At 37.8% G+C, this 72,089-nt stretch overlaps 3 protein-coding genes across 3 annotated transcripts in view; all 3 read right to left on the bottom strand.

The window, feature by feature from the left end:
- The window catches only part of LOC139727482 (adhesion G-protein coupled receptor G6-like), a 31,909-nt gene extending 23,986 nt beyond the window's left edge, over positions 1–7,923 (bottom strand). Inside the window, exon 1 of the mRNA XM_071638458.1 lies at positions 7,823–7,923. The gene's annotated coding sequence lies outside the window, so the exon portion shown is untranslated. The remainder of the gene's footprint in view (positions 1–7,822) is intronic.
- Positions 7,924–20,376: 12,453 nt separating this feature from the next.
- On the bottom strand, positions 20,377–45,192 carry LOC139727481 (arylsulfatase-like). The gene is made up of 8 exons (XM_071638457.1): positions 44,937–45,192; positions 36,230–36,382; positions 35,186–35,298; positions 33,764–33,977; positions 25,755–25,919; positions 25,144–25,278; positions 23,345–23,694; positions 20,377–20,544 (listed from the first exon to the last, which is right to left on the bottom strand). The coding sequence occupies exons 1-8, from the start codon at positions 45,190–45,192 to the stop codon at positions 20,377–20,379; spliced, it is 1,554 nt and encodes a 517-aa protein (XP_071494558.1).
- Positions 45,193–55,067: 9,875 nt separating this feature from the next.
- On the bottom strand, positions 55,068–57,961 carry LOC139727480 (arylsulfatase-like). Its single transcript, XM_071638455.1, has 3 exons — positions 57,811–57,961; positions 55,629–55,978; positions 55,068–55,235 (listed from the first exon to the last, which is right to left on the bottom strand). The coding sequence occupies exons 1-3, from the start codon at positions 57,959–57,961 to the stop codon at positions 55,068–55,070; spliced, it is 669 nt and encodes a 222-aa protein (XP_071494556.1).
- Positions 57,962–72,089: the final 14,128 nt, after the last annotated feature.

Raw genomic sequence — 72,089 nt, 5'->3', positions numbered from 1 at the left:
TGAAATTGAATTGAATTATTCGTCATCCGCATTGTAGGCCCTCAAAATGTCTCATAAAGGAGAATTGCACTCCAGAGGTTGATCCAGGCGATTATATACATTAAGCTGTTTATGGTGTATTACATTCAATAAGTGGAATGCAAGACCAGAAACCAATTCAAAGAGGAGTACAATCGTCCCCAAGCCCATTGAATAAGGTGCCTAAGGTGCCATACCCCTCAAATAATTCTGGGTTTCGGCACTTTTTTTTCAAGATCTTATACTGATCTGTTTCTTATTTTAAACCATTTTTGTAAACGTACGGGGAAGAAGGTTTTTAACTATCTTTCCATTCGGGGGAGGGGGGGAAGATCTCTGTAGCAGGCATTGTTGAAACATGGACCTACTAACAAAAAGACTTTCAACTAATCCAATCATTTTGAGTACGAGATCCGCCGCCACCTGACTATCCGCATCTCATTAGGCATTTTCACATCAGCCCGATGTTTCGAAATAGCGCGCTATTTTCTGACTTGGGAAATTACAAACAAAAAAAAAAACAAACAAACATACAAACAAACAAACATGAATATATCATTGATCTTCAATGTATGTAACCCTGCCTCACAAAACCAACAAAGAGTCGCCAGACATGGATTTTTATTTAAGGGCAGATTCTGAAAGAGCAGACTCTAAGCTTTAAAATGATGTATAACTTAATTCAAATGGACTCCCCTAACCTACCGAAATACTGGAAAGAAGGCACACACTGAGGAAAAGTGTAAACTGAGAAAAGATATATATATATATATATATATATATATATATATATATATATACATACATATATATATATATATATATATATATATATATATATGAAAATTGAAATATTACATAACAGAATTAAAACGGAAGAAGAATATAACCTAACTAGCCCTAGACAAATATCCAGACAAATCCCACCATTAGAAAAGAAAACATGATGCTCATTTACCTTTCACGCATCGATTAGTCAAACATTGCAATGATGAGCTGAGATCCATTTCCAAAATTGCGAAGAGGAAACAGGTATAGAATATTGCCCTCATATTGGCAGCGTTCCGCTAGCATCCAAACATCTCACACATGACCAGAAAGAAGAGAAAATTCACTAATGATCACGATGATCAGGCGGAAGAATCTTACTGACTAGTCGCAAAAAGGTGTGCTGCCTTTTAACTGCATTTCTTCGACGAAACTCTCCCCATACCAGTTCCCCATTGATGAGAAGACTGGGCCAAGATGAAGACAGAGGTTCACTCTCGATCTTACTCTGATATCTTTTGCTTTCGTTCGATAAAACCCTAATGGCAAACATGAGTGGTTGTAAATCACTCGCACTGTCACGTTTGTTGTCACTCAAAATGTCAAACATGTTCTTGTAGATTGAATTATATATAGGTACCCCTAGCTCACTTCAAGTGCATCGTAACTTCACTGCCTTAGAGATGTCGAATTCTTGAGTCGATCATAAGGGCCAGTTATGCAGTTCCCACTGTTTTGCTAGGTCCCTTTTAAATTATCTTTGTGTTAAGTATTTGCAAGTAAGTATTGTTATAGAACTATTTGGGTGGTTCACAATATACAGGCATGTTTTCAGTTGACCTCTCATTTCTTTTTCATTTCTCCCAACAGGACTTTATATTTCACCAGTATGTATGTCTTGTCTTTATTTGTTATCTATTATTTTCCCATTGTCAGATGTATACTTATGATATAAGCGTTTACTTCAATAACTCAGGCCTGTCCTCGTTTAATATCCAATTTCTCAAAATATCCCATTGAGTATCACATGGAATATCGTCCACCAATATCTAGTGAGTGAAGTAAATGAAATACAGGACTGAAAATGTAACGAAAATTGTTGTGTGTAAAGTAGTGGGTATGCAATAACAGGGAAAACATTAGCAATCAATTCCAGCAGACTATATTACCACATGAACACTATAGCAGTCATTTTGTAGATAAACCCGTGGATTTACAACGGATAGGAGTGGATTAATCAAAGTAATTAAAGCTTCAACATTGTACACCTAATGAAATTTAAAAGTACTAAAGACAAAATTTCGTAACGTTATCAGTCCTAAGCAGTCACTTATATTATGTAAAACATTTTCTAAATGTCACCCTGCATCACAAAACCAACGAAAAGATGGAAAAGATGGATTTTTGGTTATTACAAGGGTAGATCCCGAAACAGCAGACTCTATAGTAAGCTTTATATGTATAACCCAATTCAAATGGACTCTCTTAACCTATCTAAATATTGGGAAAGAAAACACTCTGGAAAAGTGTGAACTGAGAAAAAGAGGCTCTGAAGTATAGTTGTACAGGATCTACTCAAGTGTTTGATCTTAACCAAGCTGTGCAACCTGTGGAATGAATGTGACAAAAACAGGATGTGAACTGCCATAGCAAAAACAATGAAAGGATTATCAGCTGAAACTGAGCATGCTCTCTTTCTCTATATACAATCTGTCCATGATTAACGTCAGCTTTCAAAGCAGTTGCATTATCCTTTCAAAAGCTATTAGAGTTCAAAGTAAAGAGTGTGTAAAGGATTTCTATGAAATGAAGAGGGGTATCTAAAGGCATACCTATACTCACACCATTCTACAAAAAAAGGGGATGTAGAAAACTGCTGAAAACACACTTTCCCATTCGTTTTATGATCCCAAACTTGAGAATAATGTAGAAGAAGAATAGCCATTTCAGAAAATATGAAAAACTTATGACTGACTTGGTTGACCGGTTTCATCTTTTCTTAAGTCACCATTATGTGAAATCAAGTGGTGTGACTTTTTGTTGGTTTTGTGATGCACGGTCAAAAATAACACGATTAACATTTTTGTCTACGATTTTGTGCAATGATAATATTATGCAGGGATGAGTCCCCACCATAGTATATCATGTTATTGAGGCTTTGTCTTACAGCCCTTGCTGTAATAATACTTTAATACCAGAATGTTATCAACTGCATGGACCTTTATTGATTTAATCCTGTCATGACTAAAATAAATATCTTGTCTTCTATCGCAGTAGAATTTCATTAATATCATTATGGTTAACGATACAAGCCATTTCAAACTTCGATGAACATTCCAACAGTTTGATAACTCAAGCTTATTGACTCAATAAACGAACAGTTGCCTAACTGTGTTGTGCAGCAGCCTAAAACTGCGTCGTTGATTTTAACCGACTTCTCTAACCGATAAATGCACAGTGAAACGAGGATGAGGGATTTCAACTTAAGGAGAGATGGATGATTTCATAGAGAATCTTTTCAATCTCGTCTTTCTTTTTTTTTTAGTCTTTCACGTTGTTTTAATTGTGTATTTCGGACAGAATTCAGAGGATGCCTTTGCTAGTGTTATCTGTTCGTACTTTGTACTCTGACAGTGTTTAGGTTTTGATGCATGAAAGCATGGCGATTTTCTAGTTCGTATGTCGAATAATTCACCTCGTGTACATGCTGAATTTTAAATCGTTTGCATTAAATTTCCGTGTGTGTTTTGCCTATTTATTGATGTACTTCCTTAAGCTGGTTGGAGACGCCCACGGGCCATAGTGATTTTGATTTATTTTTTCCAACCCGTCAACTTATCGTTCACTTGTATAGTCTTGCAAAATGCCGAATGAATAATGATAATAATAGTGAGAATATTATCAATATTAATAAGAATGATAATAACAATAATGATAATAATAATAATAACAATAATAACAATAATAACAAAATAATAGTAATGAATGACAAAGTTATGACCCTGCCTATTTAATCTAACCTCAGTTGACATTAGTTTTAGAAGTGTTATCTTTAATTCGATCTCATTATTCTTCGCCTTGTGTATCATTGTTAATGTGTTCATTATCTCTCATGCTTGGATTTGTTTTGGATTATTAAAGTTCACTCTTCACCGGCACTGGGATGTCATCTTTGATTGCGAATCCGAACCTCTAGTTGCCCCCATTTTGGTTTGCTCTTTTCCTCAGTATGGCTCCATAATCCATGTCCGGCAACTTTTTGTTGATTTTATGGTGCAGCGGGCCACATATATTACGTATAATTATGTCTGACAAACTTGAAAATATAACGCTTGACCTAACAAGCTCACATTTACCATTACCCACCCCTCCCCCTCCCCCCTCCACAAACACACACACACACACACACACACACACACACACACACGCCACACACTAGTTCTACTGGCCCTGCCATTCGTGGTGTATGTTTGAACTTTAATTTGTGCTATCATTGTTGACATCGTGCACCAAGGATTGACCTGAGCCTTGTGTGAAGGTAAGAAGTTAATATTAACTTAGTAAACTGACCCTTTCCTTATTGACAGTCACTGTATCAAACCCTTGACAAATCCAAGGTCTGATCTGAGGTATACCTTGTTCGTTCCTACCGGCTACTGTCACAATAATCCTGTACCGATCATGGCAGATACTGGTCATTTCCGAAGCGGTTCTACGGACACACGTTGGCCTCAGGCTCATGCACAGGACGATGAGTATGGCGAACATGACAGTGACAATGAACATTCGAATGGTTCAAGCAATGTGTCTTTTGACAGGGTCAAGCTCCAGCAAACTTTGAGTCTTTTAGACGCTGTCATGATCATCGTGGGCATCATAATAGGATCAGGAATTTTCATTTCTCCGAAGGGAGTCATTGCCGGTGTAGGTAGTGTCGGAGCGACCGTTCTTGTGTGGGTGTCGTGTGGCTTCTTCAGTCTGCTAGGCGCCTTGTCGTTTGCTGAGCTTGGAACTATGATCCAAGAGAATGGCGGTATGTACATTTACATCTATCGGACGTACGGTAGCTTCGTGGGATTTCTCGTGTTCTGGACCCTGGCGACCGTTGTCGACCCAGCAGGCAACGCTGTCATGGCTTTGTTATTTTCTCATTACACTCTATACCCTCTGTACCCAGACACGGACTGCCCACCACTCAAGGTAGCTGTCAAACTTGTAGCGATGTCAGGAATCTGGCTCACGATGTTCATCAACTGTAGGAGCATAAGAATGTCAGCTCTTTTGCAAAAAGTAACATCAACGTGTAAGCTTCTCGCTCTAACCATTATAATCATTTTTGGAGCGATTCGCATCGGAAGAGGAAATATCAATGTGTTCAAACAACCATTTCATGGAACTGATCTGAGCGGTGTTGGCACCGCTTTTTATTCGGGCCTTTACTCGTTGGCTGGATGGCAGTGTATCACAATGGTCACTGAAGAATTGAAACACCCGGAAAGGAATCTTCCCAAAGCAATTACTTTATCAGTGATAACGGTGACCGTGTTATATGTCATGGTAAATCTCTCATACCTTGCCGTTCTGTCCACAGTCCAGCTTCTCGAATCCGATGCAGTGGCCTACAGCTTCGGCGCGAAAGTCTTGGGTAATTTTACATGGGTGATACCCGTTTCTGTCGTGCTATCGTGCCTTGGATCTTTAAATGGCGCCCTCCTTACAATGTCCAGATTATTCTTTGCCGCCGCCAGGGTTGGACAGTCTCCGCATCTCTTGGCGACGATTGATGTCCGCCGTAAGCTCCCAATTGTATCAGTTATGGCAACATCTTTGACCACAACGATATACTGCCTAGTGGATGACATATTCATTTTGTTGAATATTTTCAGCTTTGTGTTGTGGATCATCCATTGTATTTCAGTGTCGTGTTTACTTTATTTAAGGGTCAAGGAGCCGCATCGAGAAAGACCTTTCAAAGTTCATTTCATCATACCCGTTATCTTCGGTGTTTTATGCTTATGTCTGACCGTGCTATGCCTCTTGGAAGCACCCGAGGACGCCGCCATAGCATCGGCTGTTGCTTGTACAGGCATTCCGATATATTACATCTCGGTTCGAGTGGGCAACAAATCAAGATGGCTGAGAAAAATAGATATGACAATATTCTTTCAAAAACTTTTCTTTCTTACTGTAGAGGATCCATAATACACAGTTCACATATTGACAGTAAGCTTAAATCGATTTAAAAAAAAAAAAATATATATATATATAGTGAGAACTTTGAGCAAAGAAAATGGGTTTTCATCGGGATTCGAACCCGAGACCTCCGGATTACTAGGAATCCGGAGGTCTCGGGTTCGAATCCCGATGAAAACCCATTTTCTTTGCTCAAAGTTCTCACTATTTATTATTATTTGTTTCTGGTCAGTTTTCCCTTTCTTGTTTCAAAATATATTGCAAAAAGCTGCATCGCTTCGGCGATCCCTCGCATTTATTCCAAAGTTGATGTACATCCTTTGGGTTATGTCAGGTTAATGTGGTGTGTGTGTGGCACACATACACACACAATAGCTTGTGACCATACGAGCAAAGAGAATTAAGGGTTTGGGACGAACACCGATCTAGGGCTTTCAATAGCTCAGTCGGTAGAACACCGGTCTAGTAATCCGGAGGTCTCGGGTTCGAATCCCTATGAAAACCCATTTTATTTGCTCAAAGTTCTCACTGTTTATTATTATTTGTTTCTGGTCAGTTTTCCCTTTCTTGTTTCAAAATATATTGCAAAAAGCTGCATCGCTTCGGCGATCCCTCGCATTTATTCCAAAGTTGATTTACATCCTTTGGGTTATGTCAGGTTAATGTGGTGTGTGTGTGGCACACATACACACACAATAGCTTGTGACCATACGAGCAAAGAGAATTAAGGGTTTGGGACGAACACCGATCTAGGGCTTTCAATAGCTCAGTCGGTAGAACACCGGTCTAGTAATCCGGAGGTCTCGGGTTCGAATCCCTATGAAAACCCATTTTATTTGCTCAAAGTTCTCACTGTTTATTATTATTTGTTTCTGGTCAGTTTTCCCTTTCTTGTTTCAAAATATATTGCAAAAAGCTGCATCGCTTCGGCGATCCCTCGCATTTATTCCAAAGTTGATTTACATCCTTTGGGTTATGTCAGGTTAATGTGGTGTGTGTGTGGCACACATACACACACTATAGCTTCTGACCAAACAAGCAAAGAGAATTAAGGGTTTGGGACGAACACCGATCTCGGGCTTTCAATAGCTCAGTCGGTAGAGCACCGGTCTAGTAATCCGGAGGTCTCGGGTTCGAATCCCGATGAAAACCCATTTTCTTTGCTCAAAGTTCTCACTATTTATTATTATTTGTTTCTGGTCAGTTTTCCCTTTCTTGTTTCAATATATATATATATATATATATATATATATATATATATATACATATATAATACATACAGTGTAGTTTGAGTAATATACTAGAATAGTTAAATTTATTCAGTATTATCAATATCATTGGAACTTCAATCTACCCTACAACTGTTCGTACTACTACTACTACTACTCTACTTTAATACTATAGTACACAGTCAGTCGAGACAATCTAGTATCTAAACGACTGTAGTGTTGTCACTGACACTGACACTGCCCCACCACTGGTACTGTGACTCTAGCTAGACAAGAATAAATCTTCGTGTAAAGTTTACACCTAAGCTCAAATTTACATAAATAGATAGTATTTTTTTTTTCATGTACAAAGCTGTTTGCCCCAACACACAACGTACAGAGTGTAATATATCCCCAGGGCCTAAATTAGGCCTACTTGATCTTTTTTATTTTGCATATTTTGGTAGTTGGTGGTAAACAGATATGTCGACGGCAAACACAAAATCCAGTGTCTGGGATTACCTTTGCTACTGCGCTCACAAGAAAGCCAACATACGACCGATCCGCCTAATTGTAACGTTACTTGGGGAATTAATTTACTTGTAATTCTCATCATGGCTTGGTGTCAAACTTACCTGTTTCCAAATCCTTCTGTTAAGTGATTTGTGCAGTTTACAGCCGCACAATACGGCATTTTAATGCCTCGCTCAGGGTCTCGGAACGTCAGAAAAACACGGTACAACATGCAGTCACTGTATGTGGATAGCGTCTGCTGGGATTTGCACGCAAAAAAAAAAAAAAAAAGTTCCGCTAAGCAAAATGGCGGACGTCACGTGACAATGAGTCGAGCGACGGCGACAAAACGGGTGGCGAGTGATTCTTCTATGTGTAAGAGTTCTGTGGCTGCGGACTGACTGATAGCGCCGTGCGGACTGGCGGTACCATAAAGGAGAGTGTCCCGGATGTTCAACCCGTCGTAGACATGGTCTGTTGGCATGGCACCACCTGGTATGTTAAGGCCGTGTCACACATTTAGATAAATTAAGCATTCATTACGAACGCTGCCTTGCTTCATATCCAGACACTATGTACTCTGTTTCAGTTGCTGTGCAAGTCACAAGCCAGCGGGCCGAATGCGTAAAAGAAAACAATATTCATCAAGCAAGCCCATGTAAGCAGGTCGAGCATGACCTCAATAGTGGTACTCGGCCTAGCAATAAGTTACAGTGGCTGGCTTGGTCCCAGCTAAATTCACAAATTTCTTTAATTTGTCGTAGTGGCGCTCTATTTGTAAACAAACAATTATTTGGGAGCGCGCCTATGTGTCACGGTGCATAGGCGCTCTGGCGGGGGCTATTTGCAATCTACAAAATGCTACGGTTTTTATACAAGGCAAACTTTCGAATATCACGCTCACAGCTGCTGTTTTACTCACTTGTCTTGTTATCTGTTTTCTACAAAGAAGAACACACAGAAATGTGGACAAGGACAAACGAAACGATGTAGTTCAGTTACGGTGATTTGGTGATATCTTAAAAGTAAAAAGATTTTGGAAATACCACCTCTCCGAGATGCTAATGATGGAAATTCTGTCGCGTACTTCGAAGAGATTTTGCTAAACTCGGGATTGTGACGTCATTTCCTATGATATCACGACCAATGCGTTTTGGGGGTCACAATTTGGTACCGCATTGGCCCCGTTTGAGTTTACATTAAGAAAAGGCTGCGCCAAGCCCGGGCTGAGCTCGGGCCGAGACTACCTCCAGAGCTTGGCCAAATGCGCGGCCATTTTTGGTACCGCATTTGGCCTTTACAGCGTTCACAGTGAAAGGATGGTTGGGCTCCACCGAGCCCGGCCTTTTCACTCACTGTAAACGGGGTCATGAACACTGCAATTTCTGCGAATGAGCATCAAACGAAACTGCACTTCCCCCTTGACCTCCTGTTTATGCTTGCAATGTACCGGGTTGCCTTGAAGTTTAATTTATCCTTGGTATCTGTGTCTCCACTGTGTCCAGCCGGGCTGTCATCACCAACAAAAGTATTATCATGGTCATCATAATATACCCGAAAATGGGTACGTAGGACTACACAATGACAACGAAAAAGAAAACTTAACGTCTGTGCTATGTCTCTCACACTTTGTCTTGTTTCTAACCCTATTCATGGACTTTTAGTTCTCCTCTCTCACCGACGCTCTTCTTTACCAAAGAAAACGGCTGCAAACGATTTTTGTTGAATAATTATGATTTACACCATGTAAGTGTAGCAGTAAACGCTGTAACTGTCGCCCAAGTAACGAAGGTCAAGAGCAAGGTCACTGTGCACATACTTCGCTTTGATTGGCTGGGACAGGGCTTTGCATGTGACGGTTGAAGAAAGTACCTTTTGGAATTAAACAAAAATTGATTTAACGCCTTTTGGAATAAAGCATATTCGGCGTCTATATGAATGTATTTATAATAGGTGTTAACAGCAAGCTCCAGAGAGAATTGCAGAACTTTGAACCCTATAGAACTAACAGATCCCAGTCGCACTCTAAAAAACAAATAACACACGCACACACACACACACACACACTACGCACTAAAATTCAATAATGTTTCCCGGGCCCTGCCATTTGTCTGAATTTTAAATTTGTACTGCTATTGTTGACATTGTAGGCCTACATACATAGAGGTTTGCTAAGAGCGTTGTGTGACCGTTTTTATTGACAGTCAATTTCGCAAGCCCTTGACAAATCCACAGTCTGATCCATGTTGCCCAATAGATAAGGAGGTATCACACAAGGAGGTATACCTCATTTGTATACCGGCTACTTTCACAATAATCCTTTGGCGATTATGGCAGATACTGGCTTTTTCGGGAGCGGTTCTTCGAACACACGTTGGCCACAGGCTCAGGTACCCGACGAGGAGTTTGGCAAACGTGACAGTGGCAATGAACATTCGAACGGTTCAAGCAACAAGTCTCTTGACCGGGTCGAGCTCCGGCGGGCTCTGGGTCTTTTCAGAGGTGTCATGATCATCATGGGAATAGTAATAGAATCCGGAATTTTCATTTCTCCGAAGGGAGTCGTTGCTGGTGTGGGCAGCAGCGGAGCGACCATTCTTGTGTGGGTGTCGTGTGGCTTCTTCAGTCTGCTAGGCGCCTTGTCGTTTGCAGAGCTTGGAAATATGATCAAAGACAAGGGCGGCATGTACATTTACATTTATCGAACGTACGGCAGTTTTGTGGGATTTCTCGTATTCTGGACCCTGGGGACAGTCGTCGACCCAGCTGGCAACGCCGTCATGGCCTTGTTATTTTCTCACTACATTCTGTACCCTCTGTACCCAGACCCAGACTGCCCACCACCCAAGGTAGCTGTTAAACTTGTCGCGATGTCAGGAATCTGGCTTCTGATGTTCATCAACTGTAGGAGCATCAAAGTGTCAGTTTTTTTGCTAAAAGTAACATCAAAGTGTAAGCTCATCGCTCTAACCATTATAATCATTCTCGGAGCGTTTCAGATCGGAAGAGGAACTACTAATGTGTTCAAGCAACCCTTGGATGGAACTGATCTTAGCGGAGTTGGCACCGCTTTTTATGCAGGCCTGTACTCGCTGGCTGGATGGCAGTATATCACAACGGTCACTGAAGCATTGAAACATCCGGAAAGGAATGTTCCCGTTGCAATTACCTCATCAGTGATATCTGTGACCGCGGTGTATGTTCTGGTAAATCTGTCATTTCTTGCCGTTCTGTCCACAGTCCAGCTTCTCGAATCCGAGGCAGTGGCCTACAGCTTCGGTGCGCAGGTCTTGGCCAATTGTACGTGGCTAATACCCGTAACTGTCGTGCTATCGTGCCTTGGATCTTTAAATGGCGCCTTCCTTACCAGGTCCAGATTATTCTTTGCCGGCGCTAGGGTTGGACAGTCTCCGCAACTCCTGGCGACGATTCATGTCCGCAGTTTGCTCCCGATTTTATCGGTTATGGCTACATCCTTGACCACAACGATATACTGCCTAGTGGATGACATATTCAGTTTGTTGAACATTTTCAGCTTTGTGTTTTGGATCATTCATTGTATTTCAGTGTCGTGTTTACTTTATTTAAGGGTTAAGAAACCGCATCAAGAAAGAGCTTTCAAACTTAATATCATCATTCCCATTATCTTCGGTATTTCATGCTTATGTCTGACCGTGCTATGCCTCTTGGAAGCACCTATGGACGCTGCCATAGCATCGGCTGTTGCTTGTGCAGGTATCCCGATATATTACATCTCGGTTCGAGTGGGCAACAAATCAAGATGCCTGCGAAAAATAAATAAAGATTTGACAATATTCTTTCAAAAAGTTTTCTTTGTTTCTGTACAAGATCCCTAATACACAGTTCACAGATTTACAGTAAGTTGAAAGGTAAATGTTCAAATTTATATTCATATCCATTAAATAATATTATACAGATAAAATTAAAAACAATGAAGAACAATAATGTATCTGTAATAACTGCAAAAACTTAAACTAACAAAACACATGTGATAATGAGTAACAAAGACACGACAACATAATTGTATTCATACATTTGCATTATATGATATAAGACGATACGAAACAAAGTTACTTCTCTGATTAGGAAATCTAAAAAGAATTACTTTAAAAAGAGGCTATCAGATAAATCTAAGCCAAGTCAACCATGTGATGTGTTGAAGGAATTATCCACATCAGGCATCAGACCTAAGTCGCTTTATTCAGTTGATAATGATATTGAATGATTTTAGTGATTATTTTGTAAATATTGGTTCAAAACTGGCATGAGAAATTACTCATGTACAACAATGCATTGTAAATGAAGTTCCAATACAATCAACTTTGACTCTGCATGTGGTAAATGAGGAAGAGGTATTAAAGTTATCACAGGACTGCAAGCCAAAAGTCAAATGGTCTAGATGGCCTATCAGTTAAAATTGTACAATTATCTGAATCTGGTATAGTGTATTCCCTTACTTACCTTATTAATCGGTCACTGTCAGAGGGCATCGTTTCTCATCGTTGGAAATGTGCAGCAATGATACCAGTTTTTAAATCTGGAGACAAATCCCTGCCTAGCGACTATAGGCCGATTTCAATTCTTTTACCTTTCTTAAAGGTTCTGGAAAAGATCGTGCAGTCACAGCTGTCTCTACTTAAAACATAATAGCATATTGAACCAGGAACAGTTTGGTTTTAGGTCAAGACACCCAACGGTCACATCATTGTTAAAGGTCATGGGTGACTGGTATTTGGCCATAGATGGCGGTTGCTATGTCGGTGCAGTCGTTATTGACCTACTTAAAGCGTTCGCCACGGTGGATACAGATTTGCTTATTCAGAAGCTTTGTAAAATAGGGGTGTCGAAGGAATGTTTCAAATGGTTTGAAAATTATTTTAAGAGACAACATATTTGCATTCAGGAGATCACGGGTCGATTACAACAAGTTGATCACGGCGTGCCGCAGTGCTCTATTTTATGGCCCTGTGATTTATCATTTATGTCAAGGATTTGGTTTATTATTGAACGATGTTAAGTGAATTTGTATGCAGATGATACAGTGCTGTATAGCTCGAGGAAAACAAAAAGAATAAATGAAATAGAATTGAATTCTGAGCTGCAGAATATATTATATGAATGGATGTTTTTAAATGAGATTAGTGTAAATTGTGAAAAAACAGTATGTGTGTTATTTAGTTCTCGTTATAATTGAAATAAATGCATTAAATTAAGATTATCTATTTCTGGAAATAGAATAGAAGGCTGTTGCAATTATGTTAATACTTAAACTTTGAATTTGATGTATACAATTTTTTACTCTCCCATCATTTAATTATGCCGATATCATTTATGACGCATCGACGGCAAAACGCACAGATTAACAAAATAGTGCACTGAGAATTATTCTTCGATTTTACCCTCATAAAAATGTTTCAAATCAAGACATTCTTACTTTCATGAAACCCCAAACACTGGAATCCAGGCGCAAAAATCATTTGTACTCCATGACATTAAAGGCCTTAAATAATTTTTCCCCACCTTATATAAAACAGCTGTTTAGATTTTCCGATACGCCCTATCTTCATTCTGTTGGTACTCTTGTTCTCCTCAAAGCCAAACTCAACACTGCCGCAAGTCTTTTAGAGGATCGTGTTCATATAATAGTATCAAATTTGCAACTTAAGTGCATTTGTATATTTTCATGTATTTTTTTCTTTTGTTTTCTTTGAAGCGTAGATGTATATATTTGTTGAATTCATCGATTTGGCTTATTTCCATCGTGGTAATATTGTTTATATAACTGGAGCGTAGTTGTGGATGTTATTTTAATTTTGTGTAGTGTAGTTTTTGTTAACGGTTAATACAAGTTTGTATGTTCATTTCGGATATACCGAGTGTGTATTCTTTTGGACACCTCGGCAGAAAAGCTCCACCATGAGGGCGAAGCCGAGTAGGGCCATCAAGCCGCAGTTTCATGTACCTTTGTGATAATTTCTTTATATTATTCGATGGGAAGTTATGTGTACATTTCATTTTGCGGAAATAATATCAATCAATCTATCAATCAATGGTACAATGGTACAAATTAAATAAGGATGGGAATGGAACTGTATAGAGTGTCCCAGTAAAAAGCAAAGCTTAGAGTAAATGGGACCATCAGAAAATACATAGGAGAACGAATAATCCTCTTCTCAAGTTAAAAAAAAAAAATCGCCTATGGTGCAATAACTCTGAATAAACAATACCAATATACTACCACTAGGTTATGTTGTTACCAATAATACCCTCTACCCCTTCTCCCAAGAAAAATATACAGAAGAATTTTACCTGACAATTAAACCTTTTGCAAGTTGGAATACAAAAAGATAGGTTTCGCAATATCTTTTGAATTGTGCTTGCCTAGGAAAGTATACACTCCCAATTGCTGTAACGTACTAGACACATAGCATATAAGTGCTTTCCATTATTGTTAGGACACGGTTCACGGCGGTTGGAGAACACCCATGAACCGGCATCTAAACAGGCGATGTGTGGTCGCCCCTTCAACCATCAGGATAGTTATTCCTTCAATACTGAAAAGGAAGAGTCATCTTCTGGTGGGTTTGATCACCATGAACATGTTCAGTCTCATCCTCAAAAAAAAAAACAAAAAAAAAAAACTTTCCTGGGAAATACGACCTGCATGACCTATTTTCCGTTAAGTGCAGTTTCATGACTGGTCCAAGTAAAGAGTAATTTTCACAAGTCCAGTGTAACATACTTAATTGTGCATTGTTCTCATATACCCTGGACAAATCACAAGCTCCATTTAATTACTGATTGTGGTCAGTTAATTTAGGAAGCGTATATCAACTCGATTTTATTTTTCAGTCTGAATGTCCTAAATTCCAAACAGCACCCCTCTATGATTACAACGGCAGTACCAATTCAGCTGATTCCATCTTTTCTATTGTTTTCGTCATATTCTACGTACTATATTTATACGTGGTTACTATATATACCTTCATTTGTTTTACCTCACTTCAGTAGGCCCTGCCTGTCATGATCAAATGAATATAATTATCAGATTCCCTTAGAAACGCAGAACATTCCGTCTTAGTCTCAGTTTTCTTATTGTTTTGTTTTGTTTGTTTTTTTTTTTTATTACAGCGAATACCCTCTGTTCTATGATACTATTACTGTTTCTGTCTTAATACCCGGAGAGAGAGACTCATAAAATTTGTTTATTCCACGATTTCAGAGGTAAAAAAAAAGAATAATGTAACGCATATGTAAAGCACAAAATGATGAGAATGAGCTTAACTCAAATAAAAACATAATGAGAAAGAGCAGGAATATAAGAATGATGAAATGATTATCATACATAGAGAGAACTACAGTAAAAGGCTTCAAAAATGCGGGGAAGGTAAGATTGATGTAGAAAATTAAATAAAAAAAAGAAAACACTCTTTCTGTGACTTGATGTTTTTCAATTTCTACTTCATGAAATTACTATTCGGGTCAAGGTTTAGGTTCAATAACATTCTTTTTTTTTCAGCAAACACACACACACACACATAAACACACGCAGATATGTATATATAATTGTATACACTGGACAGCAAAAGAAAGTACCCACTCCTGTCGCAGGCCGCACACAAAAATTCATCCCCTTGAAATAAACAATTTCGTACACAGGTATGCTGCAATATCCATTAGTAATCACATACCCAATAGCAAGTGATTATCCTTATTACAAAGGAAAAAAATGGCATGCACAGCATCGAGGTCACTGAATGAAAAGTCACAAAAAATAATGTAACAGAATGTGCCTTACAAGTTTTACAAAAAAATCACAGGAGGAAAAAAAAAAATAGTCACAAACATCAATTTTCAATAATGTGTATGCCCTCCTCGTGCCTGGACACATTCAAGGCATCTCTGACGCATGCTCTGGACAAGCTCTCCTGGGGAAGTTCTGTCCATTCCTCCTGCAGAGCTTGGATCAATGTTGGTTGTTTAGAAATGTTGTCCATTCAGTGGCCATTTATGCGTGGTGAAAAGTGCTTTTGTGTGGGACTTTTGATTCAGTGACCAAGATGCTGTGCATGCCCATTTCTTCTTTGATATGAAGACATTCACTTGCTTATGTGCATGTGATTAGTAAGGGACATTGTAGCACACCTGTGTACAAAAATTGTTGATTTCCAGGGGATGAATTTTTGTGTGCGACCTTTGACAGAAGTGCCTGCTTTATTTTGCTGTCCAGTGTTTTTGTATAATTTATGATCCAAAATAAAACTAATACCAAGTTCAGACTATACTCACCAATAGTTTGTTTCGGCACACAAATTTTCGAGCGATTCTCTCCTTCTCATGTCTTGATACTTAGAGAGCAATAACAATTATATTGCAACAGCTTTTACGCATATATGTATGTATGTATATATGTATGTATATATATATATATATATATATATATATATATATATATATATATATGTATACGTGGTGGGTGCCGCTTTGGGTACACAGGTAGTCGTGTTAAAGGAAACGTAGTTTACATTTTAGTTCACTTCATTACCGTTAAAAGGCACGGTATATCATTAAGCGCATTAAAACAACTTCTGCGACGCTCGCAAGGTTTAATTATTCCCTCGTCACAACTGATTGAATTATATAATATTATTTGATAGTTATGCTTCCTTTTATTGAAGTCTACACGGAGCATAAATATACTCAGTGAATTATAGATTTAATATCACAAGCTGTACTGTAATGAGGTGGTGCAGTCCAATTTTTCATAGCATGTAGCTACGTATCCACTAGCACTATTGATTTTATGAGTTTATGACTGGATCTTTGCATCGTGTGCCAATGCGGTGATCTTGAATTATTTGTGAGTCTGCATCACAAAACCAACACACACACACACAAAAAAAAAAACAATCGACAGACATGGATATTTAGCTAAAAGCAGATTCTGAAAGAGCAGACTTTGAGCTTTCAATAACTCAATTCAAATAGGCGCTCCTAACCTATTCTAATATTGGAAAGAAAGCACACACTCCAGGAAAGTGTGAACAAAGAGACTCTGAAGTATAGGGTCTATTCAAGCGCTTTTTGGTTAATCTGTACCAAGCCGTGTCAGCTGTGCGATGAATGGGACAGACACACACACAAAAAAAAAACAGGATGTAAACTTACAGAGCACGAACAATGAAGTGATTTTTGGATTTAGCTGACATTTAGCATGATTTATTAACAAATTCTGCATATGATTTATGCCAATTTTGAAAGCAGAAGCATCATCCTTTCTCAAGTTATTAGAGTTGAAATATGTATACAGGGTTTTTAAAAATGAAAAGGGTACTCTACAAGACACACCTAACCACACTATTCTACAAAGAAAAAAAAAAACGGGAAGAAACACAAGTTGCAGTTCATATAATTATCCCACGCCTTCAAGTAATGTAGACTTGAAGACTTGCTCTTTCAGAAAATATGAAAAACTGAAGGCTGGCTATGTTGAGCCGATTTCGCCTTATTTCCAGTCCTCACCCAAAATCAGTGCATGCAACTTTTTGTTGGTTTTGTGATGCACGGTCACATTTGTAATGACGATGTGCAAGCCACGGCAGCAATGGGTACATAAACCACATGACATGACATGTACAAAACCTACGTGCCTACGGGAATGTACTCATTTGTATAGTGAGCGATAATACAATGGCCGGAGCCGATAGGGAAGCTCGTGTAACCGAAACCAAAACGTTGTATACACGGAAGCCATTATTCATAACACTGGAATATACAATGCATACACACATAAACTTATTTGGCCGTAAATCATAGCCTCTAACACAATTCATCCAAGGCCCCAGATTGCTTCAGTTGTAGCACGAGAGTAAAATCTTTATCAGTATACCTTTTTCTGTGAATGTCTGAAAGTTTTAAACAAAGTAAAGCAAATCAATAAAATGGAATCTACTGAAATGAAAAGGTCATAATAACGGAGCTGCGTCTTCAACCGGTATTCGGACTGCCAGTGCTCCCGGGGGGCCAATCTGTAATCATGCCGACCTAAATTAGAGGAAGCCGCTACCCACCTACGTATGTTATGATAAGAAACGATTTTTCTTCGACTTTACGCAGAAGTCGAATATTGCATAAATCGATATGTTTTTTAGCCCGTTGAGGATGGACTGATTTTGATCGACTAACGCATAGTGGACGGTATTCACTGCAAAGTTTACTATTGTGACTTGTATTGGTCTTCTACATGGTGATACAGGTTGCATATGTGCTATACCGCAAACCGCCGTCATGCAATACAGTTTTTTTTTCTTTACAAAGCCCAATATCATTCATGCATATAGCTCACCCCTTCGCTAATCAAGATATGTAGACTTGTTCAGTGTATTTTCCCGAGCAGTACTGTTCTAATAACGCTTGAATGCGCAACATGTTCGAACCTAGTCCTTAAATGTTTTGATTACTTTGTCAAAATTGCTTGAGTTAGCCTAACACAAGTTAAGAAACTGCTCTCTGACTCAATCGGGTCTACAGTTTATCACGTTCAATTTCTTCCAGTATACAACTTTAACCAGAGCTGAATCATTTCCACTTGTTCTTTTGGTTTTATTTGGTTTTATTGCTGCATTTTCTCAAAGTGCAATATCAAATCAAGACAAAATGATACAGAGTATGCAAAATGAGAGAGAGGGAGAGAGAGAGAGAGAGAGAGAGAGAGAGTAAAGGCATACAAATCAATACAGTAATTTTCAATTTTCCAACTACATCACCTGTAATAACATATGTGACCCTGCACCTCAAAACAAACAAAAATTCGCCAGACATGAATTTTTAGTTAAGACCATATTCTGAAAGAGCAGACTTTAAGCTTTAAAATGATGTATAACTCAAATCAAATGGACTCTCCTAACCTATCTAAATATTGGAAAGAAAGCACAAACTCAGGAAAAGTGTGAACTGAGAAAAGAGGCTCTGAAGTACAGTGTCTATTCAAGCGCTTAATCTTCACCAAACCGTGCTGGCTGTATGATGAATGGGACAAAAAACAGGAAGTAAACCACCAGAGTAACAACAATGAAGGGATTATCAGATTAAACTGAAATTAAGCATGCCTCATTAACACATTCTGTCCATAATTAAGGCTAACTTTCAAAGCAGAAGCACTATCCTTTCAAAAGTTATTAGAGTTGAAAGTGAAGAGTTTGGACAAGGTTTTTCAGAAATGAAAAAGGGATTCTAAAGACACACCTAATCACACTATTCTACCAAAAATGTTCGAGATAAACTGCTAAAAAAACACATTTCCTGCCCATTTTATGATACCAAATTTTAGCATAATATAAAAGAAGACCCGCTCTTTCAGAAAATATGAAAAAGTCAAGTTCGGCTAGGCTGACCCATTTCACTTATTTTCAGTCCTCCCGCAAAATCAGTGTATGCGACTTTATGTTCGTTTTGAGGTGCACGGTCACATATGGATTAAACCAACATGAGGCATATTGTATTCCTATGTGAACAAGGGAGAATGATAATAATGATAATGATAATAACAATGATAACTAATAATAATAATAATAATAATAATGATAATAATGATAATGATGATAACAATGATAACTAATAATAATATAATAATAATAATAATAATAATAATAATGATAATAATGCGGGATAATTATAATGCGCCAATTCCACATAAATAACGTGCTCAAGGCGCAGTAGAAAAAGTGAGTTATAAAGTACAAAATCATTACACAAACTTGCACATGAAAATGAATGACACAATAATGATGATGGAAAAAATCATAATTTACAATTCTACTCGTAAACGGTTATGAATAAATGAGTCTTAAAGGAGTCAACATTCGTAACGGATAGCTTGAGGCAACTGATTCCACAGGTAAGGTACAGCATGTGCAAATGACCGATCCCCCAGGATCTCTTCGTTTTTGGAACAACCTACAATCTACAATCGGGGACCTTGAACATCTGGGAGGATTATAAAATGAGAAATCAGTATAGCTAGGGAACCGTCATCATAAGCAGAACTTGACGTTCAAATTGGTGAGACCCTGTTTTCTAGTGATTTCCACTTTCCATGGAATCTAGACGATATTTTCATAACAAACCTCAGACATTTAAAGGAATAATCCAGTTCAAAAATAAGTTAGTCCAAAAAAAAAAGAGTGAAATCTTACGAATTCCACAGTAGAAATTTGTCTAAAATCCAATGAAATATAAGAAAGTTATGAAATTGTGAAGTTTGGCTTATTCCCGCAAAACAGTTCTTGTACAGCTGATATGAATATGCAAATGAGTGAGTTGATCATGTCATAACCTTACAATTTCCTATTGATTGTGTACAAGAAAAAAGGCAACAATTCAATGATGTAACCACAAAACAGAGAGAGAGAGAAAAAAAAAACCCGTATGTTCCTGCAAACTATGGCACCGCATGAAGAATTGATAATCGGCGGTTGTAAATCTGGGCAAAACCTCAATAATTGGTTATCAGTCCATCGCGATTGTAGTCTGAAATCCAAAACTTCGATTCTGTTGTCGCTTTCATTTATAGCTATTATGCACACATACACGGAAGTAAGAGTATCGAAACAAGCCTCAGCGCCGTTTACCGTGGTATACACTAACAGACTAATCACTAGTAATCCCACTCCGGTGGGGGCGGGGTGTAGTTGCAGCGGCAGTGCGGTGGGTTGCAGCACGGCACAACGCTGCGGTCTACTTCGTCGAAGAGAGGGGGCGCTACAGTCATGGTCTCCTCGTGCGCCCTCACGTGTTCGGCGACAGTCTCTACCACAAAGGCGAGCTGTGGAGAATAGAGAAAGTAAAGACGAAGTGAATGGATCACATTGCGACGATGAGGATGTACAACTCCATTCAAAAAAGTGTAGCTATTCAGAACAAAATCCATTATCGTGAGTTAAAGTTATGGTATACTAGCTTGGGGGGGGGGGGGGGTAAGATTTAATTTTTTTGTGAGATAATCAGTAACCACTTATGAAAATTCAAGAGCACACCCATTCTGAGAGGAATGAAACGTTTTGAAATGGCTGGGATATCCAAAAACGAAATTAAACAAAGATGGGTTCCATCTTTTATTATGATGGCATTGGTTAGGATATCGTAACCATCTCAACACCAATTTGCATTAAAAAATGAGTATCTCATATGGTAGTGTGCTCTTTTATATCTCTTTAGAAATCCCCCCCCCCCCGAAAAAAACAACCCACCTTAGATAATGAAATGGTGTTTTATTATTCAATATCTTTCGCACCCCGCAAGCTGAATTACAGACATTGTTAACAAAGGTCATGTATACATTAAAAATACCCACAAAATACAATGTAGCAATGAAAATAAAAATACATAAAACAACAAAGGGTCAATCTTATTCATCTTAACCATTGCACAATTAGATTAACCTATAATACAAAACAAAGACAGATATTACAAAAACAATATATTACTGTTCTCAATGATTGTTAAAAAAATAAATTTATATCAATTATGTATGCCAGTCAGTCGTACTTATTGATTAATACAGATGTTGTGTTGTCATACGGCTCAAGTCAACACATTTTACGCAACAAAAGTAATCAGTTTATCAAAAATAATCAAAGATAGTCAGATTAACAAAGATAATCAGATAATCATACAACTCAAATCAACACATTTTACAGAACAAAGATAATCAGTTTGATTTAAAAAAAAAAATCCTCACAATCTTCTCTTCGTAATATACATACAATATAAACTCACATAATGATATCAGAATACATTCAATCTATACATAGCGCAATACATCAAATCAGTCAATCAATAAAACAATATTCGCATTGCATGTGCATTATATATACGAAAATAGCACCTGATAATTGCACATCTCTCCCCCTCTTTCTCCCCTCTCTCTCTTTCTTTCTTTCTCTCTCTCTCTCTTCTAACTCTCATTTCACTATTACACACACTTTCACGTACAATAATACGTATATCTAACAAACAGATATATACTATTGTTTCTATAACCAACACTCTGTGTTATACTATTGCACATTTCACACCAAAATTCGATCTCACAAATAGCCAACACCAAAACGCTAAAACGTAACATTATATAGAATAAAAATCAAACCGTTTCTTAGGATAATTATATAAAAGGATACAATTATACTTTTTCAACTTGTCGCTAAGCCCTTGATCCTGTGGTCCTCAACCTTTTTTATATTAAGATAAACTCTCTGACAACACATACGCATGCACATCATAATTAAAACAATATGTATATATATACTTTCAAAAATTGCATCTTTACATGATGAGGGAAATAGTGAATGCTCTGTGGCACTTTATGAAGGAGACATAAAACAAAACAAAGAAACAAAGAAACAAAACACTGTACTATTCATTGATAAATGTATGAGGTAGGGAATGGCACTATTTAAAAGCATTTTATTTGAAACCGTTTTAAGAAAGTCTGATATTTGCACATCTATCTCCCTCTCTCTCTCTCTCTCTCTCCACCTCTCCCCCTCTCTTTCTCTCTCTCTCTCTCTCTCTCTCCTAACTCTCATTCTACGTATACACACACTCTCTCGTACATCTAACCAGCAAATAGACACTATTGTATGTAACTAACACTCTGAATATTATTGCACATTTTTTGTACCAGAATTTGATCTCACGTAATAAAACACCACCAAAACACTGAAAGATAACATTATAAGATATTTTGAGCCGTGTCCGACAATAATGATATAAAAAGGATACAATTAGGCATATATTTTTTTTTCAACTTGTCATTAAACCCTGTGGTCCAGAATCTTTTTTTATATTGATGGTATACTCTCTGGAAACACAAACCATGCACATAATAATTTGCATAATGAGGGAAATAATAAATACTCTGTGGCACTTTATGGAGGAGACATAAAACAAAACAAACAAACAAAACAAAACTACGCTATTCATTTAATAAGTGTATGAGGTAGGGAATGGCAATACTTTGAAACCGTTTTGTTTTGCAGTTAAATTGTTGATATCTATGTCTTTTACGTAGGCTGTAGTTCACATTCTGAGTAGTAGGAATCCAATTACTACACAATGGGTTTCTGACTATTTTGGTAGCAAAATCTAGGCAAAGCTTTTTTCGCCTGTTTCTGAGCAGATCCAAGGAACAACTTTCAAGTGCTTCATAATACGTGGTATAATTGTCGCCTAGTATTATCCTGCAACTCTCACAAAAAAATTTAAAACCAGAATCCCCATCTCAATCAATCTGCATCATCAATTTAAGGTTTGCAATGTCAGCTTAAAACACATTACAAGAGGTTTCAACCAACTGCATATTGGAACCAAAAACAAAAATAATAACGATTATAACAGCAAATACATCAATTTAACTTTTAATCAGATAAAAACGTAGCGTATTATTGTTATTGTTTGGAAGCTCATAATCTGCAAGGAACACTTTCAGGACATGCTCTTGAGTATTCTATCTAGCGTAATACGTTAGTCTGCATGGTATTGAGATTGTATCGGTTTCATCAAATCGCAGGCTGACAAATCGGTAATAAAGAGGGAAAGTGAAAATGTTATTGTGTTTGACTTACTCCTGGAGTCTCCGTGATATTCAAAGCATAGATTTCAGACGGATCTTTCTCCACATCGAATACGAGGGGCGGGTCATGATCGCTAATGCAGTCACCACGACAGTTTACACAGTCTAAATAGAACTGTCCCGTGGCTTCGCCGCCATTGCCGCACACCCCGTCAATTGCGAAGAAGCTGGGCGTTCTCAGCCGATGCGTATGGAAGTGAAGTTTGTAATTCCCGTAGCGCACGGCCATCAGGCGATCAGCACAATAGAAAAAGAGAGCGCCATGCGGACTGGCGGCACCATAAAGGAGAGTGTCCCGGATGTTCAACCCGTCGTAGGCGCGGTCTGTTGGCATGGTACCACCTGGCAAGTTAGGAAAGGGAGACAAGTTTGTTTTTTTGCCCCATCAAATTTCAAGCTCAAGACATAATTTTCCTTCTAGATTGGTCTTTTTTTAAACAGTTTGTTTGTAACTGCTCAGCCCCGGCATTACGCTCACCACCTATACAAGAAAAGACAACAACGAGGTAGCTTACATTTCCGCCAAATAAATTATTGAACATCCATTACAAACGCTGCCTCGCTTCATATCCAGACAATCAATAGTATTCTGTTTCAGTAGCTGAGCAAGGCACATTATGCCATTGTTTCGACCTCCCAGAAGTGTCCCATCGTTATTGGACGATAACTTCCATCCGTTCTGAACCTATACCTGGGATATGTTCTCCACTCAGTCGCACAAAATCCAAACTTCACATTAGTTCTTTGATCATGGCACTGAAGTCGTTCTCTCGTTGTGTCCTTTATGGTCAAACTGGAACTTCTATGAACCATTATGATGCAAAATCTAATTCAGACTTAAGAAAACAAAGTGGGTGGAACAGAAAACGTTATTGAAAATATTTGGAACTATGATATGTCAACAAGAAAATTACGTTTATCCTTCTTACTCAGACCTAAATGGTATTACTTCTTTCCCTCAATGAGAACAAAACTAAAAAAGATGTATGCGGGAAGGTACCCACGTTTTTCGCGCCCAAAACGCTATGATGATTTTCATGGTCATAACTGCATGTTCCTGCATTCAAACTTCTTGTATAATGTCAAGGCTAGCCACCACTATCTGGTGAGGACCACCAGCTACGGGGAAACAGGTCCGCATTAGGACAGGCCGTACTATTCATTTCATTTCATTTCATTTCATTTATTTCCACATCCTGATAAAAAGCATTAATACAAAGGATACTAGGAACGATACATACACAGTATAACATTGGAACAAAAGAGGAAATGTTGAACCTATTACAATTACACAACAGACAAACACAACATAAAGCAATCATTTCAGTTTGTGGGGGGATCAACATAGACCATTGGTCTTTCTACGGCTGATCCCAAAGTATCCTTTTTTTTTACACATTTTGCCCAATTTTTTGACGTCAATGCTTAATAAAAAATGAAATTCAAATTTGGACAATAAGATTGGACATGTCGAAAATATTTTATCCGGAGGAGAAAATATTCACTATGCGTCTCCCCCCCCCCCCCCCCCCCATACACATGCCTGTCTGGAACTTTCCAGATTGGTTACTTGGCTTCATCCGTGGCATAATTTCCACTTTACTCAATATCTGCTTTCTCCACTCTCATGTAACAAAATTACTGTTACTAGTCAGATTTTGATCATCATGTTCTCAAAAGATAACTGATTCTTAAAGAAAAAGTTGTAGACAAAGAGAAGGCAAAGGTCAGTTTCGTTTTAATTTTACTGTAGCAGTATTATTACCATCACCATTGACTTGAATAACTCACCTGTAAGGTTGACAAATGTAGGAAAGAGGTCGAGACTGGTGATCACTTCTCGTGAGACTCCGGGCTTTATGACTCCAGGCCAGTACGTAATGAATGGAACACGGACACCACCCTCCCATGAGTTAGTCTTGTAACCTGTCAAAGTGGACAAAATAAATTCAGTTTTTTTTTGTTTTTTTTTTTCTGGTAAGAATTGGGCCCAAACATCATAACATGGAATAGAATTAACAGCACCCAATACGCCACTACAAGTGGAAGCAACGCCAAAAACTAAAGCAACATTTTTTTGGCGATAATAATAATGATGAAAATACATGTAGCTCTAACGTTCGCGCATATACTAGCACGCAGACGCACGCACACACACGCACACACATATACACGACAGACAGAGATAGAAGTAAGAGATGTCATGTAGACAGATAATCGAATCACTACAGTTTGTTTGTCTTTATCATTCTTATCACACATTGTATAACATGGGCGTGCAAATGTGAGTGCAATAATTTCGTGTTTTATCATGATGTGGTTACAAGTGTTACTGACGTATGCGCGTTTGTCAGTGGTTATGAAAATGTTTACATGTCTGAATTATTGTGAGTTGCACTTACCACTTAGAATGCCAGCGTTCCCTCCCTCCGCGCAGAATTCCGCTTGTGGACCGTGATCAGAATGAAAGATAACAAGCGTGTTCTTGTGGATTCTCAGCCTTTTGAGGGCGCTATTGACTTCACTCACAGCCCAGTTCATCTCATTTAGGTTATCACCGATTCGGCCTGAAAACATAATAATTAATACCATAGGAACGCATCAGACCCAGATATTTAATGTATACGGACTTGACGCTCTCTACCATTCATATTCAACCGAGAGCCTGCATCTTCTTCATTTTTTATGTGTCTTTTTTTCAATTACTTATTTCATTTCAATTAAGAAGTGTTCAAACATTTGCTTCAAACATAGTCGTGATGCACATGCATACCAACAGCTTGATACATGCATATGAAAAGATGCACAGAGCAGAGTGAAAAAAAAACAACAACAAAATTACTCAGACAAATCACATTTTGTAATTCATAATCCTGTCGGCATGACAGATATAAATCGAAGAATGTAACGTGAATTAGACATGACTCTATATAAATTAAAAAATAGGTGAGATAAGGGAATCGTATGCTTGATTGCGGCTGTGAAGAAAGGAGGCTAAATACTTTCAGTCACTGAAGCCTTCATCAATGGATTTGATCTTTAAAAACTGCGCAAATTAAGATTTGAAGTAATCAAAAACACAAATACATTCAGGATTGCAATCTTTTGTAAGATGATAGATAATAAATTCATAATGGAAAATAGATGTGGCGGAAATATGTGGCGTAACACGAATGGATAGAATAAGGAACACCACTATAATAGGAACTAATTGAATGCAACAAGAACGGTAATATAATCTCCCAAAGAAGATTACGATATTTTGGACATCTCATACTTATGCCGGTAACAGGCCTTCCTAAATTAGCAAAGGAGGGAAGAATATCTGGTCAGATACCACAAGGAAGACCAACCAAGAGATGGACAGACTGTGTAAAAACAGACTGTAGGAGCAAAAACATATGCTCACTAGTAGAAGCCAGCCATCTAGCCAGCAACCGCCAAGAATGGAAGGACATCATGAAGGGGATGCCACCACTCAACCCTTTATTGGAGTGAAAGGCATAGGTCAAGGTAGGTCAACGAAACTAGAATAACTCACAATATGAGGATCTTTGGGAGATTTTTTTTTTTTTTTTTTAATAGGACGGTCAGCTAGCAGGAAGGGGAAAATGATACAGGCCATAACTACGCCCGCCATTATTATGATTGCAACCACTACCATACATCTACCACTGCCACCACCACCATCACCGATCTCACATTAAGCGCTTTACTACTACTACATCTAACAAGGCCATCCCTAGTACTACCGCAGGCTTGCTAAGGGCGAAAAAAAGGTGATCACTGCATTTTATTGTACAAATGTCCTATTTGACACACATGTTCCTCGGTACAATTGAATTTTTTTCATCTAAAGACACAATCTGTATCTATGCAAACAAGCATTACTTTACATAATTTATGCAAAAATACATATAACAAGTATTGAAAAATATATGTGCATCAAGTAGAAATACCTAATTTGGTAGAAGTATTCGATAGAGTATGTGGAAACAATTTCTGCAAAAATTGATGTCAGACCTATGTAAATAAACATAAAGTTGCATAATTATGCGAGTTATGCAAATTGATTTGTAAACAATGAAACCCCCGGTAAATCTCATCCTAGATAGATATAACCCGTTAGAAACACTCTATGAAACAACATGAGAAAAGAATTTGAATAATTGAACCATCCCTGCCAGCTAATTTACATAATTACTAAAGAAAGTAAAGTAAAAACATTATTTTTAAAGTTTTTCTTACAGTCTAAGAACTGAATTTTATGATAAAAACTACCATGAAGTAGTATGCATATCCTTTATTAGTCAAAAGGAAATGGTTTGCAATATCAAAACGCTATTTCTCTATGCAAATACAACCTAATTAACATATTGTGCATATCAATACCCGAATGTACCAGAAGTCAATGGTCAAGGTCGACTTAAGAAATTGTATCATTTTACGTGATAACTCAAGACTTGGATTAGGCAAATTTCACCAAACTTAGTCCAAAGATGACGTATGACGGGGCAATTAATAAAGCTGTTTTTAAGTAAAATCGGCAAGAGGTCAAAGGTCAAAATGTTCAAGGTCAATGCAAAAATGTCATTGTTTCCCCCATATCTATGCAATGCCTAAAGGTATTTTCTTGAAGCTTAGTAACTGCATACATGTATTACCAAAATAAGATTCTCCAGAGAGTTTGAAGTCAAGAGGTCAAAGGTGAAAGGTCAGGTGAAAATGTTGAAATGTCACTTTTTCTTCTCTGTATCTCCCAAATGGTTCAAGGTGTCTTCATGGCACTTGGTACTCGCAGGGATTTTCTAGGGAATTTAGGGGTCATTTGTCAAAGGTTAGGGGTCAAAGATCAAGGTCAATGGTCCCTCAGAATTTCACTATTTCCCTCATATTTTGCAATGTGTGTAGGATTTTTCTTGAACTTAAATATATACATGTATTACCTAATTGGGATTCTCTGGGAAATTTCCTGCCAAAAGGTCAAAGCTCTGATGAAAGTGCTATATTTCACTTTTTCTCCCATATCTTGAATGTAAATCAAGGTATCATGAACCTTAGTACATTTTTGTGCATATTCTACCTGACAGTGATACCCCTGTTAATTATCGAAAAATGTTAAGCCCTCCCCTCTCAAGTGTTTTTGTTTCCTCTTGATAAGTAGGAAAGGACATGGAATTCAGTGACATGGTATATTCATCACCGTCATTGCATTTAATGTATGGGTCGCATGAAAGTTAATTTTGATGCACACATGTATAACCTCTGACATTCTTACCTTTTGCATTTTTTTTACCTGTGTATCTTTTTTTTTTAAATTTTAGCCTCTGACATTTTTTACACAAAAAACCAGTTAACGTAATTATTTTTTTTTTTGGAAAAAGCTGCAAGATCATGTAGGTCATGATCATCTATGCAGGAATTAGCTGGTATGTGATGGAATATAACATTCTTTGGACCGCCAGGGAGTTAAATTATCCCAAAGGAAAACAATGACAACCAGGGAGAATATGACATTTACGATCCTCGTAAATAACAGTAGCATGTGACGATCTGTTGACAAAATACATCCTAGTAATTGTAAAGGCCGTCTAATATACTCTTTTATGGTTATGAACATATTATTTCTGCTTTGATTTATTGTTGATATTGACTGATTTTAAGTCAGAGACTAAGATTATTTGACTTTAAGTATAACATCTCCTATATTGTTCACATGACAATTTTGGTATAAATTATTGCCTTATCAAAATGTTATTGTGTATAAATTTCCCAGCATAGTTTCCATGCCATAGCAGCTCATAGTATACTGAGGGAACATTTTTTTTTTTTTCAGAACCAGACTTTGTTTCTAACTCAAGTAAGTTCTTAATGTGTGCAGATGCCCTTGCATCCACATAATTTGTACAAGTTTATAATCACTTTGATGTAAAAAGCCTCTTATTCGCTTGGTTGCCTACAAAATACAATGAAAATCAGAATTCACACTTTCACTATATGTTAGTATTTTTGTAATGATTTTCCAAACATGACCTTAGTTGTGCACTGTTTGCAAGGGAAAACAATCATTTTATAAGCAATGTATTGTTCCTATTTGCTTCTGTTCCTATGTAGGCCCACTGTTATACTTGCATAATCATATTTGAAGAGTGTCACTATCGATTGCTATTTTTTCCCACTTGCAAAGCATTAATTTTATGCAATAAGGGAAAAATTACTTCAAAGATCAATATGTTTCAAAATTTCACGTCTTGTATATGTGACCCTGCACCTCAAAACAAACAAAAAGTCGCCAGACATGAATTTTTAGTTAAGACCATATTCTGAAAGAGCAGACTTTAAGCTTTAAAATGATGTATAACTCAAATCAAATGGACTCTCCTAACCTATCTAAATACTGGAAAGAAAGCACAAACTCAGGAAAAGTGTGAACTGAGAAAAGAGGCTCTGAAGTGCAGTGTCTATTCAAACGCATAATCTTTACCAAAACCGTGCAAGCTGTGCGATGAATGGGACAAAAAACAGGAAGTAAACCACCAGAGTAACAACAATGAAGGGATTATCAGATTCAACTGAAATTAAGCATGGCTCATTAACACATTCTGTCCATAACTAATGCCAACTTTCAAAGCAGGAGCACTATCCTTTAAAAAGTTATTAGAGTTGAAAGCGAAGAGTGTGGACAAGGTATTTTAGAAATGAAAAAGGGATTCTAAAGACAAACCTAATCACACTATTCTACCAAAAATGTTCGAGATAAATTGCTAAAAAAACACACCTTCCTGCCCGTTTTATGATACCAAATTTTAGCACAATGTAAAAGAAGACCTGCTCTTTCAGAAAATATGAAAAAGTCAAGTTCGGCTAGGTTGACCCTCTTCACTTATTTTCAGTCCTCACGCAAAATCAATGTGTGCGACTTTATGTTCGTTTTGAGGTGCACGGTCACATATATATTTAATAAAATATAAGAATATTGTCTTATTCTATTAGCTTTTTGGATCATTAAGTTCAAAGCGCTTTAAGACATTGTCAGATAATTGCATATTGTTTGTTCTGATTATCTTTGTGCCGGTATTGATATGCATATTATGCAAATACCAAGTTGTTTGCATAGAGACAGTTTGTCTCTTTAGATGACTCATTTGCTTTTGACCCAAGAGACATCCATCCCAGGTTCAAATTTTGTACTACAAGATCAAGTGCTTAATCGATTGGAAATCCTTTGAAAATGCAGATTTTTGCACAATAACTTGCATAATTATGCAAATTTTATGTTTATTTACATGGGTATGATTTTTTTTTTTTTTTTTTTTTTTTTTTTTTTGCTGGAGTTGTTTCCACTTACTTGATAGAATACTTCTACCAAATGAGATATTTCTGCTGGATGCACATATGTGACCCTGCACCTCTAAACAAACAAAAAGTCGCCAGACATGAATTTTTAATTAAGACCATATTCTGAAAGAGCAGACTTTAAGCTTTAAAGTGATGTATAACTCAAATCAAATGGACTCTCCTAGCCTATCTAAATATTGGAAAGAAAGCACAAACTCAGGAAAAGTGTGAACTGAGAAAAGAGGCTCTGAAATACAGTGTCTATTCAAGCGCTTAATCTTTACCAAACCGTGCTGGCTGTGCGATGAATGGGACAAAAAACAGGAAGTAAACCACCAGAGTAACAACAATGAAGGAATTATTAGATTAAACTGAAATTAGGCATGCCTCATTAACACGTTCCGTCCATAATCAATGCCAACTTTCAAAGCAGTAGCCCTATCCCTTCAAAAGTTATTAGAGTTGAAAGTGAAGAGTGTGGACAAGGTTTTTCAGAAATGAAAAAAGGATTCCAAAGACACACCTTATCACACTCTTCTACCAAAAATGTTCGAGATAAACTGCTAAAAAAAGACACTTTCCTGCCCGTTTTATGATACCAAATTTTTGCATAATATAAAAGAAGACCCGCTCTTTCAGAAAATATGAAAAAGTCAAGTTCGGCTAGGTTGACCCATTTCACTTATTTTCAGTCCTCACGCAAAATCAGTGTGTGCGACTTTATGTTCGTTTTGAGGTGCACGGTCACATATATTCTTTTATAATTTTTATATGTATTTCTGCATAAATTAAGTAAATAAAGGCTTATTTTCATAGATACAGAGTGTCTCTTTAGATGAAAATATTTCAATTGCCCTAGGGAACATCTGTGCCAAGTAGGACATTTGTACTAAAAAATGCATCGTTTACCCCCGTAGCAAGTCTACTTCACTTCGATAGCTTACACTACCACTGACACTCGTCAACTAACTCTACCACGCCACTAAACGACTATCACTACCACCACAATCATCACCACCACCACATGGGCGTCACCAGGGGGGAGGGGGGGGTGCGTTGGGTGCGAACGCACCTCCCTTCAGATCCTTAAAAAAAAAAAAAAAAAAAAAAAAAAAAAAAGAACCTTCAGTCTGCGAGCGATCTCAACGCCGGACGCTAAATAATTATTCTTTTCAATTTTTTTCTTTATATTTTGCACCAGGGACAAAAAAAAAAAAAAAAATCGTGGGCAAACGCCACCTCGCTGGTCATACCTCCCCCAGTCATGAACATAAACCGACACCCTTGACTACCAGTGGCAGATCCAGGGGGAGGGGCGCACCGGGCGTCCCCCTCCTTCTTAATTTCCAAAGCGAAAAAATATAGCTGCAAACGGCATTTCTTTTTTTACTGTAAAAAATTTCAACCTCGCTCGCTCCACTCGCTCGCATTTAGTCGTAATGCCATTCTCCTGAAGTTGCTGCCAGTAATTGCCGGCAGTTGCACCCGGTGCGCCCCCCCCCCTTAAATTCCAAAGCGAAAAAATATAGCTTTAAACGTCACGGGTTTTTTTTTTAATGTAAAATGTCAAAATTTTCAAACTCACTCGCTCCGCTCGCTCGCATTTAATTGTTATGCAAGTCTCCTGATGTTGCTGCCAGTAATTGCCGGCAGTTGCGCCCGGTGCGCCCCCCCCCCCCCCCTTTATTTCCAAAGCGAAAAAAATATGGCTCTAAATGGCAGTTTTGGGACTGTAAAATGTCAAAATTTTCAAGCTCGCTCTCTTCGCTCGCTCGCATTGAATCGTTATGCAATTCACCTGATCTTGCTGCAAGTAAGTTGCCAGCAGTTGCGCCCGGTGCGCCCCCCCCCCCCCTCATTTCCAAAGCGAAAAAATATGGCTAAGAACGGCAGTTTTTGGACTGTAAAATGTAAAATTTTTAAGCTCGCTCGTACCGCTCGCTCGCATGTAATCGTTTTGCTCTCCTAATATTGCTGCCTGTAATTGCCAGCAGTTGCGCCCGATGCGCCCCCCCCCCCCCCTCCTTAAATTCCAAAGCGAAAAAATATAGCTACATACACCAGGGTTTTTTTTACTGTAAAATGTCAAAATTTTCAAGCTCACTCGCTCCAATAGACCGCTCGCTCGCATTTAATTGTTATGCAAGTCTCCTGATGTTGCTGCCAGTAATTGCCGACAGTTGCGCCCGGTGCGCCCCCCCCCCCCCTTTATTTCCAAAGCGAAAACAAAAATATGGCTCTAAATGGCAGTTGTTGGACTTTAAAATGTCAAAATTTTCAAGCTCGCTCTCTTCGCTCGCTCGCATTTAATTGTTATGTCATTTACCTGATGTTGCTGCCAGTAATTGCCAGCAGTTGCGCCCGGTGCGCCCCCTTCCCCCCTTAATTTCCAAAGCAAAAAGATATGGCTACAAACGGCAGTTTTGGGACTGTAAAATGTCAAAATTTTCAAGCTCGCTCGCTCCACTCGCACGCATGTAGTCGTTATGCCATTTTTCTGATATTGCTGCCAGTTGTCGTTTCACACCGTCATTCCATAATCCATTCGTAGGGGGGACAACCCCCTCCCACAACCTCCCCCTTGCTTGTTCCGCTTGCTCGGGCTCGGTAGCTTACATGATGACATCAGTGTAAGAATTATTACTAGAAGTTTATTTATATATCATTTATAGGCAAATTGTTCAATAACAATTTACTTTAAAATGTACTGATACCTTAAACAAGTGGGACTGTTTCAAGTCGATAAAACACGCCAAAAACTTGCATCAAATTGCACTATTTACAACATCAAAATGCAAAAAGTGCTCACCGTGGGACTACGGGGGACACTCCCTCCCACATCCTCCCCCTCGCTCACTCCTCTCGCTCTTGCTTGGCCGCGTTCATGATATTCAGTGTAAATATTAAAACAGGAAGTTTATTTGGATGATACTATTTCATAGGCACATTGTTCAACAACAATTTCCATCAAAATATACCCCCCTTGAAAAAAAGCTGGTGACGTCCCTGCACCACCGCTGCCACAAGTACTGTAGCACCACGGCACCATCACCAGAACAAACTTTGGCATTACCTCTCCTGGAGGACAGGTGGAAACGAGGATTGACCCTGAGGGGCACGTGGGGTTGGAAGAGGGCCATGTAGAAGAAGAAGGGACGCCGCTTGTTCCTCTCGAAAAAGCCTACGGCATCCTGCACCATCATGTCCGTCAGGTTGTCGTGTCTGAATGGTTGCGAGACGATATGGTTTCCGCGGTAGATGAAGCAGCGTTCTACTGCGGGCTCCCGCTTTGGAAACAACGAACCATGAGACATTAAGCAGCCAGAGAAATCAAACACATGATTCACTATTTTAAGCGTTTAAAAGAGGAACCGACCGGACAGTGCTCAGATTTTTTTTTTTTGAGACCAGGACTTTGCTCATTATTCTTTTATTGACCGATAAATGTGAATTTCGATAACAATATCTACAATACCAGTAATCATAATGACAATACAAAACAGCACGCTTGTGACGACACAATCATGTAAAAAATATGGAAAGCAATGCTAATGTTATCAAAGATACTGATACTAATTCTTATTTTAGTAGACTAAATTCGCAATGTGTATAGCTGTTACTTAGTTTTGACTTTTAATATAAACTTAACTGTCCTTGAATAGAAAGATTATTCTAACCCCCCCCCCCCCCCAATATCTATGTCAGAATGTGTTGACTTTTAGTCTCGATAAAAAAATGAGGTCAAACTCACATCAATCATGTTAAAGTCACTCAAAAGTCTTGGATAGTTATCACTTAAAATGTGTGTGCACAACGTCATGGAGGTATAATTATGTAGTTAACTGCAAGAAAAGGGATGATTACAAACAATACAAATGACAGCCTTTTCTACATAAGCACTAATTTGTCAGGGGCCACCTTAATGTTCCTAAATAATTGGATATTTAAGTAAAAACAAAAAGAACATCCTAAAGCAATTATATCAAACGTCTTTTCAAAACAAAACAAAAAACCCTGAAGATTACAATGTTAACCACGGCAAACCAAACACCTATTGGGTGCAACGACTAAAATAATTTTTACAGGCACCTTTTCAGTCTGATAATTCAATTCAATTCAGTTCAATTTGGTTTTTATTTTCATTCCAAAGAAAAGTAATACAAATACAAAGTATATATTAATGAATAATTAAGTGTTCATAATTTGTTTGCAATGCAGATCATACATGTTTTCTACAGTCACATTATTATGACTGTCATCATTATTTTCATTATTTTCATTATTGTTATTATTTTCATTAACGTCATGTTAATGTGAATGAATGAAGAGAAACAGTGCCTAAATTGCAATGGAAATAAGATTTCAATTACGTATAAAAATTTAGGAGAGTGATATAATGCAGAGCTTATAAAACGTAATATTAACTCGAAAAATGTGATATTACTCATGTCATCAGGATGAACTCTTTACTCTATGTACAAGTGCCAGTACTTACTCTTGTTTCTTCACATTTGTGATTGTTCGTGTTGGGATGGTTGATACCAACGAAGTCGAAACCGTGATTTGAGGGCAGGTAATACCCGTCCATGTTGGGTGTTCGGTTGATGCCTGCAAGGGACGATCAACAAGAAAAGCAGGTTTTATCTCTTTTGTCACTTTGGATAATCACAGTGCAATGAACTGCATTTACGAAAGGGTTTATAGTGGTCTTTCGTCGTTTAGTGGACGAACACGTGGTGACGGCTTTTGGAAAGTGGCCTTCGTGTGTAGTACGTCGCATCCTCCTACTGAAAAAAAAAAATGATTATACAGAGAACAGATTATAACTGTTATATTTTTGTTAAACCCGTAATTATACTTCTTTGTAGAATCAGTGGGTTAAAACGGTAGTTGGAAACTGTATCTGACTCCATTCTTCGAAGTTTGCATATTGTTATTTCGACTTTATCACTTCAATTCTCATGACAACGTATTATAATTACAAGGTCCAACAATTATGTGATATTCTTCTCAATTTACTTTGTTCTGTTTATGTAACCTTATTATGTTACCAAGAATAGTGAAATGTCTGTGTTCTTTTCGAAACAATGAAATAAAAAAAAAGAATGAACTGAAATTGAAATTGAAATTGAAAACAAATTCCAGTGAGGCAAACAACTCATGAGCAGGACTTTAGATGCAAAATCATAGTAGGCCTACAAATCTTCTAGAAGAGAAGATGAAGGAGAAGGGTCCGAAAGAGCAAAAAGACAGGAAAAGCAGAAGATTAAGAAAAGAAAGAAGGGAAAGAAGACGACGAAGAAGAAAAAATGAAGAAGAAGAGCGGAACAAACGGGGAAAAGGAGAAGGGGGCAAAACAAAGGGTACATTGAGAAAGGGAAGGAGAAAGGGCAGCTGAAGGAAAGGAAAAAAGACGTTCACGAGTAAGACGACGACGAAGGAGGAAAAAAATTGACAAAAGGAAACAGGGTTACTCAAGTTGTCATATGGAACGTAAAAATTCATTAACCATCTTAAACAGTACCTCAATGCGTCTTACCAAGGTGCCATTTCCCGACCATGCCTGTTGTGTAGCCAGCTGATTTGAGAGCTTCCGGTACGGTAATCTCGGAGCGATTCAGCCCTTTGGGGTTGAAGGGGAGGAGCACACGCTTTGTCAACCCGTACATCCCGAGGCGAGCAGGATAGCGACCTTCAGTGCGGTAGCAAGAATTTCAAGCAGAGGACTTCACCATCAAAAAGAGGTAACTGCTATGCTGGCAACATTTGATGTTATCATTATAAGGCCCTTCTTTGATCACTGATGATTGTGTGCATGTATATAATGGTTCAAAGAAGGGACAAATGGGGAAAATCCATAGGTTGAATGTCTCACGCAATCAATTATTCCGACTTATGAAAAGTTATCAGTTTTAACTTGCACAATAGGCTTATAGGTTTCAACTTTTCAGTATTTTAATATTTGTAAATCATGTGACATTAGAAAGTCTTGTCAATACTGGCGTTGGGTCTTGGCGATATTTTCCCCTCTCTCTACAGTCAATAATACTTCCATACATCCGTTCAGTAGCAGGTATGAACGCACCCTTATCTCTGAGATCATTGCGATATGTTTATTATTCAACAATGTGTTTGTTCAACGTAGAAATAAAGACTTTGATCGCAAATGGATTAGGCGGCATTTTAAACATTTTAAAATAAGTCTGTATATCTTTACATGGGATAAGATATGACATTTTCGGCGAGGAATTTTCTTGAATTCAATTCAATTCAATTCAATTCAATTCAATTCAATTCGACATGATTTAAAGGGTGAGTACAGTTCTGGTTGAGGTGAGGATTTAACCTTTTGCGAGATATTCAGAAACCACTCTTTGAGAAGTCAAGTCAATTCTAGGTGGTCTTAAAAGTTTATTTGATGAAAATCGGTTCTGCAATGGCTGAGATATAAAAAAAAAACCAAATTGAAACAAAGAGGATTGGCCTGTAGTCTTTTTTCATTATCACTCTTTTTGATATCTCAGCCATTTGAAAACCAATTCATCAAATAAACGTTGAATTCTTCTTAGAATTACATGCTCTTTCATATTTCATAAGAGATTTGTCATTATCTTACTTTAATAGGAATGTAAAAAAAAAATGAATCCCTACCTCAACCATTGTACAGCTCCTTTAAAGTAAGTCTTTCTATCTTTACATGGGACAAAACATGACATTTTCGGTGAGGAATTTTCTTGAATTCAATTCAATTCAATTCAAATAAATTCAATTCAATTCAATTCGATTAAATTTAATGATTTTCTTTATTTCAATAATCATAAAGTAATAAAAAACAATATACAATATACATGAATACATAATGTTTCATGGAACTTTGAATCACATATAGTTTTAACAAAACATGAATACATAAATAAGCAAGTAAGGAATAAGAACTACAATTTCAGAAAAAAAAGACTTTGACATGGACAAGAACGAAAGCAGGGATGGAACAGGCATGAAAACAAACTAAGATAGGCATAACAAAGAAAGGAGAAGAAACAAAGACAAGTGGTCTACGATTCGGTTTACTGGAAAGGTCACTAATATTTGGGAAGAAGCTTAAAATTCAATTAAAATTTTACATGCAATGAAACAGAAACTTTTAACATTTACAAAATATTTTTCATTAATAATTTATCTATTTATTCTATTTTTATGAATAGGACAAAAGAAATGATTTCTTTTATTTACTTGTTTGTTTTTAGTGAGGATGACAATTTTTTTTCAGTTTTGATTTAAAGGAGAGAGCAGTGCTGTGGAGGCTCATCAAGAACCTAAGGCCAGCGAAAACGAATTTATTTCGGGTGATAATGGTTCGTAATAATGGTAAATAATACGGCACGTCGAGTAGGATAATTGTGTGCCGCATCGTTGCGACAAAAGATTTGATCAAATATTCATGGTGAATTCATATACATTTATTTTTAAACCTTGATTCTCCCAGCTGAAATGTGCAATATATGTTATGTCCATGTACATGTACTTGTGGTTTTTTTTATACTTTTTAGCATGTGAAATAAAATTGAATTGAATTGAATTGAAATAAATGTGACCCTGCACCTCAAAACAAACAAAAAGTCGCCAGACGTGAAATTTTAGTTAAAGATAATAAAAAGTTTTGGTACCTCAAAAGTGTCCTTGAATTTCCTTTCTTAGTTTGTTTTTCAGGTTAAAGTACCTTTCATATAACTAACACTGTGAGACTTACTCGCCCCAAAGTGCTCTCATGTCTTAGTAATCATGCAATTAACTGCGACCAGCAGCCCCATACGCATAGCGACCAGCAGTCCCATACGCATAGCGTAATCGGGCTTCGCATTGTAGCATTCAGGATCATGACAGATTTAGTATCGCAGGGTAAATGTCAACTTAAAATCCCATAAATTCTTCAATTTGAAGACTTACCAATTAAGTTGAAGTATTGAAAACAGGCTTCGGGCAACGTTTGGTTCTGCCTATAGTCCCTTTCTGTTCGAATTGATGACTGAATGTGACTCGGTCGACAGGACCTTAGGAGAGCTACATACAGTACACTGAATACTACAGCCAGTGCCTGTGAACACATCACATGCGCACAAATTTCAAATCCATGAACGGATAAGATGTTTGTGTGCGCATGCGCTGGCCATGGTATCCAGTGTATGTAGCTCTCCCAAGGTCCTCTCGGCCGAGTCACATTCAGTCATCAATTCGAACAGAAAGGGACTATTGGCAGAACCAAACGTTGTTCGAAGCCTGTTTTCAATACTTCAACTTAATTGGTAAGTCTTCAAATCGAAGAAATTTTTGGATTTTAAGTTGACATTTACCCGTGATACTAATTCTGTCATGATCCTGAATGCTACAATGCGAAGCCTCATTACGCTCTGCGTATGGGGCTGCTGGTCACAGTAAGCTATGCGTACAATGGGCTGCACGCTGCTGGTCGCAGTCAGTGGTTTCGTACAATATTTATCGACGCTGTCCAGCGTCGGCTCTGGTACGAAACCATTATTGCATGATTACTAAGACATGAGAGTACTTTGGGGCGAGTAATTCTCACAGACAACGTACTTTAACCCGAAACACAAACCAAGATAAGGAAGTTCAGGGAAGCTTTTGAGGTACCAAAACTTTTTATTATCTTTAAGACCGTGTTCTGAAAGAGCACACTTGAAGCTTTCAAATGATGTATAACTCAAATCAAATGGGCTCCCCTAACCTATTTAAATATTGGAAAGAAAGCACAAACTCAGGACAAGTGTGGACTGAGAAAAGAGGCTCTGAAGTACAGTGTCTATTCAAGCGCTTAATCTTTACCAAACCGTGCTGGCTGTGCGATGAATGGGACAAAAAAACGGGAAGTAAACCACCAGAGTAGCAACAATGAAGGGATTATCAGATTGAACTGAAATTCAACATGCCTCATTAACACATTCTGTCCATAATTAATGCCAACGTTCAAAGCAGTAGCACTATCCTTTCAAAAGTTGTTTATACAGTTGAAAGTAAAGAGTGTGGACAAGGTTTTTCAGAAATGAAAAAGGGATTCTAAAGAAACATTTAATCACACTATTCTACCAATAATGTTCGAGATAAACTGCTCAAACACACACTTTCCTGCCCGTTTTATGATACCAAATTTTAGCAAAACGTAAAAGAAGATCCGCTCTTTCAGAAAATATAAAAAGTCAAGTTCGACTAGGTTGACCCTTTTCACTTATTGTCAGTCCTCACGCAAAATTAATGTGTGCGACTTTATGTTCGTTTTGAGGTGCACGGTCACAAATATAAATAATTCACCTTCAATGATTTATTATCACGAAACAAATTTTCAATATGAGCACGCGGACTCAAGTTGATGATTACTCTCAAAGATTTTGTTTTTTCTTGCAGTAATACATTTTTTTTTCTAAACGAAGTTGATGCTAAACACAATAAGCACACTAAGCACACTAAAATTCCTTATTTCAAATGTTACCCTGCATCACAAAACCAACAAAAAGTCGCCAGACATGGATTTTTAGTTAAGAACATATTCTGAAAGACCAGACTCTAAGCTATAAAATGATGTATGACTCAATATCAATGGACTCTCCTAACCCTAGAAATATTGGAAAGAAAGCACACACTCTGGAAAAGTGTGAACTGAGAAAAGGGGCTCTGAAGTATAGAGTCTATTCACGCGCTTAATCTTTACCAAACCGTGCTAGCTGTGTGATGAATGGGTCAAGAAAAAAGATGGAAAGCACCGAAGCAACAACAATGAAGGAATTATCAGATTAAGCAGAATTGAAAATGTTCTATTAACACATTCATTACATGATCAATGCCAACTTTCAAAGCAGTAACATTAGTCTTTCAGAAGTTGTGAGAGTTGAAAGTGTGAAGAGTGTGCAAAGGATTTTTTTTTTTCATTTTATGATCCAAAAATTAGCAGTAACGTACAAGAAGAACAGCTCTTTCAGAAACTATGGGAAACCCAAGATTGAATTGGTTGACCCGTTTCACCTATTTTGAGTCCTCGTGTAAAATCAACGCGTGCGACTTTTTGTTGAATGGTTAATGCACGGTCGCAAAAACGGTAAAATAGAACTGAAGTAAAGCATAAACAATGTGGAAGATCGTTGGGGAAATATAAAAGCCCATTAATTACATCTATATTTTGTGAAATTGTTTCACTTATGACATTAACATGATCTGTCGATGCAAATCTGTTATTCACACAAATACCAAGATATGTCGTACTATTGACTTGTTCAAGAGAAATTCTATCAATTTCGTACGATAATAATTTAGTACTATTGACTTGTTCAAGAGAAATTCTATCAATATTTATATGTCGCCAAGCAGTTTTTCTATTGACTTAATGAAAATCATAAATTTAAATTTAGCGATATTAAGGAAAAGTTTTTTAGCCTTGATCCAATGTGAAACTTCTATTAATTATGAGTTTTTATAGGGCACGTAGGAGAATATAAGGATCAGGATGAGCGGAAAAAAAACAGATTAGAATCATCTGATAAGCGATAATAGTTACGAGCATCTGTGAAATGTATTAATTCAAATTATAAAGAGTACTGGTTCTTGTGGAACACCGCATTTATATCTAATATTTGAGAATAAATGATGTTAAAAGTCACAAATAGTTTTCTGTTAGATGGGTAGCTCCTGAACCACTCTAAGGCCTTCCCACGAATCCCATAGTGATATAATCTACTGAGAAATATTTCATGATTGATGTTTTTCTATAAGGACGTGGAGAAGTCCAGGAAGATACCTACCATATGACAAACCAATCTAATGCTTATGTCGCTTCGTCTACAAACGAAAGTAGAGCATGTGATGTGCTATGGTTTGCACGAAAACCAAATTGTGAATCAGTAAATATATGATTTTCCTGGCAATATCTAGGTGTTCTAACATATAAATGATTCTTTCTAAAACCTTTGACATACTTGCGAGTATTTACACGGGCCGGTAATTGTTCACATCACTTGATTCCCCCCCCCCCCCCCTTGTGAACACTGGAACAACCTTAGCTATTTTCATATTGTCGGTTACAACACCAGTCGAGGTAGATAAATCAAAAATATGGACAAGGGGATTAACGACATAAACAATAATACTTTTCAGTAAAATGATATCGATACCATCAAAACCAGAAACCATCACTTTTCTTACCATAAAGATTACATAAAATTCTAAAAACGTCTTCCCTATGAGTTGATACTAAACATGCTGAATTGGGGTTAGACGCACCTTATAAGTCATTGACTATTGTTTGCACCGGTTGAACATTCCGCGCTAAATTTGTACCAATTTATTTTGTGACAGTGCACCTCAAAACGAACATAAAGTCGCACACACTGATTTTGCGTGAGGACTGAAAATAAGTGAAATGGGTCAACCTCGCCGAACTTGACTTTTTCATATTTTCTGAAAGAGCGGGTCTTCTTTTACATTACTTTTACAACGGGCAGGAAAGTGTGTTTTTTAGCAGTTCATTTCGAACATCTTTGGTAGCATAGTGTGATTTGGTGTGTCTTTTGAATCCCTTTTTCATTTCTGAAAAACCTTGTCCACACTTTTCACTTTCAACTCTAATAACTTTTGAAGGGACAGTGCTACTGCTTTGAAAGTTGGCATTAATCATGGACATAATGTGTTAATGAGGCATGCTTAATGTCAGTTTAATTTGTGACCCTGCACCTCAAAACAAACACAAAGTCGCCAGACATGAGTTTTTAGTTAAGACCATATTCTAAAAGAGCAGACTTTAAGCTTTAAAATGATGTATAACTCAAATCAAATGGACTCTCCTAACCAATGTAAATATTGGAAAGAAAGCACAAACTCAGGAAAAGTGTGAACTGAGAAAAGAGGCTCTGAAGTACAGTGTCTATTCAAGCGCTTAATCTTTACCAAACCGTGCTGGCTGTGCGATGAATGGGACAAAAAACAGGAAGTAAACCACCAGAGTAACAACAATGAAGGGATTATCAGATTAAACTGAAATTAAGCATGCCTCATTAACACATTTTGAACATAATTAACGCCAACTTTCAAAGCAGTAGCACTATCCGTTCAAAAGTTATTAGAGTTGAAAGTGAAGAGTGTGGACAAGGTTTTTCAGAAATGAAAAAGGGATTCTAAAGACACACCTAATCACACTATTCTACCAAAAATGTTCGAGATAAACTGCTAAAAAAAAACCACTTTCCTGCCCATTTTATGATACCAAATTTTAGTATAATGTAAAAGAAGACCCGCTCTTTCAGAAAATATGAAAAAGTCAAGTTCGGCTAGGTTGAACGATTTCACTTATTTTTCAGTCCTCACGCAAAATCAGTGTGTGCGACTTTATGTTCGTTTTGAGGTGCACGGTCACATTTGATAATTCCTTCATTGTTGTTACTTTGGTGGTTTACTTCCTGTTTTTTGTCCCATTCATCGCACAGCCAGCACGGTTTGGTAAAGATTAAGCGCCTGAATAAACACTGTACTTCAGAGCCTCTTTTCTCAGTTCACACTTTTCCTGAGTTTGTGCTTTCTTTCCAAAATTTAGATTGGGAGAGTCCATTTGATTTGAGTTATACACATCATTTTAAAGCTTAAAGTCTGTTGTTTCAGAATATGGTCTTAACTAAAAATTCATGTCTGGCGACTTTTTGTTTGTTTTGAGGTGCAGTGTCACAAATACTCATGAAATATTTCAGCTATATCAATGGACTTCTTAACTGATATCATTAACCCATCTTATTTTTGAAATCTTCAAAGTATTTTCAGGTATATTCATTGCATCTTTAACACATTTCCATGTATTTTTTATGTCATTCGTAAATTCGTAAGTTGGTTTGTATATTTCCTGCTTGTATTCGAAGAACTTTTTAAAGAATGTTCCTATCATTAATATATTTCAATTCAGTTAGCTCAGTAGAATTATGCTTATACCTATAAAAGATATTTTTTGTCAATTGATCTTTTTAACAGCAAATTCATAATCCAAAGAAGACTCGAAACTTTACAATCGTTTTATAATCTTATATATTGGAATATTAATATCTAGATTCAACTTCATTTTTGAATAAGATTATGAAATGATAAATTTGGAAAATAAAATTAAGGAAGGTATATGAATTACTGGAGTGTTGTAAAATCCATGTCTCGGTTAAAGTTATGGCCAAACAATATCTATGTCGTTTAAATTTTCTGAAGAAAATTATTAAATTATCACAATGTTTATTAATACTTCTTATATCTAGAAGTACATGTAAAAGCATAAAAGTTTCAACTGATTCAATATTTTGTTGTTTAAACTGATTTTCTGTTGGATGATAACAAGATGGACGTTGGATACAGTAATCTTGGCCACAATCATAATCCAATTCGGATGCGATGTTAGCTGTTGTTGAAATAAAATCTTAAAGCTGGAGAATTCATGATGCGTTTCAGTTGTGGCGGGATACTGCCTATGTCAAAAAAAAAAAATCAATCACTATTTTTATTAAATTAAATAGAAAAAATTTAGGGCTAAAGCCGTGATTATCCATATAATTCCATCGGTGCAAATTCGATGAGCTAAGATGTAAACTTAATGACAGACACAGCAAAGGAACGACAACTTGATGACCCAAGACATGTAACAGAGCGCAAACAACAAACAGAATGCATGACGCCAGGTGCTAAAGTATAGTGATATAAGGAAGTAGCGTAGATAAAGAAATAGATAAATTTTTAAAGTAATGATTCAAAATGTCCCATGTTGTCATATTATTATTTTGATGGCTTCTTGGAGCTTTAATCGCAAATATCTTAAATTCACGAGATTTGAGTTTGCTCATTCTGAAATAAAACTCTTTGGCCCGAATTCACGAAGGTAATTGTGAAATCTTGTCGATGGTTTAAACCATGGACAAAGACCGTCATTTTTATTTTTCAATGGGGCGCCAAGTATCGCATGGCCTATTTCATTACGGAATCAGTCATTTCGTAACGACATGACAATATTTTGCCGACGAAATGATTATTTCGTTATGGTTATTTCGTCGACGAAATGATCATTTCGTTAAGGTTATTTCGTCGACGAAATGACTGATTTCGTAACGACAAAGGCCATGCCATACTTGGCGCTCCATACAAATTGTCCATGTCGTTAACAAAATGGTCACTTCGTCGACGACGTCGTGAATTGGCTTAGGATTAATTCCCGCTTCAAAACTTGCCTGTCAGAAATGCAGCTCTGCTTGGAGTGCAGAGAGTGTCGGGTACGTATGCCTGGGTGAACCGCAAGCCCTTCTTTGCCATGGCGTCGACTCCTCCGTACTCCTGGGTCGGGTGACCGTAGGACGCTAGGTCCCCGTAGCCGAGGTCGTCGGCCACGATCCAGACGATGTTTGGCTTGTCAAGCACGTCCCGCTTGTGCGCTGCTGCTTGAAGCGTCACCAAGCAAGCGTAGACGAGAATACGCAGTACACTCATAGTGGTGGATGTCTTAAGCATACAAAAATAACTTAACGTGTCAGTTAATGTTAATGGTTCCAGATTCTACAACATGTACTGTGACGATATTTTTGAGATGAAAGATTGCATGCTAAAGCTACTCACCGAATAAGGATAAGTACATGAAGTCATGTATTGATACTAACTAATGATTAGACAAAGTCTACCACATGAAAACAAAAACAAGTATGGATATTTGCCACCATAAAAAAAGTACAATTTATTACAAAGTCGACCTGACTGCATGAGCCTCGATTTTCCAATATCAAAATAATAGTGATGTAACAAGCATTTTTCTCCGAATTTCAGGTGGAAACAAAGGGAAATACAGACGACAACTCTGGGAGAACCGCGATATTTTGCTCCCATGTAAACACTTGACCAGGTACCTTGCGAAGATCAACTGTTGGTGAGATCCTTACCATCTGAATTTTTCCTATAGCTTTAATATTCCTTTTAACACGGGAACATTTGAATGACAATTCAAGAATGGGCTACCTCTTATGTATATGCCTGGAAAGGTATGACCTTGGGGTAAACTTGACGTTGTTACTGTCGGCAGATGAAGAAGTGCTTAAAAGAGCATCCTAAATGAAAGTTCACGATAATTGACCGGTGTCAGGATTTCCGTTTGTAAACGTTGTCCAATGCATATAATATTGTGGGTTGTGTGGAAGAGTCGATAAACAGGTGAAGGATATGTGAACCTGCATCACAAAGCCAACAAAAAGTCAAACAAGATTTTTAGTTAACAACAGATTCTAAAAGAGCATTCTTTAAGCTTTAAGATGATGTACAATCCAACTCAAATGGACCCTCCTAACCTATCCTTGGAAAGAAAGGACACACTCTCGAAAGTGTGAACTGAGGCTCCGAAGTACATGGTCAAATCAAGCGATTAATCTTTACTATATAAAAAGCTGTGCTCGCTCTGCGATGAATGGAACAAAAACCCGTATATCGTACCACCCAGGGCAAGAACAATTAACGGATGATCAGATTAAACTGAAATAGAGCACGCTTTATGAACATTGTCTGTAGATAATTAATGCCAACTTTCAATGCAGTAGCGTCATTTTTCCTAAAAATATTTGAGTTGAAAGGAAAGAGTATGGAAAGGGTTTTATGAAATGAAAAGAGGACTTTATGAGAAACACCTAATCAGGCTATTCCACCAAAAAGTGTTCGACAAAACTTCTCAAAACACACGTTTCTGTTTGTTTTGTGATCGCAAACTGCAGTATAATGTAAAAGAAGACTTGCTCTTTTAGAAAATATTACAAAAAAACCCTTAAGATTGGTTCTTCTAACCCAGTGGCGGATCCAGAGGGGGGCGCAACCGACGCACGCCCCCCCCCCCTTTATTTTTCGTTAAAAACAAAAGAAATAAAAAAGAAAAAAATAATTGAAACCCGGAAGTGGCACCAGAAAAAAAACTAGTCACGCCCCCTCCCCCCCCCCCTATTACAGAATTCCTGGATCCACCCCTGTAACCCACTTAGGAGCCACATATTTTCAGTCTTAACACAAATCAGTGTGTGCGACTTTTTGTTGTTTTTTTGTGATGCACGGTCATAATTATTTTATATAATATACCGGGTGTCCCCCCAAAAAGCGGAACGGTGGATTTTCAGTTCTTTGCGTTCTTAAAGTAATATATTTTTTGACATCCTTAGAAAGAGCATCTTCCGCAGAAAACAGTGCTTTCAAAATCATTAAATGTGGTTCAGTACTTTTTATTCTACTCTAATTTCTGTAAATGCAGTCATTTTCAAATTTCGCCGGATTTTTGCGACTTATGAGATAATAATTTGGGCGTGACACGCGATCCATACGGTGAATATTGTGTGAGCTCGGTGATCCATGTCAACAAAAGATACAGCTTTCATAGTGGGCACGGGCTAGGAAAAAAACAGTGTGTGAGTATGTTTGTGTCTGTGTGTGTGTGTGTGTGTCCGCGCCCAATGTGAAAGCTGTATCTTTTGTTGTCATGGATCAAAGAGCTTACGCAATTTACCGTATAGAACGCGTGTCGCTTCACCCAAATTATTAACTCATACGTCGCAAAAATCCGGCGAAATTTGAAAATGACTGCATTTACAGAAATTGGCGTAGAATAAAAAGTACCGAACCAATTTTAATGATTTTGGTATCATTGTCTTCTGCGGAAGATGTTCTTTATAATAATGTCAAGAAATATATCACTTTTAAAACGCAAGGTACTGAAAATCCACCGTTCTCCTTTTTTGGGGACACCCGGTAAATAAATAAATATATATATATATATACGTATTGCAGGATTTGACACTAACTTTTGTTTGTTTTTTGTATCCCTCTGGTAGCCTGTTCGGGGCACTTCGGTTTCTTGTTCTGAAATTTTAGGGGCCTGAAATAAAAGAATCTATGAAATTATTGATAAGGAAGTTTGGTTGAAAAGTTGGCAGATCAAGCTAAGAAAATAGTCTTATAAAAATTCAGTAGCCCGACATCTATTTTTAGTGGCCCCATGCCACCAGGCTATCGTTAATGTATAATTATGTTTACTCATTATATTTATATACAGTGTTATGTCTATGTAAATAATGCTTGTATATTCTGTGTTTGTGTGTATGTGTCTCCGTGTGTGCGTGTGTCTGTGTGTGTCTGCATGTCTCGTGTTTTACCCGTGTGTTGTTTTTTATGGCTAATTTGTTATCGATTCTGTGTGCTTTAATTCATTTTTGGTTTGTGTGACTTTGAGGGGTGTTCTAGTTGTTGTATCCTTCCTTCCCCAATAAAAAAAAAAATGACTAGAGGTGAAAGTATGTGAAACTCATTCGCCAATAATAGCACAGTGCAATTATTGTCCCACGTTCAGATGATAAAGCTTGTGTGAAAATTGGCGACAAAAATTGAGTATATTGTCCGTGGGGCAAAAAGCAAACAACAACAGCAAAACATAACAAAAATATACTCCTAAATGTAACGTCCGATTCATGATTTGAAGAGCAACCTTTAAAAATATGTTGTTGCGACTTGTATATTCACAGGCAATCGACAACATATCTGTTTTATAAATGATCCACATGTATACAAGGCCAGTTGAATCAGCCATCATAATGTGAAGTTGGGGTCGGAAGTTGGGAATGATGAATTCGTTTAGTTAATTCCTTTTAGTAATATCTATGTGTGTTTCAAATGTATAATTACGATGTTTGTTTGTTTGTGTGCGTTTGTGAGTGAGTGTGTGTGTGTGTGTGTGTGTGTGTGTGATATACACACGTGGGAATCAGACCTGAGCCATGCATGTCGGTGTATAAACATGAACTATGTACGGTTTGTCTCATTCAAATTGAAACAATGTGTCTGTCCATGTTCAGAGCAAAATAATTTCCTCCGAATAACATGCGTAATCATTGCCAGCTGCAGTACTGAGTTGAAACGAGTTCGATAACCGGAATAGGGGCAAAGTACTGTAGTAAGTAGACTGAATTCACGGTAGCGGAGAAGGGGAGGTACGGTCAAAAACAACTCTATACTATAACAAAGGTTATTAAAAAAATATAATGTTTCGCTCGTTATCGCGAAACTACGATGTGATATTAAAGGGATGGTACAGTTTTAGTGGATATTGGAATTGGGATTTTAACTTGTTGCGAGATACCAAGAAAACACTTATGAAATAGTCCGGAGCACACCATTTCAAGAGGAATCCAAAGTTTATTTGATGAAAATCGGGTTTCAGTTGACTGAAACATCCAAAAGCAAAGTAAAACAATGCGATCATAATGAAAGGTGGGTCCCACACTTTATTACTATCGCTCTGTTTTCGATATCTCAGCCATTTCAAAGCCTATTTAATCAAATAAACATTGAATTCCTCAGTGAAATACATGCTCTTTCATGTTTCACAAGAGGTTTCTCATTATCTCACCAAAAATAAAAAATTAAAATGTTAGAAACCTAAAATTAGGTCTCAACAAAAACTATACCGATCTCTTGATATGGGGGAAAAGTTATTACGAGCTCATAAGTATCCAGGTGACCCGTGTGCATTTGCACTGAGGTTCTTATTCTTTCGTAAGATATAGAATTGAACTTTATATCCTCTGCAAACAGAAAAAAAATATTGTGTAGCAATCAGTTGTAGTTGCTTTTTATTAGGTATATTAGGAAAGGAGACTGCCTATCAATTGTCGCTGATGATCATTAAATCCATAGTCACGTTTTGTAAATCATGCATCAGCATTAGATGTGACCTTTGAATTTGGTTTGATGTCAGTAATTAGTATCTAAAGGCAATTTCCTTTTACCGTTTCTCGCAAATCACGCGCGAAGTTGAGGGTCTGTCTGTATCATCCAGAAACTAGACAAAGCGAAACAAAGGCACAGGGGTATTACGGCGCGACTGAAGTTCAAAAATATATTCGCTCACATTAACATTTAAATACTGTAATATTATACCCGTTACTGGTCTGGCCATTCAATTACCCGGTTACAGGGCAGGTCGTTAAATTACCCAGTCTCTGCGAAAGGATGATGAACCCCTGCACTTCCCATAACCACCTCTGTCCTCGATCTGTCGTTTGATAGTCACCGGTCACTTTCGTGAACAGGTGAAGGGAAACGTATTATACCATCCATTTTTGTATTGCTGATTATTGTTCTGTTGCATACAGTGTGCAAAGGCAATGAAGAAAAAAAATGTGTATGTATATGTATGGCACGATCAACATTATCTAAAGATATACGCTTCAGGTAAAAACCTGAAGACCCAAACATCTCAACCAAAACTACAACATCAGTTTATCAAGGAAAACATGACTTCTGACTAAAGTATGGTGAACGATTGTTAATCATGTAGCTACTCTCTATGTTTTTCCCCTCTTCTCCCCCCCCCCCTCTCTCTCTCTCTCTCTTTCTTCCTTAATCTATCTCTCTTCCTGTCTGTGAAAAGTGTGCATATTATGTTTTTGTCCCGTTGGTACAGAAATGTGTGGGTTTTTTTTAATCATTTATGACATTTAGAGGAAAGATGACAAAATACATGTCTACGGCAAAATCAGTTGTTGTTGTTTTGGTTTTAATGGCGTGTATCACAGTGCACTCTATCCATCTATAGTCTTTTTCAAAGCCTGTCTCGAGTACCGAAGTGAAAATGAATATCATGATAATTATGAGAGTAAAATTTTATAGCTTTGGTTAAATAGATGATGACTGGCGGGGAGGAATAATACCGAATGTTTCATCCGGAGGGTTTGAAATGCTATTGAGGGAGGTTATAAAACTCGAGACGAAATAGCATTTCCAACTCTGAGTGTGGAACGTTTGGTACATGTTGTCGACAACAAAAGTCATTATCTGTTATATTATATGGGTTAGTCAAATCTGCTTTTTCACATTATGGAACAGGCAAATTTATCCTATCGATTGTGTGAAAAATATGATCATTCAATCGTGTGGTATCGTCTGTCATTTGTTACGTGAAAATGTTTTCCCACGGCAGAACATTACACAACTGTTTTGCCCATAGGGGAAAATAACCAATATGCCTCCATCACGTGACTGTGTTTAGACAATCACTAACCGGTATTTCACTAACCCATTTAATATAACACTTTGGCACTCTTGCAAGCGATAATATGAGGGGAGGATGTCTCGAGAGCCGGACCTGAGCTACCATGGAGAGATCCACAGCCAGGGGGACTGACAGCACCAAGGAGTTGAAAAAATTGAAAAATTAAATTGATTAAAAAAAAATTAGAAATCCGATAGGTATTTTCAATTCAATTCAATAGTTTATTTATTTCCATCATCACAAAGAAAAGCAAAGAAAAAGTTGACATAATCCAAAGTGATACAATTTTTTTTTTCATTTGTCTTACACTCGTCCGATAAAGGATTTTTCAATACAATATAATGTATATTATACACGAATGATGTCGTAAAAAAGAAACAATGCACTTTGTCATGACAACAAAAAGAGTAAATAATCACAATGATGGAAAACAGTGTTCCACTAAAAAAGCAACGCTTGTAAAACGTGGAACACTGGAACAAAACAACAACAGCACCAATTTGTTATACCAATAAGACATATTCATTTTAAATTCTTCTATATACTATTGTACATTTTACTCATTGATATAATGATGTTGATACTATGAACAATACTTACTAGGATTTTAGGATGCAAACGTATAAACTATATAACATATCACATTTGTGGCACAGACACTATGGGGCCAGGTGTGCCAGGAAAATTGAACGGAAAGGAAGATATGCAATCGGCCACAAAAAACATAACGACGACAAGAACAACAATAACACAATACACAGAAATAACAGAATTTGAGGAAATGTACTCAGACAGATACTGGACAACGAAGAACGAGGAAAAAGGAGCAGGGAAGAATAGAGAAGGAAAAGGAGAGGGATGGGAAAGGTCTGTGGACACACTACAAAATCTCAAGGAAAAGTGAAACATGACTGGTTTTTTCATTGAACAGAATTAACTGGTATATTTGTGACCCTCCACCTCAAAACAAACAAAAAGTCGCCAGACAAGAATTTTTAGTTAAGACCATATTCTGAAAGAGCAGACTTTCAGCTTTAAAATGATGTATAACTCAAATCAAATGGATTTTACTAACCTATCTAAATATTGGAAAGAAAGCACAAACTCAGGAAAAGTGTGAACTGAGAAAAGAGGCTCTGAAGTACAGTGTCTATTCAAGCGCTTAATCTTTACCAAACCGTGCTGGCTGTGCGATGAATGGGACAAAAAACAGGCAGTAAACCACCAGAGTAACAACAATGAAGGGATTATCAGATTAAACTGAAATTACGCATGCCTCATTAACACATGAAGGGTTTGTTTGCAAAAACCGATAAGTCCATTTTTGAAGATTTTGAAGTAGGATCTCTGTCATAAAGTACAAAATAATACCTTTTAAATGATATATTGGTCACTGCATATAAAGGTATATTTCTGAAGTAATGGTCAAAAGAAGCAAAAATTTTCTTATTATTCTCTTTATTTTTCTTGACCTTTAATCGCAAATATCTCCATTTGGCAAATATGGACTTATCGGTTTTTGCAAACAAACTCTTCACATTTTGTCCATAATCAATCCCAACTTTCAAAACAGTAGCACTATCCTTTCAAAAGTTATTAGAGTTGAAAGTGAAGAGTGTGGACAAGGTTTTTCAGAAATGAAAAAGGGATTCTAAAGACACACCTAATCACACTATTCTACCAAAAATGTTCGAGATAAACTGCTAAAAAACACACTTCCCTGCCCGTTTTATGACACCAAATTTTAGCATAATGTAAAAGAAGACCCGCTCTTTCAGAAAATATGAAAAAGTCAAGTTCGGCTAGAAAACAAATATTTTTTGAGTTTATACTTAAATGTAATTAACTTCACAGATTCTCTTAGATCATTATCTAAGCTATTCCAAAATCTGGGTCCGGTATAAACAAATGTATTTTGAGTGTGTACAGTTCTAACTAAGGGAAGATGAAATTCTTTAGATTGTCTGGTGGGATAATTATGTACGTGGCTGTTACGATGAAATAAAGAATAAAATATTTTGGGTAGATGCTTGCAGTTGTAATTAAACATAAATTGACCAAGTTGAAACAAATACAACTCTTTTATTTTCAGAATTTTGTGCTCAAGGAAAAGCTTGTCAGTATGTGCTCGGATATGAAGGTTAAAAACGATTCTGAGCGCCATCTTTTGCAGAAGAAAAAGTTTATCTAACAATGTCGAATATGTATTCCCCCAAGCAAGAATTCCGTAATTCAAGTACGGCAATACCAAACTTGAATAAAGCGTAATCAAAGCCGAAGAAGGAAGATAATATTTCAATCTATTCATTATGCCTATGTTACGTGCAATTACTTTACAAATATTGTTTATGTGACACTTCCATGATAACTTATTATCAACTCAAACACCTAAGAATTTAATAGACGAAACCTCTTCTAAAGGAGTAGTGTCAAATATAACATTACCTGGTAATCTATCTAAAGAATTACTGAAAAACATATACTTTGTCTTCTCAATATTCAGTGACAATTTATTTGCATATATCCATTGTGAGACATTCTTCAATTCATCATTCACTGTACTAATCAAAGTATCAGGGTCAGGATGGGAATAAAAAAGATTGGAATCATCCGCGAATAATATGAAAGAGAGTTTATCTGAAGATCTATAAAAATCATTAATGTAAACTATAAATAACAGTGGGCCTAACAAACTTCCTTGCGGAACACCACATTCTATTTTCTTCATAGAAGAATCAAAACTGTTCACATGTACATATTGAAATCTGTCAGATAAATAACTCGTAAACCATTGCAAGGCTTTTCCGCGAATACCATAATGGGATAACTTAGAAAGAAGTATACCGTGATTAATCGTATCAAAAGCCTATAAAAGCCTATAAAAGCCTATAAAAGCCTATAAAGAAATGCGTGGGAGAGGACTACCTCCCTCTCACTTCCTCCTTCCATACACCTGGCAACACTGGAGGGATTGACACATTTCAGAATATTACATCAGAACCTGTGCATATCTGTCAAATCGATCACACAAATTCCCACATCCCTTATTCCCTCATCATCTTTAATTTCCTTTTTCTGTTTGGTAACAGTATAGTGAGTACCAAAAAAGTAATCCAATTTCAGAGTGCAGCTGTTTCATAATAGTCAGCTATAGACAGAACAATTCTGGTTGTGAGGAAAGAAAAAGAGAATTTCACATATTTTTAGTTTTGAAAAAAGTACACATTTCCTATACTTGTCACTGGTGTAAGTTAAGGGTAGTATAATTATTTCCCTGCATGCTGAAAGAGGGAAGCCAGGCGTTCTTTTATTATGCAAGAAAAGTGAAAATATGTGGAACTTTCTTTTATTTTCTTCATATCGTCGTACACATGTGACATCACAAGCTCTAGTATTCTCATCTAGCAGTGACTTAGTCTTTTGTCAACGCCCTCTTGCTGTAAGAGGCCTTTTGACATCTGCTTCATCCAATTATTATTCATGACACGGGAAGCCTACTGAATATTCATATTAACGGGTTCCAGTCGACCAATGGAATAGCGCGCTCCCACATCCTCAGCCTTTGTGTTGTTCATGCCTGTTCTGCATGCATCACTAACCACACGCAGGCCCTGGGGTCTGTGGTGTACATTCGCTGTAATCATATCGGGTTCGAGGAGACAGACACGCTGATTGGTCGATTATTGCTCCCTAAATCGGGTAGCAAAAGTCGGTATTTCAAAGGGCTTACAAAAGGATGCGAGGCAGATCTCAAAATGCCCTCGCGCAACCCCACTCAGCTGGGCTGTCTTCACCATACAGCGAGATTGCCTTGACAAAAGGCTAGCAGTGACTGAGCAGAACTGCTACGAGTTGTCTAATTTTCCTCAAAGTCTCACTGATGTGTTCTACTAATATTCCTGCGATCACTCAATCCACATGTCTCTGAAGATGGACTTGTCCTTTCAAGTGATGTTCAGTCATGCATGTCATTTTAGGTAGTTAGGTACCAATGAAAAGCAGAGGGTTCCCTATTCCATCTCAATACTAACATTGCGCTCTCCGTAGTTGATAGTTATGAAACAGTTGCGCTCATTATTTAATTATCATTATTATTATTATTATTATTATTATTATTATTATTATTATCATTACTACTACTACTACTACTATTACTATTACTATTACTATAATTATTATCACTATTATCATTATCATTGTTATTATCATCAATACGGATTGGGCTGTGCGCACAAACACGGAAGTGAGAGTACCGGGACGTGCCGCAGCGCGGTCGATCGTACACTATTAGAAATCACTAGTAATCCCACTCCGGTGGGGGCGGGGTGTAGTTGCAGCGGCAGTGTGGTGGGTTGCAGCACGGCACAAATCTGTGGTCTACTTCGTCGAAGAGAGGAGGCGCTACAGTCATGGTTGCTTCGTGCGCCCTTACGTGCTCGGCGACGGTCTCCACCACGGAGGCGAGCTGTCGAGATTAGTGAATGATTAGTGAATAGAAATGAGAATAAACGATCAATTCACAATATCAGATTACCATAAGGAGACAATCAAAGAAATCTGCTGATCTCATAGAAAAATAACAATTCGAAGAGTATAAAGGAAAAAAAAATACCATCCTGACTAAAACTGAATGTCTGTTCTTAAATATTGTGGGAAGGAAATCAGCATTGGGATATCAATAAATATCGTAAATGTAAACTATTTTTTTTCGTCATCGTAAAATTGTGTTTTCAATTACTCCGTCAAACACAAGACGTTAGTTTACACTATTGAGGTAGTTACAATTTCATCAATTCACTTAGGCACATAATATCAGCAAAGGAGAGCAACAGCCGTAATGGTGTGGTCTAAGACTTACTCCTGGAGTCTCAGTGATATTCAAAGCATAAATTTCTGACGGATCCTTCTCCACGTCGAAAACGAGGGGCGGGTCATGATCGCTAACGCAGTCGCCACGGCAGGAACCGCACTCCCTAAAGAACTGTCCCGTAGTTTCGCCGCCATTGACGCACACACCGTTAGCTGCGAAGAAGCTAGGCGTTCTCAGCCGCTTGGTGTGGTAGTGGAGTTTATAATTCCCGTAGCGCGCAGCCATGAGTCGATCACGACAATAGAAAAAGATGGCCCCATGCGGACTTGCGGTACCGTTAAGGAGTGTGTTCCGGATGTTCAACCCGTCGTAGGCGCGATCTGTTGGCATGGTACCACCTGGTAAGTTAGGAAAGACAGACAAATGCTATGTGTAGTGAATTTTCTGCTATATAGTAAAAAGGCTTACATCCTGGTTTATATCTAACTGATCACTATTCTGACGTTCTTCAATCAAGAATAGTATCATTTTTTCAGACTTTAATGACAGAAACATTGAATTTTCGACACTTTTTCGTACGCGATCATTGCAAAAATTATGAGGCGATGACATCGTTAGCTCACTTATTTGCATATCCATACCCAGTGTACAACGCCTGTTTTGCAGAGATTAGCAAAACTTCACAATGTCATAACTTCCTAAATTTTCATACGATTTCAGACAAATTTTTGCCGTCGAACTCGTGAGATTTTTTTTTTTATTTGAATAATTTATATTTGGACTGGATATCCCCTTTAACTTCAACAATGCATTCTCCTTCTTTTCCAAGATTCTTGAATGTTCAGACTCATCATTAAGAGAGCCTAGGACTCATACGACGTGGACGTTTAGAGAAAGAGAGCAAAAAAAAAAGTTCTGCGCATGAACATAATTGCGTCTTTTTTTTTAATCGCTTCTGTCTTCTGAGTTGTATTACGTGTAGGGTTGTGGGCTATTTTTACCTCCGCCTATCGGTGCACGACGCAGCGACAGCAACTAGGTTCTTGATGGACAAATCGTAGGGTTACCATTTTACTTTTTGCGTTTCCCTAAAACTCTAAAGCTAATTTGCAACAGCACGCATGAAACGCGAGAAACGGTACATCGTCGATTTAAACATCAGCGTCGCGAACCTACTGGTCCCTACTGTTACGAGTGATGAGGGGGTACTTTAACACTCTCTACCGCCGATGAGTGTTCCGCTTCCTAACGAGGGGGAAACTTATTTTTAGATACATATTTCGTCATGAACTTTTTGTTGTCAAAATAAACGCAACTAAAAAGACTGACAACCATATTGAAAATGCAAAGAATTGTACGACGGTGTACAATATGGGGCAGAAGCCTCCCCCAAGGTACCTTACCTCCTCCCCTCCCTTGATCCATATGTAGGTTCATGTACTCAATATCTCCATTCCCCACTCTTGTCTGACAAGTTTGCAGCTACTGGTCAGATTTCGATTACCAACCTCTTTATACAGGGATGGTATAATTTGCATGGAGATTGGGCTTCATCTGTCAAACATTTTTTTTTTTTTGGTGTGTGTGTGTGTGTGTGTGTGTGCGAGATAATGAGAAACATCTCATTGTACATGAAGGAACATACTATTCCAAGAGGAAGTCAAAGTTTGTTTGATGACAATAAGTAACAAAAAGCTGAGATACCCAAAACAAAGCGATCCTAGTCAAAGGTAGGATCCTCTTTTATTAGGGTTGCTTTCCTTTACAATTTTTTTTCCGGATATCTCAACCATTTTTAAAACACCTTTATCGCATAAACTTTGGGGTTTTTTTTTTAAACAAATTGTTTTCTTTTTAACATTATTTTAGGTTTTTTTTTTTCAAATTATCTTTCAAAACTTTAAAAGTTGAATCCACAACCCACCAAAACTATAATCATCACGTTAGAGCATACGTTATGTTTATCCTTTTAACTACCCTAGGCATTGACGTAACTTGCATGGTGTTTTCACCTGTGCTCAATTAATACAGTTCTTGCTCTGAACTTGACCTACAGTAATCGTGCAGTTAGCAAGCCCACTCAGGTGTAGAAATCTGCCACAGTCCAACAGAAAGGCCACGTATGGGGATCAGGGATATCAATAAAGTACGTATACATTAGCAAGACGTTTTAAGACCTCCGTGCCATTACTATTACTCATTAGCATTATCATTAGCACGAATAACTTACCAGCGAGGTTGACAAATGTAGGAAAGAGGTCGAGACTGGTTATCACTTCTCTTGAGACTCCGGGCTTAATGACTCCAGGCCAGTAGGTAATGAATGGGACACGGACACCACCCTCCCACGAGTTAGCCTTATATCCTGTCAAAGTTGGCATGTGAATTTATTTTGTTGGTTTCAGGTAAGAATCTAGTTCATACATCATCTTTACGAAAACGAATTATCACGCACAGCATACACAACATTCAGCAACTGGCAGAAACTTATGTGACCGTGCACCACAAAACGAACAAAAAGCTTGATTTTAAGTGAGGACCAAAGAAAGGTGAAACGGGTCAACCAAGTCTATATTAAGTTTTTCATATTTTCTGAAAGTGCCACCCTTCTTCTACATTATTCTTAAGTTTTGGATCATAAAATGAATGGGAAGGTGCATTTTCAGCACTTATTCTACAACCTATTTTTTTTTTTGTAGAGTAGTGAGTTAAGGTGATTGAAGTAATGGAATTCATGACATCGCTGTAAAAAAAAAAGGGGGGGAATAAATCGAATTTTGAGATGCACGACTTTAAATTCATGGATGAAAATTCTGAGAGCAATGCATGGGAAAGTTATATCTTATGGTGCACGGGAAGGTCGTTCTCCTTTCACTAAGGGGGAAAGATTAATTATGGTGCTCTACTTAAAAAAAAGAAAGAAAGGTCGCGAATTTTTGACTATACAGTATGTTGTGTTTATTCGAGGGTGAAGGGCTAACACTCACTATCCTTCACCAGATGAAATGTTTAAAGACACGACGTAATGCGATAAAGCATGATATATACACGGATGAATTGATTTACCAAGTGCGCTATAGGCCACGTGGTTAATCAACAGTTACTGTTTTTTTTTATCCTTTCGCATGGCTTAATCAAATATGAATGGCCCATGTCCCTCCGGTTTTATCTCTTTTTGTTGGCTACCTGGGTTGTCTTAGACTCATACATACATGTACATGACAAGGTGCATAAATCCCTGCAATAGACTTTTTTATTTATTTTCTATCACTACTCCTCAATGTTCTCCTGTGCCTTCAAATTTGTTGTATACTGGATAGTTGTATACGGGATAAATTGTATTGTCCTTAAAAACAACCAATTATATAATCGATTTTTTTTTCCTTCCGTCATGGAAGCTCAGTATTGCTTTGTTAAGAGCCTTTACACGTGCCTGATAGGTAACAGTATATTACGGGTTCCGATTGGGTTACTCGCGCACATATCAAGGTCGGTCATGAAGGGCGTAGAATATACGACATTTTGTAAATTCATTTTGTTATATTATTGCTCGTAGTGTTTTTTGAGTTTATATTTCGACCTTTAAGCGGATATAGGAAAATGCAACTTATGTTACAAAGTCCCCAAAGTCAACGTAATCACTACATGGGGCGTGGCTCGTGCTAAGGACCATGCGCAATAAAGATATGGTCGCATCCTGTCATTTTGCAAGATAAAGTTTTTTTTTTTTTTTCATGGCATCCAAGTGGTGTGCTTTGTGGAAATAGGAATTTTGTGCCACGCGACACATTTCTTTTAGACGTACTCAGTGCTTTGTGAAATTGGAATTTTATGCCTCAAGACGCACTCGCCTTTTAAATGTACACAGTGCTGTTTGTGAAACCGGAATTTCTTGTCACGTGACCACTGTCTTAAATATACAGTGTCTTGTTGAATCTGAATTCTCTGCCGCGCGACACACAGTCTGTACACGATTGGCGGATTTTTTATTTTTTATTTTTTCTGTCACGCAACAATGGCCCACTCATTGAAAAGTATGGCTCACACATATTTGTAACAAACGGCAGAGGGCGTGTCTTCCGTGCATGCTGTCATGGAGGAGGACATGGGGACATTTGGTCCAAGCACACGTGAGCAAAGACGAGGGGGCGTGACATAAATGTGAGGTGCTGTGTAAGATACACTTGTGTCAAAAGTCAGGTCGTGGGCCGTGTCTTGATGGGGTACACCACAGGCAGAGTATTTGTTGTCACGCATCAGTAGCCATAGTAATGTACATTACGGCCAAAACACATTTAAGCAAAGACGAGGGGGTGTGTCTATTGATGAAAGATGTCGTGGAAGTTACTTTGTAACCAATGTTTGTTTATTAAGAAGACCTGCGTCAATGTCAGGTGGCCCAATCGCCAATATGGGGTGTGGCTATGTGGATCATTAGCGCACTGCTTAAGTTGGTCCAAGTTTCGTTATTAGTAATGTAAGATAAAAGAAATATATGCAAATGTATACCACTGGATTGTAATAAGATTTTTTTTTTTATCACGTGACAGTTGTTATTTAAGGCATACAACATGTATTGCCAGACACTAAGTCACGCAACACATTCTAGCAGTAAATGAAATGATAGATATAGAATCCTCGGAAACAAGGACATTAACACAATAGAAAGAGTGATTTTTTTAGGCATGCAAGAAATGATTGGTTGGCTGTTTTGCCCTTGTTTTTGAGTTTAGTCTTTTTTCTCCCTCTTTTTGGTTTTTTTTTTGTGTGTGTGTGTGTGTGTGTGTGTGTGTGTGTTTGGAAAATGCACCTTGCAAGGCTGCAACCGACAAGTCACTCTGTGGGGCGTGGCTTCTGTTAAGATCATGTGCAATGAATACGGTGCCGGTCAGGGGACCGGTCACGCCTTGCCAAGAGTCACTTGGGAAAGAGCCAGGTACAAAATTGTATAGCAAGAGCTGCGAGGAACTGCATGGTAATGTATAATTTTGGGATTTTCTGTCACTGTTTCTTAATGTACGCAATAGACAGGGAATTTTAATGGAGTAGTAATTGATGGAGTAGTATTTTTTTTTTTTTTTTTTTTCTTAGGGATTATATGAAAAAAGTGGGTAGATATAGTCATCTGTTTTGGAGTTTTCCCTTACTAATTGAAAAAAAAAAATAACATTATCATTTTTGCTGAATATCCCTACGATTTGGTATAGAGTACCACAGTGATGATTTATCTATGTGCAGTGGCCCCTTGATAATATCTATGTCCTATATAAATAATTGCACCCAACGATACATGCAACCCAGTATAAAGACATGAATGTGACTACATGCAACTACCAAAATATAGTAAAATGTTTAATATGTGTTGCTGTTTCATGGCATGCGCAATGAATAAAGGTGGGCAGGGTTTTTGCAAATGTCAGTAGATGTAGGATATATGGTACACTACTGACAGAGTACACTTTTTTTTTCTTTGTTACGCATTAATAGCCATATAAATGTAGATGACGGTTTAAGCACATGTCAGCAAAGACGAGGGGGCGTGTCATGGATGTAAGGTGTCGTGTAAGATACTTTTGTGTCAAAAAGTCGGTCGTGGGTCGTGTCCTGCAAATGTCAGTAGATGCAAGATGTGGTACACTACAGGCAAAGTATTTCTTTGTTAAGCATCAGTAGCCACAATAATGTCGATTACGGTTCAAACATATATAAGCAAAGATGAGGGGGAGGGGTGTCATTAATGAAAGGTATCATGGAAGATTTTTGTAACCACCTGTCTGAATACTAAGAAGTCACTTGATCAAAGTCAGGTGGCCCAATCGCTTACATGGGGTGTGGCGAGCAATGTGCATCATTAGCACTGCTCTAGGTTGGGTCATGTCTCGTCATTAGTTACAAATGTAGTATGCAAATGTACAGCCCTGATTGTGGGTTAAGAATTTTTGGTCACGCGACACTGTTGTGATTTATGACATACATGCATAACGTACTGTCAGACACTTTAAGTCATGCAACACAGGCTCGCATTAAAAATAAGACACAATTGTTATAGAATCTTCTCACACCGGGACTCTTACACAATAGAATGAACGGTTTGGGGGCGCGGAAGGAACTGTTTGTTTGGTCGTTTTTGTGTTAAGTGTAGTTTTTGAATCTGGGTTTTAAAATTTGCATTTTGGAATTGATAAGTCACTGTGTGGGGCGTGGCTACTGTTAAGATTATGCGCAATGAGTATGGAGTGGGGCACGCCGTGCCATGAGTCAATAAGATGCAAAGAGCCAGGTACAAAATTTGTAAAGCAAATGCTGCCAGAAACTGCATGGTGATGTATAACTGTGGAATTTTCAGCCAATGTTTTTTTTAATGTATACAGCAGACAGGGTATTCCATGTTAGGCCCTTGTGTAATGTGCCATGAAAGAAATACCCGTAGTCGAGGCTAGGCAGCCACCTTCTCTGCTTTAAGTCATAGTAACGATACCATGTACCATAAACACAGGGATGTAGAAGAAAGCTTGAATAATGTTTTGCACACAATCATTAGAGTTTTTTAATTTTATGGAAACCATTTAATGAAAGTGAGAAGGGGAGAGCTCACAGCAACTCCTCTTGTAAGAACAAGACAGCAACAGTTTAGCTCGGCTCTGTAATTGTATTGTACATGTTATACCTGATAAAGATGTCCAGGCGGATATGTTCTTTCACTCCAACAGTTGAGTTTTGTTATTTGCTTCCTTTTCTTTCTTTATTTTCAGCCCAACTTTTTCTATATATATGTCTTTTGCTTTCAGTTTGGATGCCCACCCAGACACTCGTTGTACATGTATCTTCGTTTACTTGTTCTATTTGTTCTGTGTTTGTCTCCCTCGCCATTATTGGTCTCTCTCGTTCAACCCATTCTGCTTTTTCTTACTCCCACTACACCTTCCTCGAAGCGATCATCCCTACATCAAGACTCCTACGCCAGCATTGCACATTCCTACGTGTATCGAATTGTTCACGTGCTTTGTTACACGTTGCCTGCTGGCCGCTTTCCTTTTCTATCGCACGCTTCCTCTTCACACTTTTGCTGGAAACTCAGAACTCTATTCCAGACCATATCATTATTTACTATGGCTGATTTCGTAAATGCACCCTTTCATTCTATGTCGAATGATGATTTCTTTGAATTATTTAGACACACAACATCCGAATCTGATTTAGTTGATGGAGTACCAGTTACACATGCAACTCCCTATGATAATTTCGCAGCCGATAATTTGAATTCATCAGCTCCTGAATTTACTTATGATTTTGATGATTCAATTCAGAACCCGCTATGTAATTATATAACTGTTAATGAATGTAAAGATATGTATCATAGTTTTTCTAAAGACACGTTTTCTTTGCTGCATCTAAACATAAGGAGTTTAAATAAGCATTTTGATGAGTTACAGTTTTTATTTGAATCTGATCACACTCAATCATGCTCTGTCATTGGTCTGAGTGAAACTTGGCTAACCGCGTCGTCTGAAAACTCTTTTGCTATCGACGGATATAATATGTATGTTAATAATAGATCTGACAGGAGTGGAGGTGGCGTTGCATTTTATGTCTCAAGTTCGTTTAAATGTGTTGTTCACAGCGATATCTCCAGAATGGATAGTACCGTTGAATCTCTTTTCATTGAACTTAGTATTCCAGGATGTAAGAATGTGGTAGTTGGAATTATATATAGACCTCCCAATTCAAATATTGTAGATTTTTTAACTTATATTTCAGATTTGGCAAAAAATCCAGCAATTCGAAACAAGGACTGTTTCTTACTTGGCGATTATAACATTGATTTGTTGAAATCAGGAAATGATCATTCTTCAAGTGAGTTTCTCGAAACGCTTTTGTCTTCTTCCTTTCTGCCCCTCATTTCCAAACCAACTCGGGTTACAGATCATTCGGCTACTCTCATTGATAATATGTTTTGTAATGTTTTACCCCTCCCTGACTCTTTTATAATTCTTTCAGATATAACGGATCATTTTCCAATAATGACTTCCTTTACTTTGAGAACGCTTGTTAATGACTCCAAATCTTCATTTTCTTTATTTAAACGTAGAGTGTCCCCTGAAAAGTTGGCCAGTCTTGATGCCGCTCTTGATAATGCAGATTGGTCACGAGTATACGACAGTGACGATGTTAATTTGTCTTTTGACAATTTTATGAATATTTTGAATTGTTTTCTGGATGATATAATTCCTAAACACAAGAAAAGAATGGATTATAAGAAGACTCCTAGGTTACCGTGGATTACTAAATCAATTCTTCGCTCAATTAACAGAAAAAATCGTTTATATTATAAATACAAAATGGAAAATACTGATCAATCGAAAAGGAAATACACATCTTATAAAAATACACTAATCAGAATTCTACGTTTTGAGAAGAAAAATTATTACTCACGACAGTTGTCAAAATTTCAGTTTGATATTAAAAATACCTGGAAAGTTTTAAACCGAGCGATGAATATACAGAGCAAAAAAGTAGAGATTGATCAAATTAAATCGGATGATAATTTGATTAACAATTCTGTTGATATTGCCAATGTTTTTAATTCTTATTTTTCTCAGATAGGTGAATCGCTTGCTCAAGATATCCCGGCCACTAAACAAAACTTTACTGACTTTTTAGGTCAACGTAACCCTAATTCTGTTTTTTTTATTCCAACGAATAGGTATGAAATTATTGATATAGTTTCTTCTGTTAAAAATAAGCGCAGTTCCGGTTATGATGGTATTGATAATTGCATTCTTAAAGGAGTCATATCTGCAATTGCAGACCCTTTGACTCATATCTTTAATTTATCAATTTCTCATGGTATATTTCCTGATAAAATGAAATTGGCGAAAGTAATACCAATATATAAGAAGGGTGACAAACTGGATATCAGTAATTATCGCCCAATTTCTTTATTATCTTCATTGTCTAAAGTATTAGAAAAAATAATTTATATTAGAATTATTAAATTTCTTAATTTGCATAAAATTTTTACAAAGTCTCAGTTTGGATTTCGAGAAAAACATAGCACTATTCATGCAATTCTTCATTTCGTTGATAACGTGGTTAACGCAATTGACAACCATGCTCATTTAATTAGTATTTTTTTGGACTTCTCCAAGGCCTTCGATACAATCAATCATAACATTTTACTTTATAAGTTATCGCATTATGGAATACGTGGGAAGGCCTTGGAGTGGCTTAAGAGTTACTTAGGTAATAGAAAACAGTTTGTTACTATTAAAGATAATAATTCAGTTATAAGAGATGTTAAGTGTGGTGTTCCTCAGGGAAGTTTATTAGGACCGTTGCTATTCATAGTATATATCAATGACTTTTCTTCTGTTTCTGAAATACTTTCTTTTATTCATTTTGCAGATGATACCACTGTTATTTTTGCTCACAACGATGTTGATATTTTAGTCCAAAAAGTTAACACAGAACTGTTAAAAGTTACTAATTGGGTCAGGGCTAATAAATTATCATTGAATGTTCAAAAAACAAAATATATGCTTTTCAGTAATACTGTCGAAGCACTAAATTCTAACATAGTTTTAGATGATATTAATTTAGAAAGTGTATTAGATTTTAAATTTCTTGGTATAATTGTTGACAATAAATTGTCTTGGAAAACACATATTGATCATATATGTAAAATTATTTCACGTAATATAGGTGTTTTGAACAGATTGAAATTTTATATTCCTCAAAAGTCATTACTCATGTTATACTCCACTTTGATACTGCCTTATTTGAATTATGGAATTTTGGCTTGGGGTAATACTCATCAGACCCTCTTGAATAGAGTGTTGTTACTGCAGAAAAAAGCCCTCCGTATTATTTGTCATTCTCCTACACGTTCACATACAAATTTACTGTTTGCGTCTAATAAGCTACTAAAAATAAATGAGTTGTTTTTATTGAACTTAGGTCAATTTATGTACATGTTTAATAACAGTTCACTTCCATCTATTTTTGATTCAATGTTCCTTAAAAACCAATCATTTCACTCCTATCCCACCCGACGTTCAAATGAATTTCATTTACCTTTTTTCCGAACAATTTTAGGGAAAAATTCATTTATCTACACTGGTCCAAACTATTGGAATTCTCTGAACCACGATATAAAAACAGCTCCCTCTTTGTATTCATTTCAAAGAAAATTAAAAGCCTATCTTTTGCGATTTTACAATAACATTTGTCATGAATCGGATTAGTTTTACACGTTATTCATTTTGATACCCCTTTCATAAAATCCGCATAATTGCTTACACATTGTCGCTCGTACTAGCTGACCACCGCCAAGTTCGTGAATAAAGTTTTGGGTTAAGTTAGTCATGCAGTTGATGGATTTTTCTTCGGGATCTGCACTCTATACGCTTATACAATGAGGGATTGTTATTTTTTTTTCCGTCCGGTCTTGTCTCTGTCTTGTTTTTGTTTTCCATCGTCCAGCCCTCGTGTATCGTTATCTCCGTTGTGCTAGTCTTACTTCCTGTCGTAGTCTGTCTTTTGCGGGTTTTTTAGCCTCGTCGATGTCCCAGTGTCGTTTTATGTTCGTTTATATGTTAATGTTGTCATTTTGTGTTTTTCTTCCTTTTCTGTCTGACTCTTTATGGGCTTCCATTTCTAATTCTATTTTGTCAATGTTTTTAAACATTTTTTCCTCTTTTTTTTCTCTGCTGTTACAACTATTTTCGCTGTTGTTGCTTCAGATATTTTCGTTGCTGTCCTGATGCCGATAATTATTACCAATAATTTCAATGATTCTTTCTCTCCTGAGGGGCCCACACTCTACAAGCTTCGTCTTTTCAGTGGGTCCCTCCGTTTTTCGCCTTGTGTACGTTGATATTCAACTTTACTTTACTTTGATTTACTTCAGGCATTGAAATGTATCTTTACTGCAAGCATACAAGTACTGTTTTTACTCTGTTAAACTCACTTTGATTGTTTGTTTGTTTGTTTGTTTGTTTGTTTTTTGTTGGTACGATTCTTATCACTGAAGAAAGAGTGATGTATGTTATGTTATTTTTTTACTGTCGAGAAACGAAATAAACTTGAATCTGAAGGTGTGTCTTAGAGCCCCCTTTTCATTTCTTGATAATCCGTTGCACACTCTTCACTTTCAAGTCTGATTACTTTTGAAAAAAAAATAATGCTTATGCTCTGAAAGTTGGCATTATTCATGGAAAGAATGTGTTAATAGAGCATGCTCAATTTAAGCGTATTTTGGTAATTCCTTCATTGTTCTTGCTCCACTGGTTTACATCCTGTTTTTTTGGTCCCATTCATCGCACAGCTAGCACGGTTCGGTAAAGATCAAGCGCTTGAATAGACAGAAAGACCCTGTACTTCACAGCTTTTTTTTTTTTCGGTTAACACTTTTCCAGAGTGTGTGTGTGTGTTTTTTTTTCCAGTATTTAGATAGGTTAGGAGAGTCCATTTCAATTGAACTATACATCATTGTAAAGCTTAGAGTCTGCTCTTTCAGAATCTGCCCCTAACACTTAAAATCCATATCTGGCGGCTTTTCGTTGGTTTTGTGATGCAGGGTCACATACATTGTATATATCTATATCTTTCTCTCTCTCTCTCTCTCTCTCTCTCTCTCTTTCTGTAGATATATATATATATATATATACATATATATATAATGACCGTGCATCACAAAACGAACAAAAAGTCGCACCCCTTGATTTCACGTGAGGACTCAAAAAATGTGAAACGGGTTAACCAAGTCAGTATTTATTTTCGTTTATTTTCTTAAAGAGCTACCCTTCTTCTACAATATTCTTAAGTTTGGGATCATAAAAGGAATGGGAAAATGCATTTTCCGTAGTTCTTCTACAACCCTTTTTTCGTAGAATTGTGAGATCAGGTGTTTCTTAGAGGCCCTCTTTTCATTTCTTGGTAACCGTTTGCACACTCTCCACTTTTAAGTCTGATAACTTTTCTTCTTCTTCTTCTTCTTTTTCTTCTTCTTCCGTGTAGTACAGCCCACAAAATGTGTATCAGCGTACTAATGTGTGGGCAGGTGTGGTGCAGGCATATACAGTGTCATTAAAATGTCTACAAAGTCACTATGTGCAGCAGCTGCTAATAACAGCCCTGGTTGTTAACGCAGTTGTATGTCCTGCACCCTCTTTTTGAATAGATCTAGAGAGGTACAGTTGACAGCATCCAGAGGAAGGCTGTTCCACAGTCGGATGGCATCTGGGAAGAATGACGATTTGTAACATAACGTTCTTGTGTGAGGGACAACAAAATTTCGCGTATGTCCACGATGCAAGTATGGAGATGGTGCACGTACTGTATAAGTCCGTGGGAGGTCCACTAGGGAATTCATGACCCTGTACATCATTACTGCCTTCAGCTGGGCTCTGCGTTCTTGAAGTGTTTGCCAATGCAGTTGGTGAATCATTGGCGTAACACTACTTGTCCATCGAGAGTCGCTAAGGACAAAACGTGCGAAACGTCGCTGGACTTTCTCTAATTTTGTGATGTTCTCCTGTGTAGAGAGGTCCCAGACAGTACATGCATATTCTAGGATAGGGCGCAACAGAGTTGTGTACCACAGGATTTTTGTTTTCCTTGGGCAGGCGTTGATGTTCCTTCTGAGGAAAGCTGATATTGAGTTTGTTTTCTTGCTTAGGGTATCAACATGATGATTCCAGCTGAGGTTTTAGGTTAGGTGGACTCCAAGGTACTTCGCAGTGTCTGCCCTCAAAAGTGTCTGCCCATGGAGGCAGTAGGGCTGAGTGGTAGGCTTCTGTTTCTTGGTTACAGTGAGAACCTGACACTTTGGGGGATTAAACTTCGTGATCCAATCCTGTTCCCACTGCTGCAAAGCATTTAGATCCTGTTGTAGTGCAGAAGAATCCTGTTCTGAGGTGATTTTGCGATACAGCATGCAGTCACCCGCGAACAGACGTACTTTCGTATCAGAAGTCAAGTACTCTGGCAAATCATTGATGTAAAGAAGAAACATCAGAGGTCCAAGGACACTGCCTTGTGGCACGCCAGATGTAACGTCAGCGATTTTCGAGGATGTCCCCTCAAGGATCACCTGCTGAGTGCGGTCCTGCAGGAAGGCGGCTATCCAGTCATTCGACAAGCCCCGGATTCCATAAAACTGTAATTTGTATAGCAGCCTTTGGTGTGGGATTTGTCAACTGCTTTGGAGAAATCAAGTAGGATGACGTCGTGTTGTTCCCGAGCATCAATTCCTTTGGCCAGATCTTGAACAGCAAGGATGAGATGGGTTTCACATGACCGTTTTTTGCGGAAGCCATGTTGTGCGTCATGTAGGACATTGTGGCTATCTAGGTGATCCATGATGGAGCTGCATACGATGTATTCCAGTATTTTACAAGAGACAGATGTTAGGGGGGTTGGTCTGTAGTTACCCGGGTGGTTTCTTTCACCTTTCGTATAGATGGACACAACATTGGCTTTCCTCCAGTCATCAGGAACTTCACCTTAATCCAAGGATGTCTGGAAAAACAGTGTGAATACTGGAGTAAGTTCTGCTGCAAGATCTTTCAACAATCTCACTGGGATGTCATCGGGTCCGGTTGCCTTGTGGATCTGAAGATTTGAGAGGAGTTTAAACACACCACTTTCTGACACCACACTATTCTTCATGGCTGGGTACGGACTGGGGCCTTTGTCCACCATGCAAGTTGGATCCTCATCGTGGTTAAACACTGATACGAATTGGTCACATAAGATGTTGGCTTTCTTTTGACCATCAGAGTAGGTAATGCCATCTTGCCCCTTAAGTGGGGCAATGCCTGAGGTGTCACACCGCTTGCTGTTAATAAATGACCAAAAGCGCTTTGGGTGTTTGGTGGCATCTGGACTAATGATGTAAGTGATTTAATCATTGTAGGCTTCTTTGCAGGCTGCTCTACACTGCTTCTTCAGACTCTGGTATTTGTGGAAGTCATTCACCCTTCTACTCCTCCTGGCACGCAGGTAGCTGCGCTTCTTCCTTCTGGTGAGCCTCTTAACTGGTCTTGTGATCCATGGCTGATCAAATCTTGTGGAAGTCATTTTTGAAGGAACATGTTTTTCAAGAAGATTAAGGGGGGAGTTTTTGATGTCACACCACATTTCAGCAACATCACTGGATGAAGAATTTCGGTTGATAAACTCATTCTGGAATCTTGCACAACCTTCCTTCATCTCCAGACTGGAAGCATGTTTCCACATGTGGATTTTCCGTCTTACAGGTTTGTTCCTCCTGGGGGTGGCGTCAGATTCTGTAAACACGATGTCGTGATCACTTATGCCTGGAAGACTTGTGCATCTGTTTATCAGCGATGGTCTGTTAGACAGGAACAAGTCAAGAGTGTTATTATTTCTTGAAGAAAAATTCACCATCTGCTGCATCCCACTTCCACCCAAGTGGTCAAGAAAATGCCTATTCAAAGCAAGCAGGTTTTGGTTCCCTTTAATGGTGTGAGAGTTCCAATCCATATCAGGCAAGTTAAAATCTCCACCAATCCAGACAACAGCTTTCTTGTGGGATTTCTCAAAATTGGCAAAAAGGTTGCACATATCCTCTGTGTAGTGGATAGAGCTTGAAGGTGGACGGTATGCAGATCCTATGATGAGTTCTTGATTCCCATTCACTTTGAGTTTAATGAAAACAGCCTCACAATCCGTGTTACATGGTAACTGCCTATGGGATAGCAATATTCCCTAGAGATAGCTTTGAGGACCCCACCGTAGCCGTCTTCTCTATCTTTGCGTATCACATCATAGTTAGGAGGGAAGATTTCAGAGTTGTTGATGCTATCATTGAGCCAAGTTTCGCTTCCGATTATTATGTCTGGTGTTGATGAATCAGTCAAGTTGCAGATCTCTTCCTTCTTGTTTTTGACACTCTGGAAGTTGACATTCAAGATTTTCATCCGCTTGTGTGTGCTCTAGTTCCCATCTAGCTGTTTCCTCTGCACAGGAGATGAAGTGGCAGCTGGGGAGCCTGGACTGTCGATGGGACTGAGTGACGTGTCACTCCCCAAGGATAAACCAGAAAAAGGGTTGGTAGTTTCAATGATGAATGACTCGAAGAGGCTGGTTGAGAACTGTGGCATCCCACAATTTACACAGTGCCAAGATACATTACTGTGGGCAAGGGCATGGTAGACAGGCGTAGCCATGTGCATGCAGTCTACGTGATACCAACACTGGTAGTCATCACAGGCTACACCTCGTTGTTTCCATGTCACAGCACGATCACATAATTGGCAGGGGTACTTGGGAGCTCTTGGACCCGGATTGAGCTCAACATCGGCAGCATTAGCAAGCAAGAGGAGACTGATGTGCAGTAACGTGTGAGTTTCACGAGAACTCAAAGTGGCTTCTGAGTTTGTAAGCCGCAAGGATGACTTCCTTATTTGATGGAATACATGGAGTGAATAGGTAACACTTGCTTCCCGAAATCTACTTGTAGATGATCTAGTATCAGGCCAGGTAGCATGCGACCCATCTTGATGCATGTAGAGTACATTGACAATTGAGACTAATAAAAACAAAAAACTGATTCGAGGCAACATATTGGACCTAAGGTGGAGGGCACAACAAGCTGAATGAACCTACTGCCTCAAGAGCTTGGCAGACGAAGGGTGGATAATGGCGAAGGGCAGACACTCACAGTCCACCAGTGACAGTGTACCAGTACAATACATTGCATGTATTGTGGAGATGAGTAAGCATTTTTCAGTTTTAATCTTGTGAAAAACTGGTAAAATCCGCAACATAAAGATGATCAGCCTCTTGGTCGAAGGCAGTTGGAACTACTTCCCTTGGGTATATGGAGGATGACTAATGGCAAGGGACATACACACACAGTCCATAGCCATTATAGGCCCTAAGTGCTAAATAAGTGGCCATGTGTACAATGCATTGCATGTACAATATACCACCGGTATCGTATGTTAAAGATTAGTGGGCATTTCCCCAGTTATCAATCTTGAAACAAAGCCGATAAAATCTGCTAAAAAATAGTCAGACAATTGTGACAAAATGCATCAGGTTATACTTGCAGTCTGAGGTCATCACAAAGAAGCCATGTCCTGATGTCAGAGATACAGTGGCAAAGCCTTATACTGCCATTACCAGAATTTGGTATGACTGAACAGGTCACAAAAATCCATATGTGGGACCATGACATCAAATGTGGGCTGAACACTCTGATGAGGTTGACTTGGAGATCAGCTAAAATATCACTTTCTTGTGCAAAGTTCCTCCAAAAAGTATCACCAAAAGTCACAGAAGAGCACCAAAACCCAGCATATGACAATTGAGCATAATGCACTTATCAAAAAGATGAAATTTGAATGAATTTTCCTACAAATGAAGCAGCACACATCTGCACCACAACGCCATTACACATTTTTTTTGAAAGGATAACGCTACTGCTTTGAAAGTTGGCATCAATCATGAACAGAATGTGTTAATAGAGCACGCTCAATT

This window comes from Diadema antillarum, unplaced genomic scaffold (genome assembly GCF_040938485.1).
Source record: "Diadema antillarum isolate AM-2024a unplaced genomic scaffold, OU_Dant_1.0 seq00000133_RagTag, whole genome shotgun sequence".
In the NCBI taxonomy this organism is placed as follows: domain Eukaryota; kingdom Metazoa; phylum Echinodermata; class Echinoidea; order Diadematoida; family Diadematidae; genus Diadema; species Diadema antillarum.
The sequence above is the reverse complement of the archived record's forward strand: the minus strand, read 5'-3'. Positions and strand labels throughout refer to the sequence as shown.

What these genes read in the sequence shown, in the direction of transcription:
- LOC139727481 (XM_071638457.1), bottom strand. Translation starts at nt 45,192, where the DNA reads ATGAGTGTACTGCGTATTCTCGTCTACGCTTGCTTGGTGACGCTTCAA. An exon ending in GAACGCTGGCATTCTAAGTG is followed by an intron (nt 25,279 to 25,754) that starts GTAAGTGCAACT and finishes CCACTTTGACAG; the next exon opens with GTTACAAGACTAACTCATGG. An exon ending in ATATCACGGAGACTCCAGGA is followed by an intron (nt 20,545 to 23,344) that starts GTAAGTCAAACA and finishes TATTCTCCACAG; the next exon opens with CTCGCCTTTGTGGTAGAGAC.
- LOC139727480 (XM_071638455.1), bottom strand. Translation starts at nt 57,961, where the DNA reads ATGCCAACTTTGACAGGATATAAGGCTAACTCGTGGGAGGGTGGTGTC. An exon ending in TACATTTGTCAACCTCGCTG is followed by an intron (nt 55,979 to 57,810) that starts GTAAGTTATTCG and finishes CTAACTTACCAG; the next exon opens with GTGGTACCATGCCAACAGAT. An exon ending in ATATCACTGAGACTCCAGGA is followed by an intron (nt 55,236 to 55,628) that starts GTAAGTCTTAGA and finishes TAATCTCGACAG; the next exon opens with CTCGCCTCCGTGGTGGAGAC.